Source organism: Betta splendens, chromosome 9, assembly GCF_900634795.4.
Source record: "Betta splendens chromosome 9, fBetSpl5.4, whole genome shotgun sequence".
Lineage (NCBI taxonomy): Eukaryota > Metazoa > Chordata > Actinopteri > Anabantiformes > Osphronemidae > Betta > Betta splendens.
In genome coordinates this window covers 30,504,579-30,575,579 of record NC_040889.2, presented here as the reverse complement: position 1 = coordinate 30,575,579, position 71,001 = coordinate 30,504,579, and the positions used below count along the sequence as shown (strand labels likewise).

Genomic DNA, 71,001 nt, shown 5'->3' with positions numbered 1-71,001 from the left:
ATGATTAATTCAGCAGCTGTAGACGGAGCCTCCACCCACAGCATCGTCCTGCTCCAGGGTGATGGAAGTAGGCAAACCTTTAGTGACTGAGCCTGCTCGTCTTCACAGGACAAAGCCTTGCTCTAGGGCACAACAGTACTGAAGGAGGGAAAAGCACCGGAATGAACTGAACAAGCAAGCCACATGTTCTGAGGGAATGTTGTTCAGAGTGTCTGTCAAACCCAGTTTAATATATAGGGATTATGTATTTATGAAGCACCTGCTTTTACATGCCATGATAAACACATAAGCTCTGACTGCCTGATGAGTAGCGTGACGCCCCCTAGTGGCTGTGACCAACTTTGCTGCTTATTTTTATCCGTCCACAGCTGCTGTGTGTTTCTGTCATGTCTGAAGATGAAAGAAGTTCCATTCACACCTGCGCAGCTTTCACATATAAACATTTAAATAGAAACTGAATCCACCATCTTGGCTTTAAGGCTGCTCTCGCTCTACGTGTGCAAGTGAAAAGCTGTGCTTGTGTGTGTGCACGTGTGTTGTGCTGGACTAATGTGTGTGTTTCCTCTGCTCTCTCTCTGTCTTGTTGTTGTGCCTGTAGCCGTACCCAACCGACCTCACTGGCCAGCTCAACCTATCAGATCCCTCCGTCAGCACCGTGGTCTGAGAGCGAGGGCGAACTTCACTGATGCGGCTGAGCCACACACACACACACACACACACACACACACACACACACACACACACACACACACACACACACACACACACACACACACACATTATGTAAACACACAGATGGACAGACTGCGCTTCCGCTGAGGCACGAGGCACGCTGAGGACGATAGGACCATTGTGCTAACACACACACACTGACTCACCATCTGTCCCCTTTACCCCTGCAGACACACACTGGTCTTCGCTTATAACCATCAGCCTTCTCTGATCAGAGGCTCTTAATTTAAAAGAAATGGGGCTTCAGGCTGTTTTTATTTTGGTAGATATCTGTGATGTCATACAGTTTGTTTTGCTTCCTGTCAGTCACACTGATTGATCACTCACAGTTTTAGAACTGGTTCCATCACCAGAAACTTTTTATCTAGTGCTGATTCCGATTCCAGTGACCATGAACCTATCGACCAGGAACCTGATGATCAAGGACCTTTTGACGTAAAAGCTGATACTCAGGAACCTGCTGATGTGGCCCAACCTTTAAGGACCCGTCACCTGGGTCTCTGGCAATTCAAAACCTGTCACTTGGCACCTTGACTATCAGGATCCTGTCCATGGACATGGACCACTGGGACCTGGAGCAGCTCGTCGATTGTTGCCAGTAACGAATCCATCTGGTCAATCTAATGATCAGAACCCCACTGACCCAGTATCTGATAATCAGGATGGCACAGCTATGGGCTGTGATCCGTTGTGGGGTTTCTTCACTGCTGTTCTCCACTGAGGCTTCTGGGTAGTGTAGTCCACAAAAGAGACATGTGAAGAGGTGAGGAACCTGATTATAAGCAAACAAATGCGATTCATTTTCACCTGCAACTGTTTATTAGATGTAGAAGTGGGTCAGATGCAGAAAACACAATTTCTCCAAAGGGATCAAGTACAAATGAATCAATTAACAGGTTTATGAACACAGAGTGAGTTCTGACGAAAGCATACAGTATAAAGCCCTGGTAGAAAACTTACAAATGCTTTTAAAATTTGAATATTTACAAAAACCTAGAACAGTAAAATAATAACCAATTATCATCAACGCTCTTTTAATTACAAAAGGTATTCATACACTTGAGATGATTCAAATTTACCATTTTTCTAGTAAAACTACAGGAGTTTTACTTTAGTCATGAAACCACTCTGCAGCACAATCATTCACCTGAGGCTCTGCCCCACAAGAGCAATGCATGCTGGGAACTGTAGTCTGTCTCTGTTTCGTGTCCATACAAGTTTTCTCACTCTAACCGTACAAAGCAAGTCGTGTGGGGAAGAACCAAGAACATTCTGTTTTTTAAATAAACAACGATGTCAGGGGTTTTTTCAGTGACGATTCAGGTTAAGCTAAGTATGATTCAGGTCTGAGCTGCCTCTCCTGTGATTCAAGAACCTACAGACCTGACGTCAGATGTGTCGTATTAAAGAAGGCCCGGTTTCTTTGTGCTTGTCTTTACGGAACTACACAGAATGCCTGTTGAAGCTCACATGGCTCTGCAGGCACCTGTCGCATGTTGCCAGCTGCCATTTTATTAGAAACATGAGGCTACAGACGGTCCAATCCAACAGTCCTGTGATAGGTTCCACAGAACCAGCACCAAATGCTGTTTGAAACATTTCCACCTTCATAATATAGGGTTGTGTCAGACTGCCTGATTGGACCGGCTTAGTTTCAGATGCATCTTCCTAATAAACCAGACCTAATAGCAGAACCCAGAGACAGCAAGGCTTTAGGCAGAGTAAAGATCCAGACTGAACACAGTGAGAGCAAGGAGTCAAACAGAACCCAGTGAGAGCAAAAGATCCAGACTGAACGCAGTGGGACTGAAGATCAAGACAGAACCCAGTGAGAGCAAAGCTCCAGACAGAACCCAGTAAGGGCAAAGATCCAGAGAGAACCCAGTGAGAGCAAGGATCCAAACAGAACCCAGTAAGAATGAAGATCCAGACAAAACTCAGTAAGAGCTAAGATCCAGACAGAACCCAGTAAGAACGAAGATCCACGTACAGTAGAACCCAGTAAGAACGGAGATCCAGAGAGAACCCAGTGAAAGCAAGGATCTAAACAGACCCCAGTAAAAGTGAAGATTCAGACAAAACCCAATGAGAGTGAGCATCCAGTCAAAGCCCAGTGGGAGTGAGGATCCAGATCAAACCCAGTGAGAGCAAAGCTCCAGACAGAACCCAGCGAGAGCAAGGATCCAAACAGAACCCAGTGAAAGCAAAGATCCAAATAGAACCCAGTGAGGGCAAAGATTCAGACAGAACCCAGTGAGAGCAAGGATTCAGACTGAACCCAGTGAGTCTAAAAATCCAGACCGAACCCAGTGAGAGCAGAGCTACAAACAGAACCCAGTAAAAGTGAAGATTCAGACATAACCCAATGAGAGCGAGGATCCAGACAGAGCCCAGTAAGAGTGAGAATCCAGATCGAAACCCAGTGAGAGCAAAGCCCCAAACAGAACCCAGTGAGAGCGAGGATCCAAACAGAACCCAGTGAAAGCAAAGATCCAGACAGAACCTAGTAAAACTAAGGGTCCAGACAAAACCCAGTGAGAGCGAGAAGTCACATGGAACCTGGAGCTTTGCCCTCACTGGGTTCAGTCTGGACCCCCCGTCTGGGTTCCAGACTGAACCCAGTGAGGGCAAAGATTCAGACAGAACCAAGTGAGAGCGAAGATCCAGACTGAACCCAGTGAGAGCAAGGATCCAAACAGAACCCAGTGAAAGCAAAGATCCAAATAGAACCAAGTGAGAGCAAAGTTCCAGACTGAACCCAGTGAGTCTAAGAATCCAGACCGAACCCAGTGAGAGCAAAGCTACAAACAGAACCCAGTAAAAGTGAAGATTCAGACATAACCCAATGAGAGCGAGGATCCAGACAGAGCCCAGTAAGAGTGAGAATCCAGATCGAAACCCAGTGAGAGCAAAGCCCCAAACAGAACCCAGTGAGAGCGAGGATCCAAACAGAACCCAGTGAAAGCAAAGATCCAGACAGAACCTAGTAAAACTGAGGGTCCAGACAAAACCCAGTGAGAGCGAGAAGTCACATGGAACCCAGTGAGAGCGAAGATCCAGACTGAACCCAGTGAGGGCAAAGATTCAGACAGAACCAAGTGAGAGCGAAGATCCAGACTGAACCCAGTGAGTCTAAGAATCCAGACCAAACCCAGTGAGAGCAAAGCTCCAGACAAAACCAAGTAAGAATGAAGATCTAGAGAGAACCCAGTGAGAGTGAGGATCCAGATCGAACCCAGTGAGAGCAAAGCTCCAGACAGAACCCAGTAAGAATGAAGATCCAGAGAGAACCCAGTAAGACAAAGGATCCAGACAGAACCCAGTGAGAGTGAGGATCCAGATCGAACCCAGTGCGAGCAAAGCTCCAGACAGAACCCGGTGAGAGGGAGGATCCAAACAGAACCCAGTGAGAGTGAACATCTAGACAGAACCCAGTGAACGCAAAGATCCAGACAGAACCAAGTAAGACGGGGGGTCCAGACTGAACCCAGTGAGGGCAAAGCTCCAGACAGAACCTAGTGAATTGATGATCCAGACAAAATCCAGTGAGAGAAAAAATCCAGACAGAACCCAGTGATAGCGAGAATACAGACGGAACATAGTGAGAGCAAACATCCAGATAGAATCCAGTGAGGGAAATGATCCAGACAGAACCAAGTGAGAGCGAAGATTCAGACTAAACTCAGTAAGAGCGAAGATCCAGAGAGAACCCAGTAAGACAGAGGATCCAGACAGAACCCAGTGAGAGTGAGGATCCAGATCAAACCCAGTGAGAGCAAAGCTCCAGACAGAACCCAGTGAACACAAAGATCCAGACAGAATCAGGTGAGACTGAGGATCCAGATTAAACTCAGTAAGACTGAGGATCCAAACAGAACTGAGTGAGAGTGAGGATACAGACAGAACCCCGTGAGAGCAAACATCCAGACAGAACCCAGTGAGAGCAAACATCCAGACAGAACCCAGTGATACTAATGATCCAGACAAAAGTCAATGAGAGTGAGGATCCAAGAAGAACTCAATTACAGTAAAGATCCAGACAGAACCCAGTGAAACTGAGGGTCCAGACAAAATCCAGTGGGAGTGAGAAGTCACACAGAGCCCAGTGAGAGTAAAGTTCCAGACAGAACCCAGTGAGAGCAAAGATCCAGACATAACCCAGTAACAGTGTGAGGTTCCCAACAGAACCCAGTGAGAGCAAAGATCCAGACAGAACCCAGTAAGGGCGAAGATCCAGAGAGAACCCAGTGAGAGCAAGGATCTAAACAGAACCCAGTAAGAGTGAAGATCCAGACAAAACTCAGTAAGAGCTAAGATCCAAACAGAACCCAGTAAGAACGAAGATCCACGTACAGTAGAACCCAGTAAGAACGGATATCCAGAGAGAACCCAGTGAAAGCAAGGATCTAAACAGACACCAGTAAAAGTGAAGATTCAGACAAAACCCAATGAGAGTGAGCATCCAGTCAGAGCCCAGTGAGAGTGAGGATCCAGATCAAACCCAGTGAGAGCAAAGCTCCAGACAGAACCCAGCGAGAGCAAGGATCCAAACAGAACCCAGTGAAAGCAAAGATCCAAATAGAACCAAGTGAGAGCAAAGTTTCAGACTGAACCCAGTGAGTCTAAGAATCCAGACCGAACCCAGTGAGAGCAAAGCTACAAACAGAACCCAGTAAAAGTGAAGATTCAGACAAAACCCAATGAGAGCAAGGATCCAGACAGAGCCCAGTGAGAGTGAGAATCCAGATCGAACCCAGTGAGAGCAAAGCCCCAAACAGAACCTAGTGAGACCAAGGATCCAAACAGAACCCAGTGAAAGCAAAGATCCAGATACAATCCAGTGAAACTGAGGGTCCAGACAAAATCCAGTGGGAGTGAGAAGTCCCACAGAACCCAGTGAGAGTAAAGATCCAGACAGAACCCAGTGAGAGCAAAGGTCCAGACAGAACCCAGTAAGAGCGAAGATCCAGGCATAACCCAGTAACGGCGTGAGGTTCTCAACCGAACCCAGTGAGAGCAAAGATCCAGACGGAACCTGGTGAGACTGAGGATCCAGATCGAATCCAGTGAGTGTGAAGATCCAGACGGAACCCAGTAAGAGTGAAGATCCAGACAGAACCCAGTGAGAGCAAAGATCCAGACAGAACCCAGTGATACTAAAGATCCGAACAGAACCCAGTGGGAGCGAAGCTCCAGGCACAACCCAGTGAGAGCAAATATCCAGAACGAACCCAGTGAGAGCAGCGATCCAGACAAAACCGAGTGAGACTGAGGCTCTAGACAGAACCCAGTAAGAGTGAAGATCTACAGTTGACAGAACGAGGGACACTAGCCGATGCTAGTCCAACTAGTCGAACCTTTCTTGTGAGTTTGTTTTTGTGCTTTGACACTGCTCTCACTCGTTGCAGTTGTTTTCGATGAGCTTGATTTTTAAGGTTTCCATTGCTTCATTGAGAAAAAGATTCATCTTGTTGTTCTAATGATGATGTTTGTACTGAATCTATAATATTCTGCAATGTGACCTGGGGTCAGTCGATCATGTCACATTGATCTTCAAACTGTGAACCTGCTTTTATTCTCATTTTCTGAGACAGTAGAAGAAGCCGTTTCCCTCCTCCTTCTCTGTGTCCTCTGACCTCTGACCTATGACATGTAGCTGCTCTTCTCAGAGCTCGTACTGTTCCTCACTCAGGCAGGAGCAGTTTCTGTTTCTCACTGATGTCATTTCTCAATAACAGCACCAACCACTTCAAGTCCTGAGATCAACAGATGTAAATAACGTGACTGTTTGGTGTAACCAATGTGTAATAAATGAGTATTTACCTGACTCTTAAATGCATCTTCACTTTTCACTTCACTTATAGGTAATCATTTTAGGGATCCAGTAAAACTCAGCAGAACCTGCTATTTATTCACCCGCTTCGGATGTAATCACCCATAACGCATGGGCTGATCAGAACTTATCAGCGCATTCGTACGGGCCAGTAGGTGCCCGCTCTCCCTACTCGCTAACAGCTAACAGCTAGCTAAGTTGCTAAGTTAAGCAGCTTCAGAGGTTATTGTGGTTAGGGTTAGGGCTGAATAACGGGTGGGGGGTTCAGGTTACAGTTAGCTAACACAATACCGCTAGCTACTTGCTAAGTTATGCTCGCTAATAAATCAAAATCAAAAACTTCGATCCTCCCATCTAAACAACAACCGCTCAACAGCGCCCCCACTGACTCTGCTGGATAAATCATCCGAGCCGTGATCAACCTTACGGATCAATGACAGCGACCTACTGCACCTATTCACCGCTGCCAGCAGGTAGATGGGCACCTACCGGCCCATACGTATGGACTGATAACCACTGATAATGACCATTGAATGGCGTGATAACGTCCGAAGCCGCTGATTTATTAGTCCATTCCAGTCAGACCCACTTCTGTTCATCTCACCTGGCTGGTTCATGCCGCTGCTTCCGCACCTGTACTGCTTTACATTAGGGCAAGTGTCTGTCAACCATCACAGCATCCATCTAGAAGGTCAGCTGTCATTAGAGCCATGACTGAACTCATTCTGGATCACTTCATCCCAGAACCATTCACACTGGTGAACTGGTCCTACTTAAATAAGTTCCTGTTGACAACCCAGAGGTTTGTAGACATTCTCTCCTTAGCTCATGCAGCGTGTTCACTTGACCTTTCAGACCAGCAGCACTGTCAGAGGAACCGGCTTTTCAGTCATGACAGAGGAAGCTCAGCAGATCTTAGTCCCATACACTGTGTGTGTGTGTGTGTGTTGACATGAACTCTCAGTCTGAAGGTCATTACAGCTTTGGCTCCGCCCACAGACTGAATCAGGACAGGACCAGTCCATAAAGCGGCTGCTGAACACATCAGTGACCAGCTTTTTGTTCACTGCCACAGAAGAAAAAGATTCAAGAGAGATGAACAGAGGGTTGAGTTATTTCAGCAGCCACAAACTAAACAAGGTAAAAGATTGTGAGCGTCAACCTGCCTCCTTCGATCTGGTTCTGGTTCCGATCAGTGGTACCTGTATATCGTCATCTATCATCTATCGTCATGGTAACGCTAAAGCTGCACACTTTGTTACCATAGTAACCATGATGTATTTTTAGTGCTGGTAAACACAGGCACAATCACAGTGCTTCTTCCTTCTCTCCTTCTCATCCTCCTCCCCTAAAGGATTGATCTCCACATGTTTCTCAAATTTTTCTTCTTGTAGAAGGTTTAACCAAGGAGGTACTGGAACCAGTAGAACCAGTTTCAGTCACTCAGACTAAATAGTAGGAGGATGAGTTCTCAAAGCAAACGCATGTGAAGGACTGTGCGTACAGCATGCTTCAGGTACGGTCAAAGGACCTTCAGGCTGATTGATTAACACATTACTCCTGATGCTGGTAGAGAACTGGTGAACACAACTTTCATCCCTAGAGGGCAGGGATTCAGTTAGTAAAAATAAATTAACATTCTATACTTATTACAAGAACTGATTATAGTTAACATATTTATGCAGTGAAAGTAGCAAAAACTTAAAAAAAATCCATGCAAAACAGCTTGATATTATTGTGCTAATTTGTTGCATATGTGGTTTGACAGCCCTGTATAACCCAAAAATTACCTTGGGACAAAGAGTATAATATATATATTTCATTGTTGTGTTTTTTACATGGTGTCCATTGTCCATTTACAGTAAATGGTTAAATATAAAAAAATGTATATTTCATACTCAAAACAAGAACTATTTCTAGTCAACCTATTTATTACAGCATAAACTCATTGTGGCCATTTTTCGCCGCGAACAAGCTGAAAGGGTTGTAAAAAGGAACAAGACCAGGGGCCGGTTTCAAGAAGAAGGTTTTGTGGAAACTCTGAGTTTTTAACCCCGAAATGAGGAAAACTCAGAGTTTTCGGTTTCAGAAAGCGGGGTTACTTAAACCCGTAAAGCGGGGTAAGTTTAAGCCCGTTTCAAGAAGCGAGGTAATCGAAACTCAGTCAGTTACTATGGCAACTTACTCTGTGAACCAAACCTGGTCGCGAGCAGGTTTTATTCAGGAAACCCAGAGTTTCCTTCGTCACTTCCTTAAAGTGAACAGTGTTTAAACACCTCGTTTAATCTTTCAGTACATTCATAGATTTTACCTGTTTCCTTCGCGCAGAGACCAAAATGTCCGTTTCTAGAGGATCCTGTAGATGAGGAAGATGTATTAATTCGTATTAATTCATTGAATTTACGCCGCAAGAGGATTTTAACGCCATGAGTTAATTTTCTGTCATATCGCCGTGCATATTTATTTGAGCGGTACCGTTTTTATCAAGACTCCATACATACATTAATAATCGTATTCACCCATACGTCAAACACATCACCCATCGTGGCCGTGCTTTTACATCCGAACAGATTCTTTGTGTTGCGTTACGTTTTTTTTTGCAAACAGTAGTTTTCATTATAACATTGGAGACGCTGAGCACATTAGTGAAGCCACTGTTTGTAGAAAAGTTTGACCTCAAGCGCTTTCCTTGACACAAACTCCTTAAAGCCATTAAAGAGGAGTTTCACAGTATTGCAGGTATGTGGTAATTAATTTGTTTCATTGAGGCTAATCTGAAAAATGATCAGTTTATAATATCTTGCTGTGATCTAAAATAAACTGATAAATGTGCAGGTGCACTGACTACTCTTTCTAATGGTCACTGTAACTGACATTACATTGTTTACATCACCAAGATCATATGTGATGCTGCACATAAACGTGAACTTATGAATATATCGTGAGTCAACCCTAAGTAACAGGCTGCACTGTGGTAAGTACATGTATGTCCTATACACTTATTTCAATGCATGCACTACACACTCACAGGAACACTTCTATGCAGCACTAAAGTAATGTGAACTTATAGGAGAGATTGAAGGCTTTCTGCTGGAGATAGGGGTCAATGCCAGCCCACACTAATGACCGAGCGGCTTTGTACGTTATCACGCCATTCAATGGTCATTATCAGTGGTTATCAGCCCATACGTATGAGCCGGTAGGTGCCCATCTACCTGCTGGCAGCGGTGAATAGGTGCAGTAGGTCGTCGTCATAGATCCATAAGGTTGATCACGGCTCGGATGATTTAACCTGCAGAGTCAGTAGGGGCGCTGTTGAGCGGTTGTTGTTCAGACGGGAGGATCGAAGTTTTTGATTTTGATTTATTAGCGAGCATAACTTAGCAAGTAGCTAGCGGTATTTTGTTAGCTAACTGTAACCTGAACCCCCCACCTGTTATCCAGACCTAACCCTAACCACAATAACCTCTAAAGCTGCTTAACATAGCAACTTAGCTAGCTGCTAGCTGTTAGCGAGTAGGGAGAGCGGGCACCTACTGGCCCATACAAATGCGCTGATAAGTTCTGATCAGCCCATGCGTTATGGGTGATTACATCCGAAGCGGGTGACTGACCCCTCACCCAGAACCTGAAGCAGGCTCCCAGCAGCGCTTTAATGTGGCCCCGCAGAACAAGAGCCTGGGTGGAAATGACCATAGGCCTATTTTGCAAATGCACTTGTATCCTGGGGAGTGACTGGTTGTGATGAACTCCCTCCAGGAATTCCTTCAGCCCCTGCTTTCCAGTGTTCAGGCTGAGGCCCTTCTCCTCTGCATGCGTCAGAGGTGGAGGTGCAGGTCCTCCACCAGTTGTTCTAGCCTCTGCCTACTTTCTGTTGGCTGAGTAGAAGTCAAATGTTTAACTGTGTGAAAACATTACGGCGAATTATGTTTGAATTATGTTTTTATATTTCATTTTTAGCCACGTTCTTTTATGCCTGCAGGATTGCGCCTACATAAAAACTGAAATTAAACGTAATATTATTACGTGTTTTGGGGAACTTTTAAAAACCTATTTAGATTAATGTAATAATTGCTCTCCATAAAACGTATTGGATTATTGAATTATCATTACTTTACAAATCCCACATCAACCACAAAAGGAATTTTAAAAATGCATAGACATAACATTGCACTTTTAATTCATACAAACATCGGTATTTATGCAATTACTGAAGTAACTCCTTAGATGAGTGAACAATTACTTTACAAGTCCTTACTTTACGAGTGAAATATAACAACAATACTAAAATTATTTAGTATTTAGTTACGCTGAACACTGTATGACTAAAATGTAAACTTACGCATTGATTCGAGCAGCTATTTTCTTCCAAGCTAATTCTTTCTCTTTCGCCGCTGCAGCCGTGTTGCTTTTTCTACCGAATATAGACTCGTAGTCGCTATATGCTTGATGTATCATATCCATTTAGGACGTCTTTTGTTGTCCTGTTGCCATGGTGACTCGTAATATCTTCACTCCATTGATCAGGGCTTTGTAACGTCGCGGTGCACGCGCTTAACTCTGAGTCAATTAACTCGGAGTTGCTTAAACCAACTCTTTTCAGCTGTTCTGAAACCGAAAACTCCAGGTTTGTAAACTCAGAGTAAATCAACTCAGAGTTTCGTGTAAACTTAGAGTTTGTTAAACCTCCTTCTTGAAACGGGCCTTTCAGCTGATGAGTTAAACAGCTGTCAGATGTTGGGGAGGGGAGGGGTGGCCTTCAATCAAACTGACACGTTACCTGATGCTGTCTGATTAAATGCAACAAGCCGGAAATAAGAACGTGGCGCCTTCAAAATAAAGTAAAGCTCGCAACTAGTGTTTGAGAGTTTTTATTTCGTCAGCTTCTAGCTGCATTTAAGCAATTGAGCTGCTTTTACTTTTATTTTGTGTCACCCGATGTGGGTTTTAACTCATCTTTTTTATGACACCACCGCTCCTTGTATCGCGTCTGTCACCTTGAATCTGAATGAACGGGAGATATTGCGCCACGTTGTTTTATTGTGAAGGCCTTGCCCGGATATCGTATGCTTTAGTTCGGCAACTCGACTCGTGCCCATGCAGCGAAGCAGCGAAGCAGCGCGAGCCGCTCAGCTGTTCGAATCTTTCCGTCTTAATAGTAAAGTTTTTGGAGGGAGTTTTATTGCCTTGTTCGCTTTTGCTGGGTTTGGACCGGGGATCGGGTCCTGGAGGAATGTGAGCATCGCTGACTGACTCTGTCTGTGACTTATACCGGACAGAGCCCAGGGTTAGAATGCCGGGGCTTGGGGTTCTGGTTGTGCTGAGCCTCAGTCTGAACCTCCACACGTGCCTGGGCTTTCCCAGCCAGCTGGTGAACCTGGATAAGGAGCTGGGCGGCGGCGGGAACTCGAGCCAAGGGGCGCACGGATGCGGGATGTGCGAGCCCGACCTGTGTCCGGAGACGCGCGGCTGTCGGGCCGGCCTGGTGCCGGACGCCTGCGGCTGCTGTATGGAGTGCGGAAACGTGGAGGGTCAAGCGTGCGACCCGGGGAACCGCAGCGTCTACTACGGGCTGTGCGGAACCGGGCTGCGGTGTCAGGCGGACCCGCGACCAGCTGGAGGAGGAGAGGATGAAGAAGAAGAGGAGGTGTGTGTGTGCGACGAGCAGGAGGCAGTGTGTGGGTCGGACGGAACCACTTACATGAACATGTGTCAGTTCAGAGAGGCTGCGTTCTCCAAAGCCCAGCTCCGAACCAGAGGGAGGGGGCCGTGCACGGCAGGTAGGCCTCACCCGAACTGTAGAACCATAGCAACAGACTACTGGTACAACTGAGCACTGTAAAACCTCAAAAGTATTTAGCCACTGTACGTCAGAATAAAATGACAGAGCAGCAGATGCTTTGGTCCAGGTTATGGTACCAGATGGTTCTGTTCACTGCAGACCTGTGGTTCGATTCAGGGTCGGATGGTTCTGAGCGGTTGCATCCCGCATCTCTGTCATATTTAGCGTGTGTGTGTGTGTGTGTGTGTGTGTGTGTGTGTGTGTGATCACATAGTGACCTCACCAGAGCCGGACCTGGACTTCTCCACATGTTAATGTCCTGTGTCTGCATCAGTCCCTGTCATTAAGGTTCCTCCTCAAAGCCAGATGAACGGAACTGGCAGCAGGCTGGTGTTCCTCTGTGAGGTCTTCGCGTTCCCCATGGCTCTGGTGGAGTGGAGGAAGGTGGGTCGTGACGTCATCCTGCCCGGAGATGACCCCCACATCTCAGTCCAGGTACGGTGGGTGGACCAGAACCGATTAGCAGCTGGTGGCCCATCATGCATGTCTGAGATCTCTGAGTCTGTCTTCAGTCCCGGGGCGGTCCGCTGAGGTTCGAGCTGTCCAGCTGGCTGCAGATCGAGGGAGCGGTGCTGGAGGACGCCGGGACTTATCGCTGCATAGCCAGGAACACTGTGGGTTTCGTCTCTGCCTCCGCTGTGCTGGGTGTACTGGGAGCAGGTAAGTTCTGGTCACAGAACCAGAACTTTAACCACCAGTTGTTATAAAATCAGCAAATTCATTCTCATATAGATGACGTGTGTGTGTGTGTGTGTGTGTGTGTGTGTGTGTGTGTGTGTGTGTGTGTGTGTGTGTGTGTGTGTGTGTGTGTGTGTGTGTGTGTGTGCCAGAGGACTTGTCATCCTTCCTTGCCAATAGGGATCCAGAGCGGAAGCTGTCAGACTACAACCAGAACTTCTACTGAACAATCACCCTGTGATGCCTTGGACCCGTGGACGCACACACAGGGTCTGGTGAACCTGTAGGTGTAAAAATAAACAGGCAATCAGCCACAGCCTCCTCTGTGTCCGCATCTGTTTAATGAACCAAAACTAACCAACACCAGAACACACAGACTAACATGAGGCTCTGCAGTCAAGCCAACCAGACCTACTGTAAGTCAAGGAAAAAAAAAATCAGAGTCCCACAGATATCGGATCAGGAATGATATTGGGTCTGTTCTGGAATGAGTCCAGTGTGTGACTTGTCTGTCAGGAGATCAGAGTCGGTGCTGCTCAGACAGCAGGATGTATTGAAAATCATACCACAGGAAGGAATGGATCCTTTCTGAACCAGCATGTGGTGAACACATGAAGCATCAGAACACAGAGCCTCTTCTGTGTGCTGCTGTGACTGGATTTGGGCTAGATCACGATTCAAAGCACTGAAGCAATTTGAGATTATTCAGCCACATTTCCACACCTTCACACACTGAACTTTAATCTTTTGACAACAATTAAGAGAGGATAGAAACCATACAAATGTTTATTTAAACAGGCTTTATAAGCATGAATATTGCAAGGCAAATAGATCTTGATTTGGCAGAAAAAGACATCAGCGCAAAGAGTGTCTGCTGAGGTACCTTTGAGGTGGGCCTCTGCTTTACTTGATGTCATTCTGTCATAACAATATGCGCATAAAGCAAGAGACGAGAGAGCTCTATGAGCTCATATGTAGTCCATCAGATTCTTCAGTAACGTGGCCATATGTGTATTCACTGTGCTGGCCTTTTCCTGGACGATCATACACGTCTTCCTGGAGACAGCCTTTTCACTACAAAAATTACATACATAATATTAATGTGCAAAAAATGGTCTGTGATTCAGATTCTATATAATCTATATAATAAATAAATAAAATGAAATACATCTATAATTGTGAAATGAAATGAAAGGGGTCTGAATAGGCGCAGGCCCGTTGTTCTCAGTGCTTTTTCGGTTTCAGAACAGCTGAGAAGAGTTGGTTTAAGCAACTCCGAATAGATTGACTCCAAGTTAAGCGCATGCACCGCGACTATAAAAAGCCCTGAAGATACTATGAGTCACCATGGTAACAGGACAACAAACGAGGTCCGGAAATGGATATGATACCTCAAGCATTTAGCGACTAAAAGCCTATATTCCGTAGAAAAAGCAACACAGCTGCAGCAACAAAAGAGAAAGAATTAGCTTGGAAGAAAATAGCTGCTCGAGTCAATGCGTAAGTTTACATTTTTTATCATACAGTGTTTGGTGTAAATAATTACTAAATAATGTTAGTATTGTTGTTATATTTCACTTGTAAAGTGTCCAAACTCAGAGTTTCAAAACCTCCTTTTTGAAACGGACCCCTGTAAAGTTAACAACTTGAACCTACTATGTGCACTCATGCACACTCTCTGAACTGTGAGACTGGCTATTAGCAAGTCGGCGTCATCTGGCAAAGTCCTCTCTCTGCTTCAGTGTCTGTCCCGCAACTCAACACTAATTATGTGTCAAAGAGATGGGAATTTTGGTTCTTTTAACTGAATTGGATCTTTAACTTTCAATCAGTAAAGTGAACCAATCGTTTTGATTCATTCGTTCATTTCGTTCATTCACAGCAGGTGGTGCTGTGGGCGTCACCTGCTGTGAATCACGGCTCTCAAACACTACTATACTAAAGACAACATGGTTTGCTTCAACGGACAAATTATAATCACAAAATGCCACAAGCAATTGAAACCATGTGAAAACCTAGCGAATACACACCACATTAACGTGACTTATGTCCTGCATCTTTTCTGCCATTGTTGTCTAACAGTACGACAGTCGCTTGTTAGCGGTCACATGGTAAAAGAACAAACGAACGAATGATCCTTAAAGATCCATATGAACGAATCAGGAATGAACTGGAGCGCTTGCTGCTCGCTACAGAGCCTGCGCGGCTCGGCTGTCATTCACAAAAGAACAACTCATTGAGTAAGGACGCTCAGTTGAGTAAGTCCTGAACGAATCATTTCTGTTTCCTGTCCTGCTGACTGAGTCTAAGCAGCTGCTGCCATGTGGCGAGAGAAGGTACTGCATGGAACTAAACGAGTCATTCACTGAGAGGACTCATTCCTCCCAAGTCATATAAAAGATTAGTTCATATTATAGTTCATATATATATAACACTCTATTCTCACCCTCTGCGGGTGGTCTCATCCGTTTATCCAAGCTCGGGTCCTCTACCAGAGGCCAGGAAGCTTGAGGGTTCTGCGCAGTATCCTTGCTGTTCCTAGGACTGCACTTTTCTGGACTGAGATGTCAGATATTTTTCCAGGGATCTGTTGTTGCCACTCCTCCAATTTGGGGGTCACTGCCCCCAGTGCTCCGATCACCACAGGCACCACTGTGGCCTTCACCTTCCAAGCCTTCTCCAGTTCTTCTCTGAGCCCTTGGTATTTCTCTAGTTTCTCATGTTCCTTTTTCCTGATGTTGCCATCGCTTGGTATTGCCACATCCACCACTACGGCTTTCCTCTGCTCTTTATCCACCACCACAATGTCTGGTTGGTTCGCCATTACCATTCTGTCAGTCTGGATCTGGAAGTCCAACAGGATCTTGGCTGGCTCGTTCTCTACCACCTTGGGAGGTTTTTTTCCACTTTGACCTCGGGGTTTCCAGTCCATACTCCGCGCAGATGTTCCTGTATACTATGCCAGCCACTTGGTTATGGCGTTCCATGTATGCTTTCCCTGCCAGCATCTTACACCCTGCAGTTATGTGCTGGACTGTCTCAGGGTGTCAGGGCGGTGTAGATGACGGACCCACATGCACAGCACAGCGTTTAGGATGTTAAGAGGACAGTTTAGGTGGTTGTCTAGGTGGTGTCCTGCAAACGATGTGGGCTTTGTGGCTAATTGGAGCACTTTTTGGGGAAAACCTGGGCTGATTAGAAGAGACGGCGTCCATCCCACGTTGAACGGAGCCTCTCTGCTCTTTAGTAACATGGCCATGTTGCTTAGTCCCCCCACTGCTTGACAACTCAGAGTGGAGCCCAGGACGCAGAGTCGCAGTCTTACTTATCGCATCTTAGTCTTAGTCTTAGTTATCACATAGAGACTGTGTCTGCTTCTCGACCACCTAAACTATACAAGTCACACACAAATCAAAGAGGAGTGAATTACCAGAATTTAATAAACATCAAAACAGTTCCTCTTACAGAACAAAGTAACAGTAAGTTAATAAAGTGTGGTTTATTAAATATCAGATCTCTCTCATCTAAATCCTTTTTAATTAATGACTTGATAAGTGACCATCACATAGATCTGTTCTGTCTCACTGAAACCTGGCTGCAGCAGGATAAATGTGTTAGTTTAAATGAGTCGACTCCAATGAGTCACATCAACTATCATGTTCCAAGATGTACAGGTAGAGGTGGAGGAGTAGCAGCAGTTTATAAATCAGATTTATTAATTACTCCTAAACCTAAACATAGTTATAACTCATTTGAGAGCCTCACTCTGAGCCTTTCTCACCCAGACTCTAAAACTCAGAAACCAGTTGTGTTTTGTATTGTTTACCGTCCTCCTGCTCCATATTCAGAGTTCTTAGCTGAATTCTCTGAATTCTTATCTGACTTAGTTCTTAGCACAGATAAAGTCATTGTAGTGGGAGACTTTAACATTCATGTAGATGTTGACAGCAACTGTCTCAGCACTGCTTTTAACTCCTTAATAGACACTATTGGTTTTACACAGCAGGTAAATGAACCCACTCATCGTTTTAACCACACCCTAGATCTTGTCCTGACATATGGGGTTGAAATTGATAATTTAATAGTTCTTCCCCAAAACCCTCTGTTATCTGACCATTTCTTATTAACTTTTGAATTTAGCACAACTGACCCTACAATAGCTGGAAAGAAATGTTACTATAGCAGATGTTTATCTGACAACGCTGTTGCCAGATTCAAGCAGATGATTCCATCATCTTTTGCCTCAATGTCTTGTAGATACACAGAGAACAGTCACCTTAATCCTTATGAACAGGTTGACTGTCTTGTAGATGATGCTGCAGCTTCTCTACGTACAATGTTAGACACAGTGGCTCCTCTGAAGAAGAAGACAGTAAATCAGAGGAGGTTAGCTCCGTGGTATAACTCAGACATCCGCAGCCTAAAGCAAAGCACTAGACAACTAGAAAGACAGTGGCGTTCCAACAAAATAAATGTAAACTGCATTGCATGGAAGGACAGTCTAATGAAATATAAAAAAGCACTTTGTGCTGCTAGAAAAACATATTATTCCTCCCTAATTGAGGAAAACAAAAACAACCCCAGGTTTCTTTTCAGCACTGTAGCCAGGCTGACAAAGAGTCATAGCTGTATTGAGTCTACTATCCCCTTAAATCTCAGCAGCAATGACTTTATGAACTACTTTACTAATAAAATTATCATCATTAGAAAAAACATTCAGCAGCGACTTCTTCCAAATGACAGAAAGCACTGTCTAGATCCATCAACTTTAAATATACCAAATCCTCTGTCTTACCTGGACAGCTTCCTCCCCATAACTCATATGGAGTTAACCTCAATAATTAACTCTTCCAAGTCGTCCACTTGTCTTTTAGATCCAATCCCAACCAGATTACTCAAAGAAGTTCTACCTTTAATCAGCTCATCCATATTAAATCAAATCAACCAATCTTTACAACTAGGCTATGTACCACAGGCTTTTAAGGTGGCTGTGGTCAAACCTCTATTGAAAAAAACAACCCTTGACCCTGGACAACTAGCCAACTATAGGCCCATTTCAAATTTACCCTTTATTTCCAAGATTCTGGAAAAAATCGTGGCTAAACAATTATCTGACCACCTTAGTGGGAATAACCTGTATGAAGATTTTCAGTCAGGATTTAGAAAACATCATAGCACAGAAACAGCTCTGGTTAGAGTCACTAATGATCTTCTATTAGCTTCGGACAATGGTCTAGTTTCTGTCCTTGTCCTGTTAGATCTTAGTGCTGCATTTGATACAATTGATCATAACATTCTATTACAGACACTAGAACATAGAATCGGGATTAATGGAACAGCATTGGGATGGTTTAAATCCTATTTGTTGAACAGATTCCAGTTTGTTCATGTTAATGATAAATTCTCCACACGCACAAGGATTAGCTATGGAGTTCCACAGGGTTCTGTGCTGGGTCCAATTCTGTTTAGCCTATACATGTCTCCTCTAGGTGAGATTATTAGAAAGCATTCTATTAATTTTCATTTTTACGCAGATGATACTCAGCTATATATGTCCTTGGAACCAAATAAAACAAATCAACTAGTCAAAATTCAGGGTTGTTTAAAAGACATCAAATCCTGGATGTCCCAAAACTTCCTTCAACTAAACTCAGATAAAACCGAGATTCTTATTGTTGGGCCTAAAAATCTGGGAGAGACACTATTGAGTCAGATAGCCACCCTGGATGGCATAACATTAGCTTCAGATTCTACTGTGAGGAACCTTGGTGTCATGTTTGACCAGGATCTCTCTTTTACATCATACATTAAACAAATCTCCAGAACCGCCTACTTCCACCTTAGAAATATAGTTAAAATCAGAAGCATCCTCTCTCAGAGCGATGCAGAGAAACTGATCCATGCATTTGTTACCTCTAGGCTGGACTACTGTAACTCCTTACTCATAGGATGTCCTAACAGCTCCTTAAAAAGCCTACAGCTCATTCAAAATGCTGCAGCCAGAGTTCTGACAGGACTTAGAAAGAGAGATCACATTTCTCCTACATTAGCTTCTCTGCACTGGCTGCCTGTAAAATGTAGGATAGAATTTAAAATTCTCCTACTCACATACAAAGTACTCAATGATAAAGCTCCTTCTTATCTTAAAGACCTTATAGTTCCTTATGCTCCCAGCAGAACACTTCGTTCTCAGAGCGCTGGGCTACTTGTGGTTCCTAGAGTGTTTAAATGTAGAACAGGGGGCAGAGCTTTTAGCTACCAAGCTCCTCTCCTCTGAAACCAGCTCCCTCTTCAGGTTCGAGAAGCTGACACACTCTCCACCTTTAAGATTAGGCTTAAAACCTTCCTTTTTGATAAAGCTTATAGTTAGAGATGGTTCAGGTCACTGGCAATTATTGTTTGTCACAGGAACAATCTCTTAGTTAAGCTGCAATAGACATAGACTGCTGGGGGACTTAATTTATACACTGAGCTCCTCTGTTTCCTTCTACCTCCTCTGTCCCATAACCTCCCATCATTGTCCCATGTTTAACTAACCTTGTCTCTCTCTGTCCAGTAGTTATGCTCCCCCCCCCCCCCCCCCCCCCCCAACACCCCCCCCCCCCCCACCCCCCACCCCCGCTCTTTCCTCTCTGTCCTCACCTACAGGTATCATTGGACTCAAAGTTTGGTGTCTGTGATGGGCAGCTGCGGATCAAACCATCCTGCCTGCATCCAGTCCCTGGTCCTACCATCCTGCCTGTGCTCTGTTGTTGCTTGTTGTTGCTTGTTGCTGTTGCTGTGCTTTTCTATCTCTCTATCCTCTCACCCCAACCGGTCGAGGCAGATGGCCGCCCACATCCAGTCTGGTTCTGCTGGAGGTTTCTTCCTCGTTAGAGAGGGAGTTTTTCCTCTCCACTGTTGCTGTCAAATTAAATGCTTGCTGTATGTGGGATTTGTTGGATTTAGTTGTGTGAGGTTTTAAACCAAGAGCTGGGTTACAGTACCAAATCGTCGGGCGTCAGATCGTGGTCAGGCAGGCAAGGTCGGTAACATGCGGCGGTAGATAACCAAGGCAGACAAGGCAGACAGGGACAAGGCAGGCTCAGAATCCGAGGTCTAAACGGGAGGCACGATACACGGCAATACACGACAAGGAACGCTGGAAAGTGGTGATCTCACGCAACAATCTGGCAGGTAACAGGTGTGAGAGGTGGACCTTAAATACAGAGCAGGCTAATGGCAGATGAGATGCAGGTGTGGGTAATGAAGACCGGTACAAAACAGGAAACAGCTGAGCAAACCGGGAACAGAACTGAGAAACAGGAAATACTACAAAATAAGACAGGAAATAACTAGAAACAAAACCCAGATCGTGACAGTACCCCTCCCCCCAGGGCGTCTACCACAGCGCCCACGGAGCCCCCCCCCCCCCCCAACCCAGGGCGGGCGGAGGGCGGCCTCAGGAGGAGGGACCGAATCCCACCCCCCCAAGGCAGACAAGCAGGGTGGGCGGAGGAAGGACAGGAGGAGGGTCAAATCAGAGTCCACCGAACCGAAACGGAAAGTCCATGACCGGGAAAACACAGAGTCCAGGGATTCCCTCACGAGGGTGGTGGCAGGAGAGTCCACCACGACGGCTGGTGGGGTCCGGGAGGGCAGAGCCGAGCCCAGCACCCCCCCCCCCCGACGGAGATGCTCTGGGGATCCCAGGGTTGCGGCGGACGACGACGGCAGAGGCCGCGCCATCGTCGCGGCAGGAGGGGACGTTCCCCAGGCGAGCGGCCATGACGGCGCCGCAGGAAGCAGCGCCACCCAAACGGCAAGAGGCACCGAGGCGAGACTCCCCGTGGAACCAGCGACAAAGACGGACGTGGAGCCGATGCAGGTGCGGCCGGAGCCGAGCCGCCAGGAACCGATGCAGGTGCGGCCGGAGTCGAGCCGCCAGGAACCGATGCAGGTGCGGCCGGAGCCGAGCCGCCAGGAACCGCAGCGGGAGCTGCGACAGGAACAACCTCCTCCTGGAGGTCAGCAGGGGCTGCGGCAGGAAAACCCCCCTCCTGGAGGTCCGCAGGAACCGCAGCGGAAACTGCGGCAGGAACAACCGCCTCCTGGAAGTCAGCAGGAACCGCAGCGGAAGCTGCAACAGGAACACCCCCCTTCTGGAGGTCAGCAGGAACCGCAGCGAGAGTTGCAACAGGCGCGACCTCCTCCTGGAGGCCCGCAGGAGCTGCAGCAGGCGCGACCTCCTCCTGGAGGTCGCCGGGGACCGCGGTGGCAACTCCAGCTGGCGCGACCTCCTCCTGGAGGTCGCTGGGAACCGCGGCGGCAACTCCAGCTGGCGCGACCTCCTCCTGGAGGTCGGCGGGAACCGTGGCGGCAACTCCAGCTGGCGCGACCTCCTCCTGGAGGTCGGCGGGAACCGCGGCGGCAACTCCAGCTGGCGCGACCTCCTCCTGGAGGTCGGCGGGGACCGCGGCGGCAACTCCAAGACGGACAGGAACGGGGGCTAGAACGACCTCTACTTGGCCGACAGGAACAGGGACTGGAACGGCCGCTACCGGGTCGACAGGAACAGGGACTGGAACGGCCGCTACCAGGCCGACAGGAACAGGAACGGCATCTACATGGCCGACAGGAACAGGAACGGCATCTACATGGCCGACAGGAACAGGAACGGCATCTACATGGCCGACAGGAACAGGAACGGCATCTACATGGCCGACAGGAACAGGAACGACCGCTACAGGGCCGACGGGAACGGGAACGGGAACGGCCGCTACATGGCCGAAAGGAACGGGAACTGGAACAGCCTCGACATGGCTGATAGAGACAGGAACGGCCTCGACATGGCTGTTGGGGATATGCGAGGAGCACAAATTATAATAATTGGATTTATAGCTCCTGATTGGAGATACCAATTATATTTATAATTTAGATTCACAAATCTTGGTTATTAGCTTAAATATATATAACTATATGACGAATGTCTATAGTTTGGTAAGTGAAGCACTTACTATTATTGATTTAATAATTATTAATTGAATTAATAATTACTTAGTTTACGGGGCACCACCCTGTTTCCAGGGACCAATAACCAATTTGGAATAGCCAATACAGTCTCATTTGTATTTCACTAGTGCTACAAAACCATGTACAAATAATCACAAACAACGACCAATTAAATTATGAACGCTTTATTAAACAGTTAATATTAACTCTAGTGTCAACACTATCTTGAATAACTCAGCAAATCACAACTTAATCTTATGGTGTGTTCGTCTAGCGTTCTGTATGTGTATGCGCGTTACCTGAGATAAGAGGGGTGTGTGTGTGTATGTGTGTGTGTGTGTGTGTGTGTGTGTGTGTGTGAGAGAGAGAGAGAGAGAGAGAGAGAGAGAGAGAGAGAAAGAGAGAAAGAGAGAAGAGGAGGAGGAGGAGGGCGCCCCCCTTTAAGGGCGTGGTGAGGTGGCACAGCTGTGCGCGTGTGCCGGTGAGCCCTTTGAATGGAGCGCGCGTGTCTGGCGCTCACAGGGAACGAAGCGTGTAAAGGAGTGTGAAGTGGCACTAGCGTGGATAAGGCTTGTGGTCACACAAACACGTGGGGCTATATCCTGCGATATAGTCACGTGATCGCGGAAGCGTGCAGTGGTTGAAACGTGCGCTTGGCGTGGTCGCAGAAGAGACAGAGCACCGCAACAGTAACACAATAAAGCACTTAAGCTAGCGAAATCACAGATTACAACACTTAAATATGCACCTCTTAGATTCACGTAGACCTGTAACAGCGTTACAGTCACGTGATCGCGGAAATACACAGCGGTCAGATCGTGTGTGCAGGAAAAGAGACAACACAACAATAAAACAATTACTGATACCCTAAGAGTTCTACTCTGCTCAGACTTAAGAATGCCTCTGCCTTACTGCTCAATCCTGGTGAGAAGCTCCGGCGTTGCGTGTGTGCGTGCTTGCGCTGTTGCGGTCCGGTCCGGTCCAGGTGTGCGTCGCGGTGATCGCGTCGTGATCAGCTGATGCGGCGGCGAGTGAGGCGGTTACGCTGGCGGTTTCCTGCCGTGTGGCTGGAAGTAGATGGGTGATCAGGCCCGTTCTCTGTGACGACGTCCCCGTTAGTTCAGCTGCGGTGGAGGCTTCAGGCGTGCCGGTGCAGAGGGAGCTCCAGGTGGGGCAGTGAGCGGGTCGAAGAGAACAAAGGGGAAACGGGACAGGGTCGGAAAGAACAAGGGAAGGAGAGATCGAAGAGAACAAGGGACGAGTCTTGGGTCACGGCGACTTTTATAACCGTGTTTTTGGTCACGCCCGTCCTATTGTTTGGTCCAATCAGGGTGGCTGACGTCCAAGTTCTTCCTGCTGACGTCCAAGTTTCTCCGCCGACTGTCGCTTGTATCCACGGGGGTTCGGTCTTCACAGCGGGGAGCCAGGTATGGTTCCCCATCCTGGCGCCTGGTTTTGGCGCTGAGATTTGAAATCTCTTTGTTCTCACTCACTACTATCAGGATGAGGGCTTTACATGCAGGCCGCAGAATTTCCTTTGTCTGAAGAGAATGCATGTGGGTCCTTGATACTGATTCTGTCAATAACCGTTTCTACACATGAGGTCCCCCAACATGGCCGACAGAGACAAGAACGGCCCCGACATGGCCGACAGGGACAGGAACGGCCTCAACACAGCCGACAGGGACAGGAACGGCCTCAACATGGCCGACAGGGACAGGAACGGCCTCGACTTGGCCGACAGGGACTAGAACGGCGTCCTCTCCGGAGCCGGCATGACTACTTGCAGCTGCCGAGCTCGACGGAGTAGACGTCGGGCCTGATTGGGTGTGACTAACACTCGTCAAACGGATGGCCTGAACGTGACTTGACTGGACTGGAACCTGGACTAGACTCGACTGGACTGGAACCTGGACTGGGCTCGACTGGACTGGAACCTGGACTGGGCTCGACTGGACTGGAACCTGGACTAGACTTGACTGGACTGGAACCTGGACTGGGCTCGACTGGACTGGGGCTAGAGCCCGAATGGAGCTCGACTGGACTGGGGCTAGAGCCCGAACGGAGCTTGACTGGACTGGGGCTGGACGCCGAGCAGAGCCCGGCCGAACTGAGACCTGAGCAGAACACGGCAGGGCTGAGACCTGAGCAACACACGGCCGGGCTGAGACCTGAGCAACACACGGCCGGGCTGGAGACTGAACAGAACACGGCTGGGCTGGAGACTGAACAGGACACGGCCGGGCTGGAGACTGAACAGGACACGGCTGGGCTGGAGACTGAACAGAACACGGCTGGGCTGGAGACTGAACAGAACACGGCTGGGCTGGAGACTGAACGTGGCTTGACTGACCTGACTGAGATGCAGGATCTGGTGTGGCTGCTGACCGCAGGCCTGGGAGTTGCAGGGCCTCGCGCAGGGCAGGTTCCCTCAGGACGAGAGCGGCTGCCTCCCCAAAAGATTGTTCCCTCGTGCCCTGGTCTGCTGCCGAATCGGCGGTGTTCATGAGGTGGGCGAAGAGGAACGTAACCGGAGGAGAACAGTTGAGGTGGATCTGCCATGCGACGCCATCTGGGATGCCTGCTATAGACGGAACACAGTCAGTAGAGGAACCACGGGAGTCCCCTGCCGGAGAAGGGAGCTGCTCGGTCACCACGACCGAGGTCTCTGGGCCCATGGCTCTGGAACCGCGCCCTCGCCGACGTCGTCCAGAGCACCTGCGGTTGACTGTCGTCCGAGGCGCTGAGAGCGGCGGGGGCTGGGTCTCTGTAACTGGGTCCGAGTGGCGAACCGAGGCGGCGGCGTTTGGAGCTTGGGTGGAAACCGCCGGCGCGGCGACGGGAACAGGAACCGCCGGCGTGGCGACGGGAACAGGAACCGCCGGAGCGGCGGCGGGAACAGGAACCGCCGGAGCGGCGGCGGAGACGCGGCCAGACGATACGCGCAGCGTGCGTGTCAAGTCCCTCCGCGTTAGACGGAGTCCATCGAAATATGCTTGCACTCCGGGGTACTCACGCCACCAGTACTCGTCCTCCAGTATCTCAATGGCCAGTTTTACCACGGAGAGCCGAACCTGGAGGCTGGGTGCTTCCGCATATTTCCTGGCCAAGCCCTGGAGATCGCCACGGATGTCCTCCGGCAAACTTGGGCAAACGAAATCCATTGCTCCGGTGAGCGACTTGTACTCGGAGCCGAGCAGAGAGAAAAAAAAGGAAAAACAGCGGCGACTGACCGGGGTGAAGGCTGGGCGCTGGCTGGGTCCAAGTATGGCCAGATTGTTCTTTCAGGTGACGGACCCACATGCACAGCACAGCACAGCGTTTAGGATGTTAAGAGGACAGTTTATTCCAGAACGCAGAATCCAATCCAGGCAGAGTCATACACAGTAGATCAAACGGGCTAAACAGGATCAGGCAGAGACGGCGTCAGGGACAGGCAAAGTCATACACAAGAGCTGGGTTACAGTACCAAATCGTCGGGCGTCAGATCGTGGTCAGGCAGGCAAGGTCGGTAACATGCGGCGGTAGATAACTAAGGCAGACAAGGCAGACAGGGACAAGGCAGGCTCAGAATCCGAGGTCTAAATGGGAGGCACGATACACGGCAATACACGACAAGGAACGCTGGAAAGTGGTGATCTCACGCAACAATCTGGCAGGTAACAGGTGTGAGAGGTGGACCTTAAATACAGAGCAGGCTAATGGCAGATGAGATGCAGGTGTGGGTAATGAAGACCGGTACAAAACAGGAAACAGCTGAGCGAACCGGGAACAGAACTGAGAAACAGGAAATACTACAAAATAAAACAGGAAATAACTAGAAACAAAACCCAGATCGTGACACAGGGGCCTCTTTGCACAGTCTACACCTTGGGTCTTGTCTGGTGCGGTAGATCTGGGCCTCTATGGCTCTGGTGCTCAGGGCCTGCTCCTGTGCAGCCAGGATGAGTGCCTCTGTGCTGTCCTTCAGCCCAGCCCTTTCAAGCCATTGGTAGGATTTGTTGAGATCAGCCACTTCAGTTATGTTCCGGTGGTACATCCCGTGCAAGGGCTTGTCCTCCCATGATGGTCCCTCTTCCAGCATCTCATCCTCTGTTCTCCACTGCCTGAGACATTCACTCAGCACGTCATCTGTCGGGGCCTTATCCTTGATGTACTTATGGATCTTGCATGTTTCATCCCGGATAGTGGCTCTCACGCTCACTAGTCCTCGGCCTCCTTCCTTGCGGCTAGCGTACAGTCTCAGAGTGCTGGATTTGGGGTGGAACCCTCCATGCATGGTGAGGAGCTTTCGTGTCTTAACATCTGTGGTCTGTATCTCTTCCTTTGGCCACCTTATTATTCCTGCAGGGTATCTGATCACTGGCAGGGCGTAGCTGTTTATTGCCCGGGATTTGTTCTTGCCATTGAGCTGGCTTCTTAGGACTTGCCTTACTCGTTGGAGGTATTTGGCTGTTGCCGCATTCCTTGTTGCCTGTTCAAGGTTGCCGTTTGCCTGTGGTATTCCAAGGTACTTGTAACTGTTCTCAATGTCTGCTATTGTTCCTTCTGGGAGTAAGACCCCTTCTGTGTGGATTACCTTGCCTCTCTTTGTCACCATCCTCCCACATTTCTCGAGCCCGAATGACATCCCGATGTCTGAGCTGTAGATCCTGGTGGTGTGGATCAGTGAGTCGATGTCTCGCTCACTCTTGGCGTACAGCTTGATGTCATCCATGTAGAGGAGGTGACTTATAGTGGCCCCGTTCCGGAGTCGATATCCATAGCCAGTCTTGTTTATTATTTGGCTGAGGGGGTTTAGACCTTTGCAGAACAGCAGTGGGGACAGTGCATCTCCTTGGTATATGCCACATTTGATGGATACTTGGGCGAGTGGCATTCCATTGGCTTCAAGGGTGGTTCTCCACAACCTCATCGAGTTTGCAATGAAGGCCCTTAGAGTTCTGTTGATGTTGTACAGCTCCAAGCATTCAGTGATCCATGTGTGTGGCATTGAGTCATAGGCTTTCTTGTAGTCGATCCAGGCTGTGCACAGGTTGGTGTGTCACACTCTGCAGTCTTGGGCGACTGTTCTGTCAACCAGGAGTTGGTGTTTGGCTCCTCTGGTGTCCTTACCAATGCCCTTCTGTGCTTCACTCATGTATTGACCCATGTGCCCACTTATCTTAGCTGCCATGATGCCTGACATGAGCTTCCATGTTGTGGAGAGACAGGTTATTGGCCGGTAGTTGGATGGGACAGTACCCTTTGAGGGATCCTTCATTATCAGGATCATTCGCCCTTCGGTTAGCCATTCAGGGTGAGTCCCATCCCTTAGCAGCTGGTTCATTTGTGCTGCCAGGCGCTCATGGATTGCAGTGAGCTTCTTTAGCCAGTAGGCGTGGATCATGTCAGGGCCAGGTGCTGTCCAGTTTTTCATACCTGAGACTTTTTGTTGGATGTCTGCCACTGTGATAGTCACTGGATTCTGTTCAGGGAGGTTGCCGTGGTCTTCCCTCAGATCCACCAGCCACTGTGAATCACTGTTGTGTGATGCCTCCCTCTCCCATATACCTTTCCAGTACTGTTCAGTTTCCAGCCTTGGTGGGTCTGCTCTGCTGTTTTTACCCTACCATTGAGAGTACACCTTCGCAGGTTGTGTTGCGAACAGCCGGTTTATTCGTCTGGCTTTGTTATCTTTGGTGTATCTCTTTAGGCGGCTGGCCAAGGCTTGTAGCCTTTGCTTGGCAGTTTCGAGTGCTTCAGGTCTGCGTCAGGTGTTGGGGAACCAGAGCACCTTGGCGAGAAGTGGGCTACTGGAACAAGAAAGAAATGGCTGAGATGCGAGAACAAGGCTCTGTTGGAATGCTACTACTCAAGTAACCCTAGTCAGAGGGGCTACATGCAAAGAATGTGCGGTGAATGGGAACGGAGAAACCCACATTCAAGGCTGACGGCGAAGCAACTAGTAGCTCAGTGTTCCAACATCCACAAACGGCAACTGCTATCACAACTTGAGATTGACGAGATACAACACAAATGCTACGGCAAGGGGGAGCCAGGACGCCAGGTCAGAGGGGAGGTTTCACCATCTCCCCAACCGGAAATTGGGTACGAAGCCCCAATAAGCACAGATACGCTGAGCGAGGCAGCAACTGACCTGAAAGATAAGATCATGGCGAGATTGAACAGGCAACCCCGAACCCCACTACAACGGCTAAGTGAAGTACCATCAGAAAGTCTCATGGAAGATGTGAATGCAGCATTGAGAGCGATCCCTACCACAACAATCACAGAAACCAATGAGCTGATATACGCTTCAGCATCAGTGATCCTAGAGGTGCTTGGCTATAAGAGCAACCATGGGAGCCATGAGAAACAATACCCACCATGGAAACGAAGGTTGGAGGCAAAAATCAAGGCAGCTCGGAGGGAAGTGAGCCAAATGACAGAGGCCCAGAGAGGTGCAATGAAAAGACCGATGCCCAAGAGGTACAGCCAGATGCCCATACCTGAAGCACTCGAAACTGCCAAGCAAAGGCTACAAGCCTTGGCCAGCCGCCTAAAGAGATACACCAGAGATAACGAAGCCAGACGAATAAACCGGCTGTTCGCAACACAACCTGCGAAAGTGTACTCTCAATGGCAGGGTAATAACAGCAGAGCAGACCCACCAAGGCTGGAAACTGAACAGTACTGGAAAGGGATATGGGAGAGGGAGGCATCACACAACAGAGATGCACAGTGGCTGGTGGATCTGAGGGAAGACCACAGCAACCTCCCTGAACAGAATCCAGTGACTATCACAGTGGCAGACATCCAACAAAGAGTCTCAGGTATGAAAAACTGGACAGCACCTGGCCCTGACATGATCCACGCCTACTGCTAAAGAAGCTCACTACAATCCATGAGCACCTGGCAGCACAAATGAACCAGCTGCTAAGGGATGGGACTCACCCTGAATGGCTAACCGAAGGGCGAACGATCCTGATAATGAAGGATCCCTCAAAGGGTGCAGTCCCATCCAACTACCGGCCAATAACCTGCCTCTCCACAACATGGAAGCTCATGTCAGGCATCATCGCAGCTAAGATAAGTGGGCACATGAGTCAATACATGAGCGAAGCACAGAAGGGCATTGGTAAGGATACCAGAGGAGCCAAACACCAACTCCTGGTAGACAGAACAGTCGCCCAAGACTGCAGAGTGCGACACACCAACCTGTGCACAGCCTGGATCGACTACAAGAAAGCCTATGACTCAATGCCACACACATGGATCACTGAATGCTTGGAGCTGTACAACATCAACAGAACTCTAAGGGCCTTCATTGCAAACTCGATGAGGTTGTGGAGAACCACCCTGGAAGCCAATGGGAAGCTACTTACCCAAGTATCCATCAAATGTGGCGTATACCAAGTAGATGCACTGTCCCCACTGCTGTTCTGCATAAGTCTGAACCCCCTCAGCCAAATAATAAACAAGACTGGCTATGGATACTGACTCCGGAACGGGGCCACCATAAGTCACCTCCTCTACATGGATGACATCAAGCTGTACGCCAAGAGTGAGCGAGACATCGACTCGCTGATCCACACCACCAGGATCTACAGCTCAGACATCGGGATGTCATTCGGGCTCGAGAAATGTGGGAGGATGGTGACAAAGAGAGGCAAGGTAATCCACACAGAAGGGGTCTCACTCCCAGAAGGAACAATAGCAGACATTGAGAACAGTTACAAGTACCTTGGAATACCACAGGCAAACGGCAACCTTGAACAGGCAACAAGGAATGCGGCAACAGCCAAATACCTCCAACGAGTAAGGCAAGTCCTAAGAAGCCAGCTCAATGGCAAGAACAAATCCCGGGCAATAAACAGCTACGCCCTGCCAGTGATCAGATACCCTGCAGGAATAATAAGGTGGCCAAAGGAAGAGATACAGACCACAGATGTTAAGACACGAAAGCTCCTCACCATGCATGGAGGGTTCCACCCCAAATCCAGCACTCTGAGACTGTACGCTAGCCGCAAGGAAGGAGGCCGAGGACTAGTGAGCGTGAGAGCCACTATCCGGGATGAAACATGCAAGATCCATAAGTACATCAAGGATAAGGCCCCGACAGATGACGTGCTGAGTGAATGTCTCAGGCAGTGGAGAACAGAAGATGAGATGCTGGAAGAGGGACCATCATGGGAGGACAAGCCCTTACAGGGGATGTACCACCGGAACATAACTGAAGTGGCTGATCTCAACAAATCCTACCAATGGCTTGAAAGGGCTGGGCTGAAGGACAACACAGAGGCACTCATCCTGGCCGCACAGGAGCAGGCCCTGAGCACCAGAGCCATAGAGGCCCAGATCTACCACACTAGACAAGACCCAAGGTGTAGACTGTGCAAAGAGGCCCCTGAGACGGTCCAGCACATAACTGCAGGGTGTAAGATGCTGGCAGGGAAAGCATACATGGAACGCCATAACCAAGTGGCTGGCATAGTATACAGGAACATCTGTGCAGAGTATGGACTGGAAACCCCAAGGTCAAAGTGGGAAACACCTCCCAAGGTGGTAGAGAACGAGCGAGCCAAGATCCTGTGGGACTTCCAGATACAGACAGACAGAATGGTAATGGCGAACCAACCAGACATTGTGGTGGTGGACAAATAGCAGAGGAAAGCCATAGTGGTGGATGTGGCAATACCAAGCGATGGCAACATCAGGAAAAAGGAACATGAGAAACTAGAGAAATACCAAGGTCTCAGAGAAGAACTGGAGAAGGCTTGGAAGGTGAAGGCCACAGTGGTGCCTGTGGTGATTGGAGCACTGGGGGCAGTGACCCCCAAACTGGAGGAGTGGCTACAACAGATCCCTGGAATAACATCCGACATCTCAGTCCAGAAAAGTGCAGTCCTAGGAACAGCAAGGATACTGCGCAGAACCCTCAAGCTTCCTGGCCTCTGGTAGAGGACCCGAGCTTGGAAAGTGGATGAGACCACCCGCGTGGGGTGAGAAGGGAGTTTTTTTTTTATATATATATGTATGTCGTTCCTGTGCCAGGTAAACATTTTAGGGAACATATTGCTACTTTTTGCTTTTTACTTTCACTTGTTCTCTAACAGCTAGGGCTGCACGGTTTAACTAGAAAAAGTAATTTCTCAAGAAATTACGTGGGAGAGCTGATCTGCTGCCGCAACGATACCAAACGCTGATTAAGCTGCTGACTTCACAAAGTTGACTACAACAAAATGATAAAACAACAAAACGTTGACGAAGATTAAAACAATGACAGTGATTAAAAAGATCACAATTAAAAAAATGACCAAGGTGAAACGATGAAAAGATTAAAAAGATGACAATCGTTCAAAAGTTGACCGAGGTAAAAAGATGTCAAAGATTAAAAAGTTGACCAAGGAGCAATGTTGACATTAATGAAAAAGCTGACTAGCTTTTTAATTTGAAAGGATTTGAGGAAGTATTTGTAGTTAATTGCCTAACTGTGTAATAGTTTAATAACTAGTCATAATTTACCAGTCAGAACCAAAAATCTTGCCATTTAGGGTAATAAATTACATGGGTGTTTTTATTTTGAAAGGATTTAAAGGTCGTGTGTGACTGATTACTCACAATGCTCATAATTTATCATTTAAAAGCAAAAATAGCCCTATTAAAGCAAAAGATTTAGATTAAGCCCTTTAAAATGAAAGCACCATATTAGGTATGTGTGGTTATTTACTGAACTACAAAATAGTCTCAATAACGAATGGTAATTATTTAGTCAGAACCAGAAACTTAAAGCAAATAAATTGCATTGGTGCTTTTATTTTGAAAGGATTTAGAGGAAATGTGTAGGGGTAATAACGTAACTGTCAGTTAGTCTTTAAATAGTCATAATTAACCATTCAAAAAACAGTGCAGTTAAATCTAACAAATTGCATTGGTGTTTTATTTTGAAAGGACTAAGGGGAAGCATGTGTGGGATTAACTAAACTGTCTTTAGTTATCTTTAATCTTTAAATAGTCATAATTACCCAACCAAAAGCAGAAATATTGCTATTAAAGCTTGGAAGGTGAAGGCCACAGTGGTGCCTGTGGTGATTGGAGCACTGGGGGCAGTGACCCCCAAACTGGAGGAGTGGCTACAACAGATCCCTGGAATAACATCCGACATCTCAGTCCAGAAAAGTGCAGTCCTAGGAACAGCAAGGATACTGCGCAGAACCCTCAAGCTTCCTGGCCTCTGGTAGAGGACCCGAGCTTGGAAAGTGGATGAGACCACCCGCGTGGGGTGAGAAGGGAGTTTTTTTTTTATATATATATGTATGTCGTTCCTGTGCCAGGTAAACATTTTAGGGAACATATTGCTACTTTTTGCTTTTTACTTTCACTTGTTCTCTAACAGCTAGGGCTGCACGGTTTAACTAGAAAAAGTAATTTCTCAAGAAATTACGTGGGAGAGCTGATCTGCTGCCGCAACGATACCAAACGCTGATTAAGCTGCTGACTTCACAAAGTTGACTACAACAAAATGATAAAACAACAAAACGTTGACGAAGATTAAAACAATGACAGTGATTAAAAAGATCACAATTAAAAAAATGACCAAGGTGAAACGATGAAAAGATTAAAAAGATGACAATCGTTCAAAAGTTGACCGAGGTAAAAAGATGTCAAAGATTAAAAAGTTGACCAAGGAGCAATGTTGACATTAATGAAAAAGCTGACTAGCTTTTTAATTTGAAAGGATTTGAGGAAGTATTTGTAGTTAATTGCCTAACTGTGTAATAGTTTAATAACTAGTCATAATTTACCAGTCAGAACCAAAAATCTTGCCATTTAGGGTAATAAATTACATGGGTGTTTTTATTTTGAAAGGATTTAAAGGTCGTGTGTGACTGATTACTCACAATGCTCATAATTTATCATTTAAAAGCAAAAATAGCCCTATTAAAGCAAAAGATTTAGATTAAGCCCTTTAAAATGAAAGCACCATATTAGGTATGTGTGGTTATTTACTGAACTACAAAATAGTCTCAATAACGAATGGTAATTATTTAGTCAGAACCAGAAACTTAAAGCAAATAAATTGCATTGGTGCTTTTATTTTGAAAGGATTTAGAGGAAATGTGTAGGGGTAATAACGTAACTGTCAGTTAGTCTTTAAATAGTCATAATTAACCATTCAAAAAACAGTGCAGTTAAATCTAACAAATTGCATTGGTGTTTTATTTTGAAAGGACTAAGGGGAAGCATGTGTGGGATTAACTAAACTGTCTTTAGTTATCTTTAATCTTTAAATAGTCATAATTACCCAACCAAAAGCAGAAATATTGCTATTAAAGCTAATTATTTAGCTTGGTGCTAAATAATTAATAAAGGAAGTGTGTGCTTAATTAGTGGGAGAGCTGAACAGCTCTCAGACCATTGATATCTTTGCTCTTTATCTTTTTTCTTTTTCTTCTTTTTAGTGGGAGAGCTGAACAGCTCTCACACTATTGATATCTCCGCTCTTTATTATTAGTGGGAGAGCCGGACAGCTCTCACACTATTGATATCTTCGCTCTTTATTTTCACAGTGAATGCTGCAAAGCATTCACTGTATTGTTTTTCTAAGCTTTATTATCACAGTGAATGCTGCAAAGCATTCACTGTATTGTTTTTCTAAGCTTTATTATTATTAGTGGGAGAGCTGAACAGCTCTCACACTATTGTTATCTTCGGTCTTTATCACAGTGAATGCTGCAAAGCAATCACTGTATTGTTTTTCTAAGCTTTATCACAGTGAATGCTGCAAAGCATTCACTGTATTGTTTTTCTAAGCTTTATCACAGTGAATGCTGCAAAGCATTCACTGTATTGTTTTTCTAAGCTTTATTATCACAGTGAATGCTGCAAAGCATTCACTGTATTGTTTTTCTAAGCTTTATTATTATTAGTGGGAGAGCTGAACAGCTCTCACACTATTGTTATCTTCGGTCTTTATCACAGTGAATGCTGCAAAGCAATCACTGTATTGTTTTTCTAAGCTTTATCACAGTGAATGCTGCAAAGCATTCACTGTATTGTTTTTCTAAGCTTTATCACAGTGAATGCTGCAAAGCATTCACTGTATTTTTTTTCTAAGCTTTATTATTATTATTATTATTATTATTATTTTTCTTCCCCCCGTTTTTCTGCATCTAACTAGTCCCGCATACTTTCAGCTACAGAAACGATTCCAATATCAAAATGTTCAGCTTTTTAAGGAGAAGTGTGCTATTACTTTTCTCATTCACATGTTTCATATTTTTCAAGTTATTAAGCTTTTTTTAACTTTTTTTTCCCATTGAAATGAATGGGAACAACTTTTCAAATTCTCTTTAGCTTTGTCTACTTTCAGCTTTAACTACTTCCGCATACTTTAGGCTACAGACACCATTTAAACTACAAAATAATCTTCAACTATTCAACTATTAATCTTCCAGAAATCGTTAAAATATCTTTAATAGTTTCTGATGTATAGCAGTTTAAATATTGGGTGGTTTTTGGTCAATTTTTATCTTTTCCATTAGTGTGTATTGGGTTATTTAGAGTGCGTGATGTCACAGCCAGAGTGCGAGGGGACGTTTTTTTAAGATAGAACTTCTGTCTTTAACTCGTCACTACAGCCACAATTTTCACTCTATCAATGTAATTATTTCAGTAAATCGTAGTCATACTTGTCTTCTTTCTAATGATGTGTCTGGCTTTACTCTCAGACCTATACTTTAGTCGCTATCAACCTCAAAGCGCAGAGAGATCCCGAAATTCTCCCATAGACTCTAATGATAATTTTCGGCAGACGTCTGGGGAGAAAAACAAGAGGAGAAGTATTTTGAAACTGCGACTGCGGCTACAAACATTTGTCCTCAAACATAAAATTCACACCATTTGCTCATTGAAGACTTGGGACTCGTAAAATGAAATAATTTTTGTGATATCTATTATGGTTTAGCTGGAACAAGCCTGTTTATACAGGGTGAAACTCTGCTTTTACAGAGCAGAGTGAGCCTGATTTTCCCGCCTTTCGTCTCCATGGCGACGGCGCAGCTGCAGATTTCACTGACAGGTCAAACTCCTGATTCTCAGTGTAGACAGCAGTTCCATGCTTATTACTGGTTACTCATCTACACTATTGGATTGTGTAGTAATTAAGCACACACTTCCTCTAAATCCTTTCAAAATAAAAGCACCAAGCCAAATATTTAGCTTTAATAGCAATATTTCTGCTTTTAGATGGGTAATTATGACTATTTAAAGATAGATTAACAGTTTAGTAATTACCCACACATGCTTCCTCTACATCCTTTCAAAATAAAAGCACCAATGCCAATTATTAGCTTTAACTGCACCATTTTTGTCTTTAAATGGTTGATTATGATTATTTAAAGACTAATTGACAGTTATGCTATTACCCCCACACGTTTCCTCTAAATCCTTTCAAAATAAAAGCACCAATTACAATTTATTACCTTTAATGGCAAGATTGATTAGAACATTTCTGGTTCTGAATACTTACCAATCGTTAATGAGACACTTTAGAGTTCAGCAAAAAACCACTCACACTTATTAGGGTGATTTTATTCTGAAAGGGCTTAACCTAAATTTTTTCCTTTAATAGGGCAATTCTTGCTATTGAATGACATATTATGACTGTCTAATGACTATTTTATAGATTAGTAATTACTCACACACAACCTCTAAATCCTTTTAAAATAAAAGCACCAATCCAGATTTTTAGCTTTAATCGTACTATTTGTGCTTTTGAATGGGTAATCATGACTGGTTAGTGTGACTGTTTTACAGTTTAGCTATAAGCACACCCAGCCCCTCTACATCCTTTCAAAATAAAAGCCCAAATCCTGATTTTTAGCTAAAGATAACAATAGTTCTGCTTTCAACAGGTGTATTATGACTAGTTATTTAGACTAATATACTGTTTAGCAAATACCTGCACAGGCCTTTTCCATATTCTTTCAAAATAAAAGCACCAATCCAAATTTTTACCTTTATTAGGACTATTTATACTTTTGAATGGGTAATCGTGAATGGTTATTGTGACTGTTTTACAGTTTAGCTATTAAGCATACACAGCTTCTCCACATCCTTTCAAAATAAAAGCCCAAATCCTGATTTTTAGCTAAAGATAGCAATATTTCTGCTTTCAACGGGTTTATCATGACTATTTATTTAGACTAAAATACTGCACACACAGTTTCTCCAAATTCTTTCAAAATAAAAGCCCCATTCCAGATCTTTAGCTAAAAAGGGCAATATTTCTGCGTTCAGCTGGTGTATTGTTACTAAATGATAAGACAATCTTAATGTTTAGTAATTGCCTGTTCAGGTGTCCTCAATATCCTTTCAAAATAAAAGTACCAATCCAAATTTTTAGCTTTAATAGCATAAACTCTGTTTTTGAATGGTTAATTGTGACAAGTAATGAGACTATTTTAAAGTTTAGCTATAAACACACATCTCTAAATCGTTTTAAAATAAAAGCATTAAACCAATTTTTTTTGCTTTAATAGAATAAATTCTGTTTTTGAATGGTCAATTCAAATTCAGCAATAAGTCTATACCAGTAATTACTGGTTTATTATTACTAGTTAATGAAACAATTTAACAATTACTCACACAAGCTTCCTGTAAGTCATTTCAAAATAAGAATACTAAACTTTTAGTGCAACTAACTAAGCTCTAAACTTTTTTAATTTCTGCTTTTGACTGCTTTTTTGTTATTTAGGACAACTTAATGAGCGCTTTTTCCAGTTTACCAAGTTAGGACACACACTTCCTCAAATTACTTTCAAAATAAAAGCACCAATCTAATTATTTAGCCTAAATATCGCTTTTGTGAATTTGACTAGTTAATTATAACCAGTTAATGAAACTATTTTACTGTTCAGCAATTATCTGCACACACTTCCTTCAAAGCTTCAACTTTTATCAATTCAAATCAAAATACTTGTTCTGAAGCAAATTTAAGCCGTATTAAATATTTTCAAAACGTTTAGCTATATTTCAACAAGTTAATTAATTGATTTTCAGCAGTTTGTTAATTTCAGCAAATCTTTTTCGTGTTTCCTCCATATGAAATTGAACTACTTCAGCTTCTTCTGCAAATATTCAGCACTGTTTAATCAATTCCTATTTCTCCTTAGATACATTCAACTATGATTTACATGATTGAGCTATTTCATCTGTTTTAAATGTTTCAGTTACTTTCAGCAACTCTTCAGGAATATTTTCAGCTTGGAAGCATTCACTGTGCATTTTCTTATGGAAATGCTTTTTCTAGTTAGTGGGAGAGCTGAACAGCTCTCACACTATTGTTATCTTCGGTCTTTATTATTATTTTTCTTCTACTTATACTTCTACTTTAGAGTTCAGTAAATAGCCACTCAAACTTATTAGGGTGCTTTTATTCTGAAAGGGCTAAATCTAAATCTTTTGCTTTAATAGAGCTATTCTTGCTATTGAATCATAAATTATGACTATCTAATGACTATTTTATAGTTTAGTAATCGCCCACACACAACCTCTAAATCCTTTCAAAATAAAAGCACCAATGTAATTTATTACCTTAAATGGCAAATTTTTGTTTCTGACTGGTAAATTTCTACTAGTTATTAAAATATTACACAGTTAGGTATTATTTACAAATACTTTCTTCAAATCAAAAAGATAGTCAGCTTATTTATGACTGTCAACAATGCACCTTGGTCAACTTTTTAATCTTTGACATCTTTTAACCGTGGTCAACTTTTGAATCATTGTCATATTTTAATCTTGTCTTAGTATGACCTTGGTCATCTTTTTAATCATCATCTTTTTAATCGCCATCTTTTGTCATCGTTTTAATCTTTGTCATCGTTTTCTCGTTTTCATCGTTTTGCCGTAGTCAACTTTTGGACGTAGTCAACTTTTTGACGTCAGCAGCCTCCGGAACCGGCCAGCCGAGGTGGCCGACGATGCAGGAGGCAGCGCCATCCCTGCCACAGGATTCGCCAAGGACCTGGCCCTCCGTCCAGCCGGTGAGGCAGCAGCTTAATCAGCGTTTGTCATCGTTGCGGCAGCAGATCAGCTCTCCCCTCGAGAAATTACTTTTTCTAGTTATTATTCTTCTTCTTCTACTTATTCCGCCCTTTTTTTGATTGCTATCTACTTTTTAACGCTTCATCGTAGAATCGTCGTTCAACTTTCTAAACGTGTTTCATCTTTAGGAGATGTGGGCTATTACTTTTTTTTGTTTTCAGCTTTTCAACTTTTAACGTTATTCAACTTTTTTCATCGTTTTTTTATAATGGTCGTCTATGGGAATCATCGTTCAACTTTTTGTCAACTTCCCTCTTTTCATCAGCGTCTATCATCGTCATACTTTGGCGTAGAAACGTCATTTCAACTTCAAAAGCGTCCATCATCGTTCAACTTTCTCCTTGTAAATCAGCGTTGTCGTATCTTCTATACTTTTTGACTCGTGAGCGTTTAAATATGGTGTGGTTTTAGTTAAATTTTCAGCTTTTCCATTAGTGTGTATTGCGTCTGCTAGAGTGCGTGATGTCACAGCTACAGTGAGAAGGTGCGCTTTTTTAAGACAGAACTTCTGTCTCTAACTCGTCACTACAGCCACAATTTGTCACGGACTCAAGGTAGCGGACCCACACGCACAGCGGAGACAAGGCTCAGTGAACGACAGGGTTTATTCAGGCTCGTGGTCAGGCAGGCGAGGGTCGGTACACAGAGCAGGCAGGTTCAGTACAGGCAGGGTTTAGACAATCAGTAGTCACAAGGCAGGCTAGGGTCAACTCACGGCAGGGCAGGATCGTAGGCAAGGCAAGAGTCAAGGTCCGGAGAAGCAGGGTCATACACAGGTTATCAAAGTTACGGATACTATACGCTGGATTGCTGGCAGTAACATAAAGAGACAATCTGGCAAGGTGCTGGGCTTAGAGGTGGTGCTTAAATACTAATGAGAACACAGGTGAGTAATGATTGATAGAATACAGCTGGGGATATCACGTGACTGCAAAGTAAAGCTAAAACAAAAGTGACAAGACAAAACCGGAAGTATAAGAAAATAAAACAGGAAGTGAGTCCAGGCTGTGACACAATTTATACTCTATCAACGTAATTACTTCACTAAATCGTAGTCATAATTATCTTCTTTCTAATGATGTGTCTGGATATACCCTCAGACCTATACCTTAGTCGCTATCAACCACAAAGCGCAGAGAGATCCCGAAATTCTCCCACAGACTTTAATGATAACTTTTGGCAGACGTCTGGGGAGAAAAACAGAGGAGACGTATTTTGAAATTGCCACTGTGGCTACAAGCTTTTGTCCTCAAACATAAAATTCACACCATTTGCTCATTGAAGCCTTGGGACTCGTAAAATGAAATAATTTTTGTGATAACTATCATGGTTTAGCTGGAACAAGCCTGTTTATACAGGGTGAAACTCTGCTTTTACAGAGCAGAGTGAGCCTGATTTTCCCGCCTTTTGTCTCCATGGCGACGGCGCAGCTGCAGATTTGACTGACAGGTAAAACTGCTGATGCTCAGTGTACAGATCAGTTCCATGCTTGTTACTGATTACTCAACTACACTATTGGATTGTGTAGTGATTAAGCACGCGCTTCCTCTAAATCCTTTCAAAATAAAAGCACCAAGCCAAATAATTAGCTTTAATAGCAATATTTCTGCTTTTAGATGGGTAATTATGACTACTTAAAGATAAATTAACAGTTTAGTAATTACCCACACATGCTTCCTATACGTCCTTTCAAAATAAAAGCACCAATGCAATTTATTAGCTTTAACTGCAGAGTTCCTGCCTTTAATGGGTAATTATGATTATTTAAAGACTAAATGACAGCTACACTATTACCCCCACACATTTCCTCTAAATCCTTTCAAAATAAAAGCACGAATTACAATTTATTACCTTTAATGGCAAGATTGATTAGACATTTTCTGGTTCTGAATACTTACCAATCGTTAATGAGACTACTTTAGAGTTCAGTAAATAGCCACTCAAACTTATTAGGGTTCTGAATACTTACCAATCGTTAATGAGACTACTTTAGAGTTCAGTAAATAGCCACTCAAACTTATTAGGGTTCTTTTATTCTGAAAGGGCTAAATCTAAATCTTTTGCTTAATGATATTAAGACAGGTACGTCTATTGAATGATAAATTATGATTATTATCTAATGACTATTTTATAGTTTAGTAATCACTCACACACGACCTCTAAATCCTTTCAAAATAAAAGCACCAATGTAATTTAACTATTACACAGTTAGGTATTTACTTACAAATACTTTCTTCAAATCAAAAAGCTAGTCAGCTTATTTATGATTGTCAACAATGCACTTTGGTCAACTTTTTAATCTTTGAGATCTTTTTACTTTGGTCAACTTTTCTATCATTGTCATATTTTTAATCTTGTCTTAGTATGACCTTGGTCATCTTTCTAATCATCATCTTTTAATCGCCATCTTTTGTCATTGTTTTAATCTTTGTCAACGTTTTCTCGTTTGCATCGTTTTGCCGTAGTCAATTTTTGGACGTAGTCAACGTTTTGTCAGTCAGCAGCTTAATCAGCGTTTGGCTTCGTTGCGGCAGCAGATCAGCTCTCCCACGTAATTTCTCGAGAAATTACTTTTTCTAGTTACTACACAATCCAATAGTGCAGTTTACTTATCAGTAATATGCATGGAACTGCTGTGTACACTGAGCACCAGGAGTTTGACCTGTCAGTCAAATCTGCAGCTGCGCCGTCGCCATGGAGACGAAAGGCAGGAAAATCAGGCTCACTCTGCTCTGTGAAAGCAGACTTTCAACGCTGATAAATAGTCTTATTCCAGCACAACCATAATAGTTATTACAAAAATATTTTCATTTTATGAATCCCAAGGCTTCCCTGAACAACTGGAGGTAATTTTATGTTTGAGGACGAAAGCTTGTAGCCACAGTCGCAATTTCAAAATGTGTCTCCTTCTGCGTTCCTCCCAAAGGTCTGCCAAAAATTATTATTAGAGTCAATGGTGAAAATTCAGGATCTCTCTGTGCTTTGAGGTCGATAGCAACTAAAGTATAGGTCTGGTGGCTTAGGCTGACACATCATTAGAAAGAAGACAAGTATGACTACGATTTAGTGAAAAAACTACGTTGATAGAAACAAAATTGTGCCTGTAGTGACAAGTGTGACACGCAATACACACTAATGGAAAAGCTGGAAATTTAACAATAAACACCCTATATTAAAACACTCAAAAATCGAAAACTATAGAAGATACGAGGACGCTGATTTACATGGATAAAGTTAAAAAATAATAGACGCTTTTAGAGTTTAAATTACATTTCTATGCCAAAGTATGACGATGACTGACGCCAATGAAAAGAGTCAAGTTGACAAAAAGTTTAACTATGTTTCCCATAAACAACCATTATAAAAAAGAAGAAAACGATGAAAAAAGTTGAATAACGATAAAAGTTTAAAAGCTGAAATCGTGAAAACTGACAGCCCCCATCTCCTAACGATGATACATGTTTAGGAAGTTGAATGATGATCCTATGATGAAGCATTGAGACGATGAAACCGACTGAAAAACAGGGCAAAATAAGAAAAATAGAGTGATGAAGATATCAATAGTGTGAGAGCTCTCCCACTAATTAATCGTTCTCATTCATCGTTCACAGCTTAGGCTCTGTGGCGAGCAGCAAGTAGGTCAGTTTGATTTCCCCACCAGATTAAAGTTGGGAAACGACTCGTTTTCTCATTTTTTTTCCTCAAAACGAGAAACCGCTGTGAAGTTAGTTTGACGTTGGACATTCAGCAGAAATTTGACCAAAGTACCTCCAGACAAGCGGTCCGTGTTTGAACAAGCGATCCGTGTTTCGTGTTCGTAACACAGACACAGAACGAGACCGCCTGGGACATGTTGAATTGGGACCACCGATAAGTTATTGACACAACCATTTGTATGAGGATCAAGTCATCTAGTATACTTTTCAATAATATTATAGTATTAATATTACAGTAATATTTCAATACCATCTAAACCATGTGACCTACTAGTTCAAAACCTGCTCCAAAATGTGTGTCTATATCTCCTTGTTAGGGCACAACCATATTTGTTGTTTCATTAACACCAAAATATTTTTGAAAAATATGCAATATGACTATATAATCCAGCCACAGGGTTTGCAAGCCTTTGATCCAGTCCCAAGCCTGGATCAATAGAGAGTGTCGCGTTAGGAAGGGCATCCGGCGTAAAACCTGCCAATAACAATCATGTGAATCGTCCATAAAAATTTCATACCGGATCGGTCGATGCCTGGGTTAACAACGACAACAGATGCTGTTAACCTACAGGGTGCCGGTGGAAATTGGACTACTGTTGGACCAGAAGGGTTTGTGAATAATGTTCTAGAGTTGAAAAGATTCTCAGGCAGGGTGATGAGTCTAAACCTAGAAATCAAAGGGGAGATGGTGGATGTAGTCAGTGGGTATACTCCACAAGAAGCTGTGAGTTGGAGGAGAAGGAGAAATTCCTCGAGTGAGTTTGATAAGGTCATAGAGAGTATCTGCAGAGGAGAGGGGGTAGTGGTCGGAGCAGACTTCAATGGGCATGTTGGTGAGGGGAACAGAGATGATGAGGAGGAGATAGGCAGGTTTGGTGTAAAGGAAAGAAACCTAGAAGGACAGATGGTGGTGGACTTTGCTAAGAGGATGGAAATGGCTGTTGTCAACACTTACTTCCGGAAGAGAGAAGAACACAAAGTGACGTAGAAGAGTGCAGGTAGGAGCATGCAGGCGGACTACATCCTATGTAGACAAGGTCATTTGAGAGTGGTTATTGACTGCAAAGTGGTGGTAGGAGAGTGTGTAGCCAGACAACACCGCATGGTGGTGTGCAAAATGACAGAAAAGAAGACCAAGTGGTGGAAGCTAAAGTATGAAGAAATCTGTGAATTAAGGTAGAAGTTGAGGGAGACTCTGGGTGGTCAGGAAGAGCTTCCAGATGACTGGTAAAGTACAGCAGAGTTTATCAGGGAAACAGGTAGGAAAGTGCTTGGTATGTCATCTGGATGGAGGAAAGAAGATAAAGACACTTGGTGGTGGAATGAGGAAGTACAGGACTGCATCCAGAGGAAGAGGTTGGGTAAAAGGAAGTGGGATGTAGAAAGGACTGAGGGAGCAAAACAGAAAGCTTACGATGAGCTGTGTAACAGGTTGGACACGAAGGAAGCGCAGAAGGACTTCTACAGGCTAAACAGACAGAGAGATGGGAAGGATGTGCAACAGATAAACAGTAATGGAAAGGTGCTAACAACCCAGGAGAGTGTGCAGAGAAGATGGAGGGAGGATTCTGAGGAGTTGATCAATGAGGAGAATGAAAGAATGAAGGGAAAGAAGGGAGTAAGATGTGGAGGTTGTGGAGCAGGAAATAACAGAAATTAGAAAGAATGAGGTGAGGAATGCTCTGAGAAGGATCAAAAATGGGAAGGTTGTTGGTCCTCAAGACGTACCTGTAGAGGTGCGAAAGCGTCCAGAAGAGACAGTGGCGGAATTTTCAACCAGTTTGTTTGATAATGAGAAGATGCCTGAAGAATGAAGAAGAAGCGTTCGGGTGTCAATCTTTAAGAACAAGGGTGACACGCAGAACAGCAGCAACCACAGAGGAATAATAAAGTTAATGAGCAGCACAATGAAGCTGTGGGAAGGCGTAGTGGAAGCCAGGCTTAGGAAGAAGGTGGAGATTTGTGAGCAGCAGTATGGTTTCATGCCTCGTACGCGCACCACTGATGCCATGAGGTAAAAAAGGTGCAGGAGTTCACGTACTTGGGGTCAGCAGTTCAGTGTGATGGGGAGTGTTGAAAAGAGGTGAAGAGGAGAGTGCAGGCGGGTTGGGACAGGTGGAGGAAAGTGTCAGGAGTGTTGTGTGACAGAAGAGTGTCAGAAAGACTCAAAAGAAAGGTTTTCAAGACAGTGATGAGACCAGCTCTGCTCTGTGGGTTGGAGAGGATAGCAGTGAGAAAGAGACAAGAGGCAGAGATGGAGGTAGCAGAGTTGAAAACGCTGAGGTTCTCCTTAAGAGTGACAAAATAGGACAGAATCAGGAACAAGCTCATCAGAGGGACAGCTCACGTTGCATGCATAAGCAACAGTCAGAGAGTCCAGACTGAGATGGTGAGATGTAGACACACATTTTAGAGCAGGTTTTGAACTAGTAGGTCACATGGTTTAGATGTTATTGAAATATTACTGTAATATTATTACTACAATATTATAGAAAAATATGCAACATAACTAATTCCTCATAAAAATGGTTGTGTCCTAACAAGGAGATATAGACACATATTTTGGAGCAGGTTTTGGACCAGTAGGTCATACGGTTTGGACGGTATTGAAATATTACGTTATGATTTATTCTAAAATATTATAGAAAAATATGCAACATGACTATTTCCTCATAAAAATGGTTGTGCCTTGTGAAGGAGATGTAGACACACATTTTGGAGCAGATTTTGGACCAGTAGGTCATATGGTGTGGATGGTATTGAAATATTACTGTATTATTATTACTACAATATTATAGAAAAATATGCAACATGACTATTTCCTCATAAAAATGGTTGTGCAATGTGAAAGAGATGTAGACACACATTTTGGAGCAATTTGGATCAATTTCTTGAAAATCCAAATAATTTATCGACGGTCCCTAAGTCAACGTCTTCATGTCCCGAGCGGTCTCTTTCTGTGTCCGCGTAGCGAACACGAAACGCGGATCGCTTGTTCAAACACGGACCGCTTGTCCGGAGGCACTTTCGGTCGAATGTCTGTTGAATGTCCAACGTCAAACCAACTGCACCGCGGTAAACGACCGAACGGGAAACGGTTTTAAATACATTTATTTGTCTGGTTTTGAAAACACCGCTTTTGATTCGTTTTTAACGCGGCGCTACACGTGCAGAACGACCCCCCGCCGGCAGGCGGCGGCAGCGGGGCCCCCAGGCTGCGTTTACACGTAGCGGAAGTGGCTGCAGCTGAATCAGGACATGTAGCTTACGATACGAACATTCGATCTGCCTTTAACGTCTGACATATTAACACATGGACAGAAATAATTCCGAGGTTTTATGACTACGGTAAGTGTAACTCTCTCTTAAACTAGTAGATTTTCTAATAATAGATCTCAGTGGTGCCTTCGTCCCAACTGTCGTATAACAATCATCATCTTTTGTCTGCACATGCTGGAAACAGCTGATTAACCAGGCGCAGCTGTGTGAAGTTTTATAATTGGGCTCAAAGCGGTCTCGGTCCCGGTGCTTGGCATCATGCGCCACAGTTTTGTGTGCGGATCAGTGGGGTCAAAGGTCAGCCGGCGCAGCCTTCACCATGGTTAAGCAGAAGCGCAGGACCGACAGGTAGACGCTGCTGTTCACGGCTGTTGTCCATTTATTAGCCTGTATTTACTGACTCCTCTCGTCCTGCAGGTGTTTCCTGCCTGCAGAGGGAAACGGCGTGGCTCCGGTTCAGTTCCCTGTCTGCGTCGCAAGGAGGAGGCAGCCTCCACCCCCACAGGTAAAACACACGGTCCCACTGCCGCCGCTGGAGTGACTGCCGCGCAAAGCTTTGTAATTTTCCCTGTCAGTCATCTAGAAAGAATCGGACCTGCTCTTTGACCAGAGGCGCAGATGTCCAGTTGTACAACAACAGCAGCAGCTCCACCACCACAGAAGAAGAACGACGACGACGACACCCAGAACAGCAGGGGAGACATTCAGGAGAGACAGAACCAAAGACAATACGGCTGCACAGGTCTGTCACCATTTTACATCCAGTCTAGTGTGTGTATTACTGATGCTTTTCAGAAACACTTTAAATACAAGAACAGGAACATATTCTACAAGAGCAGTGACAGATCTTTATTATCTGATCCATTTCTTTCTTTGATCAACTGATCACCAATAAACTCAGGAATGATGAAAGAAGACACAACAAACTAGAGTCAAAACTAGAATATCAGAGAGAAGTTAATTGTTATTTTTATGCAGATGTAAAGAAGGTGCAGCTCTTATCAGTGGAGAAGAATTCCAGGGGTCATGTGATCCAGCAGGAGGTGAGAGGTGTGGACAAAGGGCTGTTGCTTGTTATGACAATGACAGGTTGTGTTGGTCATCGGGTTCAGTTAACAGCACGTGTGTATTTTATCAGATGATGACCAGCAAGACACAACTGAGCAGAGTGAGGACAGCATAGCAGCTGAGGTGAGAAACGCATATTATAAACACCAACATGTTCCTGCAGGTCATTCAAACATCCCAAATGCTGCAAGATATTAATCATGCTTGATAAGAATTCATGATGATTTAATAAGATAATAGGTAATGTTGGACCACAGACAAAATGGACAAACGAGTTACTGTAGCTTGGTAGCTCAAGGCTCTGCCTCCATTCTACATGTAGAACCTCTAGAACTACCAATAGAGCAGCTCTGAGAGAGAAGCATGAGGAGCTATGAGGTGTGGAAGACAAGATCAGCTGATCATTAAGAGCGTTGAAGTGAGGAGATGCAGAGAAGCTGATGGAGGAGACATTTGGTCTCTGTTCCTGAGTCCAGTCAGACTCTGGCTGCAGCTTTTGGGATAAACCTTATAAATTCCTCTTCTCATCTGACTCTCTTCTCTTTCTGCATTGAATTGCAAATAAACAGAAGTGTGTGTGTGTGTGTGTGTGTGTGTGTGTGTGTGTGTGTGTGTGTGTGTGTGTGTGTGTGTGTGTGTGTGTGTGTGTGTGTGTGTGTGTGTGTGTGTGTGTGTGTGTGTGTGTGTGTGTGTGTGTGTGTGTGTGTGTGATTGCGCGTGTAGGTGCAGAGTGTGGGCTCCCTGAAGGTCACCATCCAGCAGCGTGGTGAGAGCCGAGAATTTGGACGGACAGACAGGACAGCAGACAGACAGGCAGGTCTCCACTGTCACGTGTGTGACCTCACCTGTCGGTCTCTGCAGGTGAGAAGCAGCAGAAGAATTTAAAGGTGACGTATGAAGCACATGACAGATCCATGTTTGAGTCAGGAGGTTGACTGGGCAGCAACTAAGTGTAAGGAGTATAAGGAACCTGGTCCTAAGGCATCAGCTGCTCATGGACCAACATGTCTGTGCTAAAAATCCTTCTTTAACTCTAGCCATGGCATCGGAGTGTGTAGAGAATCGTCTGCCTCCTGTGTTCATCAGACGAAAACCACTGATGAAACACGTGAGCACTTTGTTCCTGATCTGCTGTGTGCAGCTGTTTCAGGTACACATGTTGGGATCAGAGCACCTGAAGAAGCTGCAGGAGGTCACGCAGTCCATCTGCACTAATGCATACAGGCTGCAGGACCGGTAAGATCCTTCCTTACGGAACCTGCTCATCCTTAATACATTCACCACGTAAGGACTGTTTATTTGTGAAGAATGTTCCCGTGGTTCTGACCGGTGTCATCCTCCAGGGGGCACCATGCCACCACCCAGCGCTGGTGTGACTCCTGTCAGACTCACTTCAGTGGCTGCGTGATCACACATCGACGGACGGAACAACACAAGGTGAGCAGAGCAACTAGCAGTGAAAAGGCGCACAGCCGCCGTCTCATCGCTGTCTTGTCTCAAACAGATGTGCAAACAGCTGAGTCGTCCTTTCTGTCTCGTGTGTAAACGTCACTTCAGGACGCCCAGGAAGTTTGTGGAGCACATGAAGTCTGCAGAGCACAAACAGCAGGTGGGTTGTTGCAGATTACTGAGAGTCATTGAGGCTTTGACTCGCTGTGTGTCCTCAGGTGCGGCTGGACGAGGCTCAGGACGATGAGCTGATCACTGTGGACGCCGTCGGCTGCTTTGAGGGAGAGGAGGAGGAGGAGGAGGAAGCAGATGTCGCTGATGAGGAAGATGAGGAAAATAAAATGCTGAAGGTGTCGTTTCAGATATTCATTAGTCATTTAATCAAAGCAGCCTGACGTTGTTACCAATTAGGTCTCATTGCACCACATTTGTTCTGGAGGTTCTGGTGAATCCGGTCAATGAATCTGAAACTGTGTGTTGCAGGCCACAGCGTCAGAGGAGGCAGTTGGAGAAGAGTATGACCCCTACCAGACCTATGGTGTGTCCAGACTAAAAATGACCTGGTCTGGGCCTATTGAGTTGAACCACGTGAAGTGGTTCGCCAGTGTCCGGTTTTATTTAGCTGTTCAAACCTGAACGTTCACTTGACTTTAAACCCAGTGATGACAGTGTCATGGTTCTGTTTGGTTTCAACTGGTTCAGTTGTGTTAGGGTGAAGTCAGTGGGTCCACGGATCCAGGTCCAAGTCCTTCATGTCACATGGGGCCAGAACTGCTGGTCCTCCCGGACTCTGATGGGCTGCAAACGCCTCCATGTTTTATTGAGCCAAAGCTGAATTATGAGAAATAAATGTGACTAAAATGTGGCTCCTTCACACAGGAAGTGCTTTTGTGGTTCCCGTGTCCGGTTTCCTGTGTCGGCTCTGCAACAAGTTCTTCTACGGAGAGATGACAGCACGATACACACACTGCAGGACGCGTGCACACTACATGAACATGCAGGTACTGACCCGGCTGCGGTACAGTGTACTGTCGCGTCTATGTCCCTCACTCTGTTGTTGGTTTTTATAGCGTCACACAAACACTGACCCTGAAGGAAGGACCCGACCTGTACCTGAAGCACTGACCTGGAGCTAGAGTCGCACTCAGCAGAACATGTTGATACGGTTCTTAATCTGTTGGATTAGCACACGCTTGTACAGTTCTCATCTGCATCAAACAGACTGGGTTCTCACTGGGTTCTGTGGCAGCTCTTGCCACAGTGGATTGTGCAGTTGGTGCCGGTCATTGTAAAGGAGTCGCCTGAACCTGGAGGCTGGAGCTTGTTGCCGTAGTGGCTTCTAACAGGGTTTGTAATGTCCCAGTAGCATGATATTCAGTTTTTCCTCTTTATTATCATTATTTCCAGAGGCCAAAGCACCAAATGCTGCCTTGGTGCATTCATATGCCTCTATGAACGCAACAAATTGTTTTTCTCCACCATTGAATCTTAACTGAAGAAAACCATGGTGTGGAAAACCAGTGTGGAAACATGCTGCAGCAGGTTAGGTTCCTGCTAATAAGAGGACGTTTCACATTATGTAGCTGCACTTGCGGGTTGAAACAAATGCATTAAATGTAAATGGTACTGGTGACCATGATGGCAGTTCATTTATAGCTGATGTTTGTATTTGTTTATCAGCTGATTTTCTTAAAACTGCAGTGAATATTGTCACAAAACAAATCTCGTTTTTTTGTTGTTGTAATTTTTGGTCTAAAAGCTCAAAAGTTTTCTGATCTTGATCTTTTCCAAATGACTGAGCTGCGACTAAATTATACGTTCTGTTCTATAATGTAACGACTGAGGCTGTGCAGCAGGTGGCGCCGCTGTGCAGAGGACATGTGGATGTTTAATAAACGAGTTGATCGTTGCAGAGGAGCCTTATTATTTTCACATGAACTGTATTAATGTGTTGTTCGGCCTCTGACCGTTACACCTACGTATGAGTTATCCTCTGAAGCAGAGAGTAATAGTGAAAGAACGGAACAAACCGTTTCGGCTTCCATCAATTAAATGACCAGAACCGCAGGTTTTTCTATGAACGGTCGGTAGAACATTCATCAACCTAAAAACAGAGTCCTATGAAGCCACTTCAGCCAAACTAACGTCTGCTTGTGTCTACACAAACAAGCAGACACATGCCAGTGACCGGTGGGTTTGTCCATCCTGTAATAACCTGCAGCCAAGGGCAGTGCCTGAACGAACACACACACACACACACACGTTATGAGTTATTGATTCTCCTGAGCAAGAGGCAGCTGGACTGTGTGTGTGTGAGTGAGAGAGTGACAAAGTGCGATCTTAGATTTGATTCAACTTTATTGTCAATACACATGCACAAGTACAGGGCAACAAAATGCAGAGACAACACTAAGCTGCCGTTTTTCCATCTTCATTCTGCTGTTTGACCTAACGAAAGTCAACTCTCAACAACATTTTACTGTCTGTTTGCATCTTCTCTAATTTCACTGAACACATCATCTCCACCTAAATAAAGCGGGCTTTGGTCCCGACGTCCAGAACTATGCCTCCATTTCTGGCTCTATTCATGCGATCGATTTTAACAGGCGCTGAAATGAATTGACAAGAAGCTGCTGGCGAGTCACTCATCACACGCTGCAGAATGATGATTAGAAGAATGAAACAATAACAACGTCCATCATTTACGCTTTGAGAGGAGGGAAAAGGTGTATTGTTAGTGCAGGTACGTAGATGGAGAAAGGAAGGCAGGGATCATTCCAACAAGTTGGAACCTTGTGTGACAGCTGGATTCAAGCAAGAACCTGACAAATGTAGAGCAGAAACATCTGGCGAGTGCCGACTTGATGAAAGAGGAAGCGATGTCTCCTAAACGGCCTGATTAACATTGGTGAGTGTTGTTGTGTCGGCAGAGTCAAGGGGATTCGCTCGCTCCTGAGTGAAAGGACTCGTTTGCTTCCGGCAGCGCGGCCTGCGGCTGAATCCTGCAGTGATGCGATAAAGGCTGGGCTGCATTTATCCACCTGCTGCCGAGGCTCCAACACAAGGTCAAAGAGCAGAGAGCTCTTAGCGATGCTTTTAATTCCCTTTATCTGCATCTGAATGCGTCTGTCAGCTACATGAAAATGTGCCCATGTTTGTTTCTAAATGAAGAGCTCAATTAGGAGAACGTCGTTATTAGTGATGAACAATTAGGTACAAGGCTGCGTGGGCCGACCTTGTGATGCACGTTGGTCCTTTTCGTTCAGGTCGTCCTGGCCTTCAGTCGCTAATGGAGAGAGAATCCGTCTCTTTAATGGCAGCAGTTGATCTTCTTTCATTTCCTGTAAACAAGTCCTCCAAGCTGAAAAGCTGCCGTCTTTGTTTGTTCCTCATTCAGAGGCAGGAACATGACGGTGAAGCTACTCGGCAGGAAGCACCAGCTTGTTCCACTTGTGTCACTACAGGTTCCGCAGACACTATCTCGTCTTCGTTTACTAAAGAGCCACAAAACTGTTCCCTTCACGGTTGTAGCTCGGTTTTACATCAGGACAAGCCTCAGCTCAGCTGGATGCCAACAGAATCCAGGGCCAAGTTGGTGCCCTGTGCGAGATCATGATTTGCACCCTCTACTCGACCGCCTAGTTCGCCTGTGCCCAGTCTCCGGTTCTCCATCCTGGGACACTTGATGGATACTGACCACTGCAGACCGGAACAACCCACAGGTTCTGACCTCGTCGTCTGGGACCCTGTGAAACATGTTCCTGCTTTCTATATCAACTTTGAGCTGGTACCTGGTCCAGCATCTCAAACAGAACCAACATGAACAGAGGAGTTCCTAAAAACTCAATCCTGAAGTACAACAATCACTGTTTTAGGTTTGCAACCAGACACTTTAACCACATGCACTAACTGGCTCAGTGCAGAAGAACCCAAGCAGAACTGGACCTTCTACCACCTGCCACATTGCAGAACCACATTCATGTGAGCTACGAGTGATGAATTTGAGCCTTCAAGCATCTGGTTATTAACGGTCAAGTCCAGAAAAAGCAAAAGAACTTGATGAAGATGCAGAGCAGATAAAAACAGTGAGTCAGAAAGAAGGAGCCTGTTTATTAGCCCTCATGTTAATCATAATAATCGTCCACCTTTCTCGGCCACCGACAGTTGTGGCTCAGGTTCATACACAACTACCTGTCAATCAGGATCTAATAGAAAAATTTGCAGGTTACAGTTAGGATGTCCATCCATTAGAAAAACAATAAAAACCAAAAGGAGCCTTTTTAGGACGAGACTCGAGATTAGGAAAACTCAACCGGAGTGGACCACTAACATGCCCAGTGCTGGTTCCAAGACGATCCACAGCGGTCCTGGAACTGTGGCTTTCCACCAGGCGAGTCCACTCCAGCGGTGTAATGACTGGGGACACCCACAGACGACAGGTGGAGCGCAGTCTAGCAGTCTTGAGAACCTAACACACACTTAGCTTCTCTGTTACACAAGTGAATTAAACAATCTCATTTATAAAAGACACCAAAGTACATTTAACTGGAGAGCACCCGCCAGAGTGGAAATTCACAAAAACTGAATGTTCAGAACTGGTGAAACAAATTTAAATAGAATTATTAATATTATTATCATTAATTATTATTATTATTATTATTATTACTACTATACCACACATACATAAAGCACAACCAGCAAGTCAACACACAACTTAACAGTAGCCAGATGTCCCGACAAGACAAACCTCTCTGTGGTCCGACAATCACAACATTCAGCTAACAACAACACACGTTTCAGCCAAGGTTCAAATGACACCGAGCTAATAGATTCAAATCCTTGTGGAGTTCTCTTATATTTGTATTAAATAGCCACGCAAAAAACAATATCCAGCCTAAAATCCAACAATCAGTCACAAAGAATCACACACATACAGCCAGGACTGAAATGACAAGATCCTCCAATTACAATAGGTTTAACTTTAGCCAACTAACAGATACAACACAAACGGCTTGGGGGTGGGTCCTAAAACAAACACTGCTCAACACGGCAGAGCTCATCTCAAATGGATCTGCCTGCTCAAATCACGTTAGGTCACAAAACATATCCACCCTATTTCCCCAACATCAAAGGCAGCAGAAATAATCCAAAAGCAAACACAGTCATTGGACTTTGGAACAAAGTATTGATAGGCTCATCATAATCATGTTTCATCAGTTTTCTTAAGTGCTCGATCATAAAACCATGTTAAATGTTAATTGCTTTTCAACTTTACAGAATCATCATGTATCTGCTAAACCCAAAAGAATGAACATTTAGACAGGTTAAACTAAAGCTAATGGACGTTCAGCTAACACTAAGCTCAAAGATTTAGTCCTCAAGCGTTCCTTTTACCTGCTCCAACATTAAATTAACTTTCACAACTTGTCCTAATGTTCATTGATTCATTTGGATCATTGTTCAGACAAAATAATAGAACGAGGAACTACAAAACCTTGTCCAACACATTACAAGCAGAAAATAAGCATGAATGAAAACGTTAGTCACAACCCCGGCATCATGTTAACGAACCTGACAAGGGCAGAACAAGCAAGAGGCCGATTTAGTTACTGCAAAAAGCAGCGTAATGAAAGTTAGCACGTCTGGCTCTAATCACCACCTAACACACCTACAGCCAACAACACGCACGTAGCGATGCACCATTTTGATTATTATCCTTTTTAGCCAACTTTCACCAATTTTCAAATGAAATTAGAAATAATTTAACTGCCACATTTATCCTGCTAGAATGTAGCTAAGACACAACCACTAACTGACACCATTCAAACTCTAGCTAGGCTGATGCACACAAAGCTTTGGCCAACACACTGGTTTCGCCTGTTGATCACTTGACTGATCAGCTCAAATTGGCAAAATAGAAATGCAGCAAAGTTACAACAATTATAAAACAGCATTTTTCCGCTTTTTGTAGTGACGGTAGAGACGAGAACAGTGTCAGCTGGAGTTCGACCACAGAGAGATCTGGCTTTAGACAACGCAATAGTAATCATCATTTATTCATCTTTACATCATAAAAACTAAAGAATCACCATAGAGATACAGGAATAAGAACTACTATCAAACCAAAAAGAAAACTAAATGCATCATTGCACCTCCAAGATGGTGACTAATCAGGTAAAATTAGACAAGAACAAATAGACCCAGCGAGCAAAGACTTAGTACAAAAACTGTTTTGTCTCTGATGGTAAAACTTTACATTTCCATCCGACGCTACTAAAATATTTCTATGCCAAAAAAAAAAAGTATTAACTGAGTCAAAACAAAATCTGACGCATGCTTTAAAACATTATCATGAACAAAAAAAAAAAATAAAATAATAATAATAATAATAATAATAATAATAATGTGATTTTCTTACTCAAGACTGCTAAGCCTTATACCGTTTTTTTATTGGAAAATAAAACTAGACAAAATATAGATTATACTGATTTTTCGTTCAAAGCCACACTGATACATTTTCAAGTTTGATAAAAAACAAAACAAAACAAAAAAAAGGTAGGTCTACATTGTGAGAAGACCGGAGGCTAGTCCAAAAAAATCTGCCCGACAAAATATCAACTTTGTAAAGGTTAAAAAACAGAAAGAATAGAGTTCGTGATTTTTCAGTTAATCCTTAGTTTTTCTCTACAAAAAAGGAGGAAGCGGCAGAGCGTTGCTAGGAAACCCCATTTCGGATGCCGTTGACGATCATTCCCAGGGCTTTACCTGGCGAGGCCAGAGCCTCTAATGATCCTGAAGAGACAAGAAATGACATGAGACAGACGGTACAGGAAAAAGCTCAGCATGAGACACCCACAGGTTCCTGTGTGCAACCATTCTACTTCTATTCTCAGGTGCTGGATCGGTTTCAAATGAACAGCTGCTGTGTTTTCCCCATCAGAGACACGAACGAAGGTTCAACCTAATGCAAGGCTTGAGGTTTAACCCTTTATCTGCTTTTAGTTCATAACTTGACCTGATACCAAAGGTCAGAACTGATAGCATTATAGTGTAAAACACATGCCAAAGCTATGGAAACGCAGAAATAAAGTGTGTCACGCCTCACCACAAGGTGATTCATTCAGTTTAGTGCTTTTATCAAATGTCTTACTGGTTACATTTAAATATAAAGTTTTGGACATTTGTAAGTAACAATCATTCATATTTTCACATTTTACTAGTGGAAATGTTTAATCTCCTGTTTTTGCTTTGTACAGCTAAACCATCAACTATCAGGTCAAGTCACAGTATATCAACAGAATGCGACAGGAAAAGTTCAGTCAGAAGGATCTTTGGTAACTAGGTTTAACACTATCATACTGTAGATGTGCTCTTCAGCAGCAAACCCCGATGAGGTCATGATTTAGCTGCTGCATTTCTAAAGCATCAACCGGGTTTGTTATTAGTATAGGAGCGTCAGATGTAAACGCCAGAGTTTAAAGAATCTCCGGCAGTGCTCTCTGCTGGCCTGACTGCCTGCTACTTCACAGACCAACTCGATAACCAATTAACATCTGGCCCAGCAGTGGTTCTTGTAGGAGCTAGGATGGAATCCGGTTCTAGCTCCTGCTCGTGTGCTTTACCTGTATCTGGGCCGGGTTCCACAGGTAGGGCTGCTGTCTGTAGTATTCTGCTAACGCTGCAGTATATTCTGGCACCGAACTCTGTTGGGACGACTGACCTGAAACACAAAACAGTGGCCTGTGACCATCACAACTGGAGCCAAAGCACCAAACACGAGCTCATGTGACCTGCTACATTTCAATAGAGACAGAAATGAAAGGTGGCCGCACTCTGTTTCTTGTAGTAGTCCTCCCAGGCTTTACTGTAGTCAGTCATCAAGCTCTGGGGCTGGGTCTGCTGACCTGCAGACACACAACAATCCAACAGTTTAAAGTGGGATTAAAGTCCATGGTCCAAACCTGCACTGCATGGGCACCATCTAACGGTCAGTGTTCATCTATAACAGACCCGCACATTCAACAGCTGCCCTGACCTGTGTAAACCCTACTAGACCAGTGCCACTGACTGTAGCGACAATGACCTCTAATCTCACTAAATCCTCTCATGACACTTTAGGCTCCTCATAAGTATTTTATTACCTAATAACTCATTATTTAAGACATGCGTTGATATGTTACAAAGTGCTTTACTTTGACCTGTAGCTAGTAGGTTACTTAAGATAGACTTAATTCATCCCAAAATTGGGAAATTCTTTTGTCTACAGCAGCAAGGTGACATACTAATGTACGGCCTGTTCTTATCTCCCGTCATCTGTATCTACCCCCAATGCCTCCATCACTGACCAGAGGTGTGTGAAACTAGAGCTGTGAAAGGAACCTGGGGCCTCACGTACAAAGGGTACTTACACACAAAAACCCGGAGTAAGCATAACTCTATACCTAAGGTCAGATGTATCAAAAACCACGTCAAGTAGAAACGCGCGCAGATCTACAGTAGCTCACTGGCTGGCGTAAGTCCTTTTCTACAGCTATTGGTCCATTAGTGACGCCAAGAGGTGAACTGGAAAACTGTTAATCACCTGAAAACAATCAACAATTAATTTACAGCCACGCATCTGTTAGATGCGTGGATTAGATTAGAGAAAAATATGAGCAAAACGGTGCAAACATATATTCTACAGCTCTGTTAGAGCATCTATTAGAATCTGGTAGAGGTCCCCGTTCTTGGATCAAGAGCAGCAGAACTGCCAGTAAATAATTTAATGGCCTTAGTATTAATTCCTGTTGCACATAGTAGAACCTATGCACAACCAAAGTACATCTTGGCTTCAACATCAGTATTAGTCGGTGGTTTAATGTAGAGAATTCCTATTAGTAGCTTAACCTGCAGCATTAACACCTGCACACACGGTCCTACACGGCGTACTGCGCAGACCATATTTAAATGGTCATAAAATGAATTTAGATGGAGGCGTGTCACGGGAGGAGTCTGCTACTCATTCACCTGCGCTCAATTCTAAGCACGAAGGAAGGAAACATGCATAGATTTGTACTTAGCAGCGAATGATACATCTGTACTTGCTCCAGTTCCACTGATGCACCAGAAAATAACAGGGAGCTTTAACGGCCAAGGTTCCTTTTACGAGTTTTACATCTTAAGCTGAACTTTCCTTAGTATGTGGACGGGCCTGCTGTGGTTACTGATGTGCCACATACATCATGGAAACAGCCCCTGACACTCATCTTTGTAAATGACACCAAGGATCTCTGCTGGCTCGTCCTTCTCTACGTTTGCTCTACACCTGAAAGACCCAGCGTGGGCCTGTGTATGTGGTCGTTACCAGGGTCTTGTTGTCCAGGGTTCTGCCAGCTGGTCTGGTAGGTGTTTCCCCAGACGCCAGTCAGGAAGGTCTGTCCACTGCCACAGCTACACACAGACACAGACACGTCAAACTGGGAGCTTCTGGACATTTGACAGCCGAGGAGCCCAGACAGGCGACTACAACTGTAAGCTTCGACTAATTGCCACTGGACATAGCTGCCATGCGGTTTGTTCAGCAGTGCTCAACCTTGGTCCTCGAGAGCCATTGGCTTGCCCGTTTCCCAGCCATCCCAGTTTCAAGCTAGGAGTGTTGGAAAACCGACCAGATTGTGTTCTCCAGGACCAGGATTGGCTAATATGGCAAATCATAAGCCTGTTGTACAGTAAACCAATGGTTTAGACATGATAAAAATCTTTACATGATTGACATTTAACCAGAATTTAGCAGACTTGTTTCTCATACATACTTCTGATGCGTAGCTGGGGCCTGAGTGAAAGGAGTGAATCCAAAACCTCCATTACTCATAATACCTGAACCCTGCAGGAGGAGTGACAGTTAAACACAACCACAGACCAACAAACGCCAACTGATGCAAGCTGGTATGAACAAGTTTTTTCTGATCATGAGCAGCTCCTGGTCTAGGTGCGTGTGCCCTGTCATACCCCGATTTTGTCATCGATCAGCTGACGGGCCATCTCCATCTGCTGGACGGTGCCTCTGATGGTGAAGACCCGGGTGTTGGGGTCGGTGGAGGGGGGAGGGTTCCTCTGCAGCTCCACATGAGCTCCAGACTGCTGGTTAATACTCTTAATGGTTTCTCCACCTGCACATATCAAAGGACAGACAGGTTCGAGATTGAAGCGGGTGTTTTTGCAGGGTTCGTCCATTTAATATTTAGTAGCAGCATAAAGCAAAGGAAGCGTCAACTCAAGCACTTTCATTCGAGCATCAACTTCTAGTTGCTGCTGTGTACGCCTCTCCTAAACCCTGAGCCTCCATCCAGATGACTCATGGACCAATATTAAGGGCCCAGACTGGGTCAGAACATGGTGATGGAAGAAATCCACCACGTCTATTCATCATCATGGCTTTGCTTCGCGAATGAAGATCATTGAGGAGGCTCTCCATGCGTTCTGCAGGCGTGTTCATGACTGATGAGTCCTAATTGGGACACACATGCTCAGCTACAACTACTGCAGGAACAGAGTTGGTCTAGGGCTGAATGCTGCTGAGGTGGCACAATCTTTTCCATCTAGATGCAGTCTTTTGTCTCTATCTACACTGTGCAATGTTACACTGTTGTCATGTGATCTGCTGTACAGGTTGGGTGTAATAGAAAAGGTGCAGACATGAGATGACAAACCCAAATAATCTCAAGAACTAATTATTTGTCTATCGCATCATCTTTATTAAAGTACAGTTGACTGACTCCTGGTAATTGGTCATTCTGTCTGGGGAGACGTTTCCCAGCAGCTCTGGTTTGTTGCTGGCACAATGACAACCAGCAGACTGCCACACAAACACATCATGTGGTACTTGAGCTCGACCCTCTTGACCTGCAGCAGAGTCGGGCTGCTGAGTGCTTCAGGTTTTAAGAGGTTTTTGAAGCGACTGAATGGGGCTGATGGCTCCTTAGTCTTTTGTTTGTTGTGGACTCTGGTCCTAAACAATTGTCTGCCACAGTTCAAAGGATCTTAGGCTCAGTGCACATGCAGCCTGGTATTTGAATACACAGGAGAGAAGGTTTTCTTCTAAATTAAAAGAGCGGTGAAACGACCAAATAATGTTATATTTCTGACTGTGTGGCACTCCCTTCCACGATTCCAATTGCCTCCTCGATTGCTGGTGAGGAAAAGGCCAATGACATCCACAGACAAGAAAACCTGTCCCTTCATGGCACAAAATGCAGAAAACCAAGCATTCTTTATTTTATAAAAAGGTTAGCACAGGAATGCTGTTGACACAGAGCCACTGATCTCTGAATCACGCATTCATATGACAATAACCTGCAGAGCTCACAATGATCCTGGCTCCTACCTTTGCCAATGACCAGGCCACACTTGTCAGCAGGGATGGTATAGGTCACTTCCTGAAGAGGACCGGGTGAGCCCATGGTCCAATCGCTACGACCTCTGACCCGGCTGCCCCGCAGGGATGAACCAAACCCATCACGCTCCTACAACAAAAGACGGTTAAAACTGGTATTCCACATATCTGGTGTCCATCCAAACTGGTCCAGTCCCGAGGAAGCCACCTGTGCGGTCTGGATCAGCTCGTTGATGAGGTGGACAGCGTGCTGACAGCGGTCTTGCTGGCCCATCACCATGGCAACACGCTCTGGACTGATGCCATCATCTGAAGATGGACACAGGAACAGCAAGAGGTCAACATCAACACCCTGTAATCTGGATGACACTGGTCAGAATTACAGTAAAACCCCGGTTGTGGTTCTCCTGATTAAGTGGTTAAAGCAAATCTGGAAAAAATGCCTTCCACCTGAAATACACCAGCTTTAGACTGGATCAAATTCAACCATTTAAACCTGGTGAAACTGGAACAGACATATACTAAACACTGCAACATGGACGATTTAGGTGTACATCAGACCAATAACAGTGTGTAAACAAACCTGTTTCAATGGACTGTAAGGATCTTGCAGAACAATTACTGTACATATACTGGAGTTTTTATTGTAGTAAGCTAGCTTTCAATTTGAAATGGCAGGAAATGATGAAACTGTAACCATGCAAAGGAACCTGCAGAGGTTTTAATGCTAATTTGACCAGATTGAGAAAACAGACCTGCTTTGAACTGGATCCGAACGCCTGCATCGTTCTGGATTTTCTTGATCATTTCCCCATTTCTGCCGATCACAATACCAACAGCAAACCTGGGAACTGGGACCTGCAAAAGCATTAAGAGAGGAGTGTTCAGATCAGGATCTGGGACACACGCTAACTGCTGGCTAATGCTAACGGAGTGTGTTCATGTTTGGTGCCGTACATCCAGGCTGCTTCCTCCCAGTCGAACACCAAAATCGTTGCGTCCTGGCCTGAAGTCTCCGTCCTTCTCCCTGATCACCTCCAACACCAGCTCTCTCGCTGCCTGGAGGAACAGAGGAAGGTGGGTCAGATGCATTGCCTCGCTACACTGGCAAAAACAACTCAACAAAAATAGTTTAGTTTACGATCACACTTTTTATTTACATACGCAGTGCTGCACGAAATACTCGAGACCAGAGGATTAAAATCACTAATAAAAACGACAGTACCGATTTATGAGACGCTCTTATGGGATTGATGCCAGTGAACCCTCCTTCAGTTTGGAGGGCACACGACTTCTTAATACAGAGTCAATTACTTCAGGAAGTAGTTTCTTCAGCCGATTTTCATTATAAATGTCTGAGGCTTATTAATAAACAAAGTCTGACCTCTGGGCCTCACAACGGAACCAGGTCCAGTGACTGGTTCTTGTGGTACCTGGTGGTTTGATGCTGCATTTAAAGACTCGGGACAGGGGACAGGGGACAGGGTTCTCGTATACCTGCACTTTGTATGGGTCTCCAGAGATACGAAGGGGTTTGTCTGCTCCCGTTGGCATCGGACCATCTTGAATCATCATCATCTTTACTCCTGCTCGCTCCTAAGAACATACAGAGATACTATAACACGACCTAACTCTGCACATTCATGTGCAGTGTCATTTAATAAACATTTGTTTTTTGTGAATCAGCCTACCTGCAGTTGTTTGATGGTGTCTCCTCCTCGACCGATCACAAGCCCCACTTTACTGGCTGGGATCAGCATCTCTTGCACTGATGACCCACCCTCCCCGTCACTGTGGAAACCTGGCCCGTTTCTACAGCGATCCACAATCTGGACCAGCAGCCGCTTTGCATGTCTGTAAACACACACATGCATGAGAACACATACAGATACACGCAGCAATTGAAGGAGGACATTAGAAAACTCACTCGATGCTCTCTGGAGTCCCAGTCAGGGAACATGGCCGCTCCATCAGACCTCCACTATCTAGACACAGCAGAGGTACGTTAATAGTAGACCTCTCCACTGTCTCCTGGTGTTGCCAAGTGTGGTTTGTTGGGTTTCACTAGAAAACCTTTCAACATCACTGAACTCTGTCTTTAGGTGATTGAGCTGTGATTTACTGATAATGGTTAAAGTGAATTTATGTCAGCACACTTACCAGCAGCAATCTGGATCTTGCAGCTGGATTCCAACTGGATTCTGGTGATCTGTTCTCCTCCTCGACCAATAACTGCAGGAAGAGAGAGATACTTATTTTTCCTCACAAAAGTTCATCAACTCCATCTCCTCCTACCACCAAAGCGTCTGGGCCCATCTCCTCCTCTTCCACCGCCTACAAACGGTTCTGGGCCTCATCTCCTCCTCCTACCACCAACGGTTCTGGACCTTATCTCCTTCTACCACAGACGGTACTGGTCCTAATCTCCTCCTCTTTCACCCCCTACAAACGGTTCTGGGCCTCATCTCCTCCTCCTACCACCAACGGTTCTGGGCCTCATTCCCTCCTCCTACCATCAACAGTTCTGGACCTCATCTCCTCCTCTTCCCACCAACTGTTCTGGGCCATATCTCCTCCTCTTCCCACCAACGGTTCTGGGCCATATCTCCTCCTCTTCCCACCAACGGTTCTGGGCCGTATCTCCTCCTCTTCCCACCAACGGTTCTGGGCCTCATCTCCTCCTCTTACAAACGGTTCTGGGCCTCCTCCTGCTCCTTCTCTTCCCACCAAAAGTTCTGGGCCTCATCTCCTTCTACCACCAACGGTTCCGGTCCTAATCTTCTCCTCTTTCACCGCCTACAAACGGTTCTGGGCCTCATGTCCTCCGCCTCCTCCTCCTCCTCCTCCTCTTCCCACCAACGGTTCTGGGCCTCATCTCTTCTCATCAACGGTTCTGGGCCTCATCTCCTCTTCTCACCAACGGTTCTGGGCCTCATCTCCTCCTCCTCCTCCTCCTCCTCTTCCCACCAATGGTTCTGGGCCTCATCTCCTCCTCCTCCTCCTCCTCTTCTCACCAACGGTTCTGGGCCTCATCTCCTCCTCCTCCTCCTCTTCTCACCAACGGTTCTGGGCCTCATCTCCTCCTCCTACCATCAACGGTTCTGGGCCTCATCTCCTCTTCTCACCAACGGTTCTGGGCCTCATCTCCTCCTCTTACAAACGGTTCTGGACCTCATCTCCTCCGCCTCCTCCTCCTCTTCCCACCAACGGTTCTAGGCCTCATCTCCTCTTCTCACCAACGGTTCTGGGCCTCATCTCCTCCTACTACCATCAACGGTTCTGGGCCTCATCTCCTCTTCTCACAAACGGTTCTGGGCCTCATCTCCTCCTCCTCCTCTTCCCACCAATGGTTCTGGGCCTCATCTCCTCCTCCTCCTCCTCTTCTCACCAACGGTTCTGGGCCTCATCTCCTCCTCCTCCTCCTCCTCTTCTCACCAACGGTTCTGGGCCTCATCTCCTCCTCCTCCTCCTCCTCTTCCCACCAACGGTTCTGGGCCTCATCTCCTCTTCTCACCAACGGTTCTGGGCTTCATCTCCTCCTCCTACCATCAACGGTTCTGGGCCTCATCTCCTCTTCTCACCAACGGTTCTGGACCTCATCTCCTCCTCCTCTTCTCACCAACGGTTCTGGGCCTCATCTCCTCCTCCTCCTCCTCTTCTCACTAACGGTTCTGGGCCTCATCTCCTCCTCCTCCTCCTCCTCCTCTTCTCACCAACGGTTCTGGGCCTCATCTCCTCCTCCTCCTCTTCCCACCAACAGTTCTGGGCCTCATCTCCTCTTCTCACCAACGGTTCTGGGCTTCATCTCCTCCTCCTACCATCAACGGTTCTGGGCCTCATCTCCTCTTCTCACCAACGGTTCTGGACCTCATCTCCTCCTCCTCTTCTCACCAACGGTTCTGGGCCTCATCTCCTCCTCCTCCTCCTCTTCTCACTAACGGTTCTGGGCCTCATCTCCTCCTCCTCCTCCTCCTCTCACCAACGGTTCTGGGCCTCATCTCCTCCTCCTACCATTAACGGTTCTGGGCCTCATCTCCTCCTCTTCCTAAAGACGGTTCTGGGTTTTATTTCCTCCTCCCACCAACAGTTCTAGGCCTCATCTTCTCTTCCTCCTACCACCAATAGTTCTGGCCCTCATGTCCTCCTCCTACCACTAACAGTTTGTGGCCTTATCTCCTCCTCCGCTTAACGATTCTGGGCCTCATCAACATTACCTGCTCCTACTCTTCCTTCCACCAAAGGTTCTGGGCTTCATCATCTCCCTCACCTCCTAGCAACAATTCTGGGCCTCATCTCCTCCTACCACTAGTGGTTCTGGGCCTCATCCCCTTCTCTTACAAACGGTTCTGGGCCTCATCTCCTCCTCCTTCTCCTCCTACCACTAACGGTTCTGGGCCTCAGCTCCTCCTCCCAACAGTTCGGGCCTTCTCTCCTCCTCCCCCTCCTAACGATTCTGGGCCTCATCATCTGCACCTACTCCTTCTTGGACCAACAGTTCTGGTTCTCATCATCTCCTTCTACCAACGGTTCTGGGCCTCATCATCTCCTTCTCCTACCAACAGTTCTGAGCCTCATCATCTCCTCCTCTGTCTACCAACGATTCTGGGCTTCATCATCCTCGTCATCATCTTCGCCTCCTACTCCTCCTCCTCCTCCTCCTCCTCTTCCTCCCACCAACAGTTCTGGGCCTCATTATCTTCTGCTCCTAACGGTTCTGGGCCTCATCTCCTCCTCCTAACGATTCGGGGCCTTCTCTCCTCCTCCTCCTACTAATGATTCTGGACCTCATCTCCTCCTCTTACAAACTGTTATGGACCTTATCTCCTCCTCTTCCCACCAACGGTTCTGGGCCGTATCTCCTCCTCTTCCCACCAACGGTTCTGGGCCGTATCTCCTCCTCTTCCCACCAACGGTTCTGGGCCGTATCTCCTCCTCTTCCCACCAACGGTTCTGGGCCGTATCTCCTCCTCTTCCCACCACGGCTCTGGTCCGTATCTTCTCCTCCTCCTCCTTCTCTTCCCACCAACGGTTCTGGGCCTCATCTCCTCCTCTTACAAACGGTTCTGGGCCTCCTCCTACTCCTCCCACCAACAGTTCTGGGCCTCATCTCCTTCTACCACAGACGGTACTGGTCCTAATCTCCTCCTCTTTCACCCCCTACAAACGGTTCTGGGCCTCATCTCCTCCTCCTACCACCAACGGTTCTGGGCCTCATTCCCTCCTCCTACCACCAAAAGTTCTGGACCTCATCTCCTCCTCTTACAAACTGTTCTGGACCTTATCTCCTCCTCTTCCCACCAACGGTTCTGGGCCTCATCTCCTCCTCTTACAAACGGTTCTGGGCCTCCTCCTACTCCTCCTCCTCCCACCAACAGTTCTGGGCCTCATCTCCTTCTACCACCATCAACGGTTCTGGACCTCATCTCCTCCTCTTACAAACGGTTCTGGACCTTATCTCCTCCTCTTCCCACCAACGGTTCTGGGCCTCATCTCCTCTTCTCACCAACGGTTCTGGGCCTCATCTCCTCTTCTAACCAACGGTTCTGGGCCTCATCTCCTCCTCCTACCATCAACGGTTCTGGGCCTCATCTCCTCCTCCTCCTCCTCCTCTTCCCACCAACGATTCTGGCCCTCATCTCCTCTTCTCACCAACGGTTCTGGACCTCATCTCCTCCTCCTCCTCCTCCTCCTACCAACGGTTCTGGGCCTCATCTCCTCTTCTCACTAACGGTTCTGGGCCTCATCTCCTCCTCTCACCAACGGTTCTGGGCCTCATCTCCTCCTCCTACCATTAACGGTTCTGGGCCTCATCTCCTCCTCTTCCTACAAACGGTTCTGGGTTTTATTTCCTCCTCCCACCAACGGTTCTAGGCCTCATCTTCTCTTCCTCCTACCACTAACAGTTTGTGGCCTTATCTCCTCCTCCCCTTAACGATTCTGGGCCTCATCATCATTACCTGCTCCTACTCTTCCTCCCACCAAAAGTTCTGGGCTTCATCATCTCCCTCACCTCCTAGCAACATTTCTGGGCCTCATCTCCTCCTACCACTAGTGGTAGGAGCCGGGGCCTTCTCTTCTCCTCCTCCTCCTACTAATGATTCTGGGCCTCATCTCCTACTCCTATCAATGGTTCTGGGTCAGGTTATGTCTGTTGTCAGTCAGGGTCAGCTCTAATAAAATGATAACTGTAAACATGTAAAGAAGAAGCCCATAGGGGGCCAATACCTAAAAGGTCAGAGGTCATACTTACTGAAGCCCACCATCCTGTCAGGCACCTTGTAATCCTCTGTGATTACCCTGCCACACACACACACACACACACACACACACACACACACACACACACACACACACACACACACACACACACACACACACACACACACACACACACACACACACACACACATTAACATTCAGGTGGCACAAATGCTCCATCTACAGTCAGTCGATAAGTGATTATGCTGATGTGACTGTGGGAGGACAGATCCATAGCACTTATGTGCCGCTGCTTTGACATGCGTCTTACAAGTCTACAATGCTCAGAGTGTGTGTGTGTGTGTGTGTAGATCCATCTCTGTGAGGACCCGCTGATGAGTCACTAGTATTCCACTTACTGACCCGGTTCTGACATTTTGGACTCAGAAGCCCGATTGGTTAGTGATGGTTTTCACAAAGACAGAAGTACAAGTGTTTGTAGTTGTCGTACCTCTGGTGGCCCATGGCTGCCAGCTGGTTGCCTACTGGGACAGACACATGACATGAATGGACACAATCAGCAGCAGATCACATCAGCAGCTTCTATCAATCCTACACTGTTGGGCCTGTGTCTCACGGGCTGGAGTGCAGTATCAGTAGCAGACTGATCCACCCTCTGTGTTAAGGAAAGATTTTACAGATCTTTTTCTACCTGCTGCAATCAGACCGTTTAATGAGAACTGTTAATTATCTACCAGTGCAAAAACTCACACTACATCAGTGGTTATGTTGAAAAGACTCTTCTCTGTGCAATATCTGCACAATATCATGCAATACCCATCCATGACTCTACTCACTCTGTGCCTACTTAGGTTAGCCTGGTCACTATTCTATTGTATTTACTGTATTCACTGCATACTCTCCTGCATCATGCTCATAATGTACAATATTCACAATTCATCCCAGAGCTCTGTTTAAGGATATGTGTTTGTATGGTTTCTTTTCTCTTTTTCTTGTTCTCTTGCTGCTGTAAAAGGTGCAATTTCCCCACTGTGGGACTAATAAAGGCATTCTTATTCTTCTTTTGTTTGCTTTGGGGAAGAACCTTTGCACACTTGGGAGATATTCATTTCAGCATAAAGCAGACTTTAATTTGTAAAACTGTATAGCCTGAGTAGAAACCCTTCATTTGGCAGTTACATTCATTCAGTCAAACCTTTCCACTTAGTTACAAAGGTTCTGATTGTAGCTCACCTCCGTCATCTCCTGGTCGTTTCTGTCCAGGGTAATACAGCGAGGGCTCCACGCTTCCCGAGGAGCTGTTGAGGTGGGACATGGCTTCTCCTCCGATCTTACCAACCATCTAAAACAAAGCCGGAGAACAGCTGTAAGCCCCTGGACGCTGGTTCCTTTGACCTCGAACTATGTTCCTATGGCGTCTCCACCAACATCCTGCAGCTTCACGTTTGTTTGACAGAGCCACGTTTCTCAGAAGACTCATAAAAATGGTAAAATGTGTTTTCAGTCACACATTTCCTACATTTAGGACATTAAGACAGAAATGTAACGACTGATGGTGGACAGCAGCTGGATGTGGTCCACTCAGCTCCGTTCAGCTGGTGTTGTTGATGTTCCAGAGGACAGAGGAACCTTCCTAATAAGGTTCCAGTTTGTCTGCAGACACAGCGTTCCATTCTGCTGGTCAGAGACGACATACATAAATGTCCAGTCATTAAGTAGTGATGTCTGATCTACTCTTTGAAACAACAGATAATTTGATTTTCTGTAATTAACTCAAAGGATGTCTTGCACTGTGCTTCCCTGTAGCCGCTAAATAAAACAACACCATTTCACTTATTTTGAACAGTAAGAACTTGGAGAGAACGGTGAACCTGGTCAACTTTATCTCTCACATCTAGTTTTGCATTTTTTTGAGACATTTTCAGTCAAATCGTGACTTTTTTTATTCGGTCGTCCAGAGTCAACAGCACTAGGGGTAAGTCACAGTGATAAGCTCTTAGCTGCTAGCTGACCTCACCTTGGCAGAGGAAAACACACAGGTAACCTTGAAGAAAAGAGCAGCAGGAAAACTAGTAAAAGACTTGTTCACAAACAAATGTTTTAGCAACATAGCGGCAAGACAATAAAAATACAAAACCCGTTCCCAACAATTTCCAGAGTCCAGAAGCCGCTTCATTAAAGTTAAACCTGAACTTTTTACAATATGTTAATGTTCCTATTGGTCCTACCACTTCATACAGTCCATGACCCCAACTATAAAGAAAAGTCACATTTGAAGAATGTAATAAAAATGTATTAGTGCCCAAGTTAAGAAGTAATAAATTATCTGAAACCAGTAAAATGTGACTTATACTCAAACTACCCAGATATTTTATTAATACTTCAACGACACTTAAATGTTATCCAGTGAATAGGATTTTGTTTCACCCACTAAAGCAATTGGTAATAAAGACAGGTTACACAGTTGAACGTGGACATAATCACAGCAGCCAACAACTAGACCTTAACTTAGACATGGTTTTATATAGCAGCTACTAGTATTTCAACAGCCAACTACAAAACGGCCTGATTCTATGATTTGTGTGTGACAAACACACAAAAGTGCAAAAGCAGCACAAAATAAATAACCACAAAGCTGAAACAGAACCATAGAGGCACATTTCACTCTGGAGAAACAGAGGAGTGTCAATGCTGGACGTGGCTGGACAATCTCAGGCTGCACAGCCACAAACCTGCTGTTGGTTCCCACACAGGCAGAGACAGGCCAAGCCCAACACCGAGACCGCTGGTCTGACGCTAGGCTGCTGTATATCAGAAAGCAGTTCATTCTGAAGTACTGAGGAGGTCCACCGCCCTGTTTAACCTCTGACACAGCAGAATGAAAACATCCAGCAGAACAGAACAACGATCCAACATACTGCACCGCTGCCACGCCAACCCTCTCCTGCCTGAGGGCATGTGACAGGTCCAGCTGAACAAAAAGCTTTTACTTTACAAACAATACGAAACCAATAACAGCTGCTAAATAAGAGGAAAAGTGATGTTTTCCCTCAGCCCACCTGGTTCTACATGCCCACGAAACCCAGACAGAATCATTCTGCTGACTGTGTTGAACAACTGACCCAGTAGAGAGAGAGAGAGACTGAGACTGACTAAGGATGAAGAGCAGAAAGTTCTGTTTAGAGTTCGTATTGGATCAGCTGCAGCATGTGCAAACGCAATTAAATCAGAAAAAAGAACCTGAGTGAGTAGTGTCACCCCATGAGCCTGTACTCAATTGGACACTGGTACTTTGAGATATTTCAAATTAAACTTCACGACTCCTGATTTATATGATGATTTCTAACTTTCCATGAACAGACTTTATGCACTTGCTTGTAGTATTGGTGGCAGCATTAGGTTATTAGTGGTACTCTGTGCCTCTTGGGGAATAGATGAGCTGGACTGGACCAGCAGAACTTTAAAAACTTGGAAAGTGATGAGATGAAAGCTTCCAGAGCTGGAATCCTACTGCCTTATGCGTGTACTGTACCGGTGTAATGCCCTCTGTGGGTTTCTATAGGGAGCCGTACATGGCTGTGGGGTTGTTGCATAACCAACTTACAGTAAACAGCAGGCTGAGAAGGGACGGGGACGAGGGGACGAGGTCCAGCTCTCAAACTGCTGGAAAACATTCGGGGCACCAACGCGCTGCTTATCTTGCTCCCCGGCGTCTGGATCCAGTTTTTACGTCCGGAAAACTAACTAGTCACCGTTTCGACGCCGTGACAGCCCAACAGGTTGCTGCTGCCCCAGTGACACGTGTGGCCAAACTTCTGCCCCGCTCCCCCTCTTCGCCACCACTGCCCCTGCGCTCCCCACTGGGTGACAGCTCCCCCAAGTCCCTATAAACTACCCCCCGAACCATGTCAGTCCAGGCAAAGTAAGCGAAACTGGTCCCAAGACCAAACTCCGAGTTGCTTTCTGAGCTATGCTAGCACGCTAGTCACAGTGTGTTTGTGTGTGTGTTGACGGAACGCATAAGTTAGGAGAAGCAGATGCATAACACCGAATAAAAGTGCGTTGGCTCGATTTAACCGGCCCGGTTCGGCCTGGAATCAGTGTGTGCCGAGCTCTAGTTAAGTTGTTACCTGCCGGGCCCTCTGTAAAACATCGACTAGGCCTTCTGACTTCAGCCCCGGCTGGTTCATCGAGGCCTGTCCCTGCACCAGCTCCGCCATCATAGCTAGCCGTTAGCCTTTAGCCGTTAGCCGGATTAGCTGCTAGCTAAACTGAAGCAGCCGTCACAGAGAAACTAAAGCAGGAGGCCACACTCCAACGGCTTTTCATGGCAACACGGACACAAGTACGCCTCACGCCTCAAAATATTAAAATATGTATCAATGAATACATTTATTAAATCTATCTTCATATTTGCATATTAATGGTTTTATCTGAAGCCTGAGGTCTGACAATTTATTGTCAAATCGTCAACAACTGAACCTTTAGATAGAAAAAACGTTTGCGCTACATACCTTATATTCGCACAATACTGTTTATATAAAATGTTAACATATTAGTCTGTTAGGAGAAGAAAAGTAAATTATTAAAGTAAAAGTAAGACTGTCACTGTTCTTATCATTAACATCATTAACATTTGTGTATTATATTCCCATTTTATATGGTATTGAAATAACATCATGTAAAATACATGATGTGATTTAAATACATTTTAACATAAGATGACGTTTAACATCAGATCCAACCAAAAGGTTTTGCGGAGGTGTTTGTTTAAAACAGTGTGTCCTCTTCACTATAGAGGATCTCTGTCACTGCTCAGCTGTTTGGTTGCAGCTCGCGCCTCTCTTTCCGCTTCCGCGTTCAGTCACGTGTTTCAGCTCCACAGGTGGCGCGTAGAGTGAAATCTAATAATAATATTGATAATTGAATCTTTATGGATCTCACAGTGGGGAAATTTGTCTCTGCTTCTGGCCAATTCCCTGGAGGAGCAGTGGGCAGGGACATTTGGCTTCTCAGGCCGATGCTCTACCTGCTGAGCATCTAGGCCACACCTTTGAGTTTTTCAGTGAGTTTGTTCTGTTGCCCTAATGGAAAGGAAATGTCTTAGAAGAATATTTATCGTTAGGAACCGTCACTGTTATCTGATAACCTCTGACCTCTGCAGAGAGAGAGAGTGTTTTACACCCAGTGATCACTTTTAAGGAACACAGCAGGGAATCAGAAGTCTAAAGGTTCATGGCAGCTCGTTTTAGTGAAGTTCAGAGTTTAACTTAAAATAAAATGTGCCCAGAAATCTGATTCCTTCCCTTAGACTTGACTGTGTCAGGCTTTTTGCAGGTCTGAGGAAGATCTTGATCTGGTTCATCTTTGAGAGCTACCCGTGTGAGGATCTCAGTTTATCCATCTTAATTGTGAATGACTATAAAAAACTACTGACTATTAAAAATGGAACTTCACACGAGCAGTTGGAGAAATTGAATCTGAGTGAGAGCTCTGGTTTTAACACTTACACGTAGGATCTCTGATAAGCACATTACCCTGTGACCTTGATGCAACCTCTGACATCACATGCCTGTGCAGACGATCAAGTGATGGAACTGATAGAAACAGAATAAATAGAGACTGTTTGTTTCTTTATGTGGAGAATCTCTGAAGCAGGAAGCAGAACCTGAAGCTAAACCACGACACAACTCAAATTAGTCATGGTTCTGGTCCATATTGGTCCTCGGTA

At 45.3% G+C, this 71,001-nt stretch overlaps 4 protein-coding genes across 6 annotated transcripts in view; 3 read left to right on the top strand and 1 right to left on the bottom strand.

Moving 5' to 3' along the window:
• The window catches only part of grin1b (glutamate receptor, ionotropic, N-methyl D-aspartate 1b), a 31,158-nt gene extending 24,599 nt beyond the window's left edge, over positions 1-6,559 (top strand). The window contains 1 exon segment of the mRNA XM_041072102.2: positions 599-6,559. Within this exon segment, the coding sequence (XP_040928036.1) occupies positions 599-664 (66 nt within the window). The 3' untranslated portion in view covers positions 665-6,559.
• Positions 6,560-11,449: 4,890 nt separating this feature from the next.
• Positions 11,450-13,404, top strand: LOC114863249 (kazal-type serine protease inhibitor domain-containing protein 1-like). Its single transcript, XM_029164164.3, has 4 exons — positions 11,450-12,345; positions 12,682-12,842; positions 12,920-13,067; positions 13,238-13,404. The coding sequence occupies exons 1-4, from the start codon at positions 11,859-11,861 to the stop codon at positions 13,309-13,311; spliced, it is 870 nt and encodes a 289-aa protein (XP_029019997.1). The 5' UTR covers positions 11,450-11,858; the 3' UTR covers positions 13,312-13,404.
• Positions 13,405-44,846: 31,442 nt separating this feature from the next.
• Positions 44,847-49,592, top strand: ciz1b (cdkn1a interacting zinc finger protein 1b). Of its 3 annotated transcripts, XM_029161703.3 has the most exons (14): positions 44,849-45,232; positions 45,348-45,511; positions 45,581-45,668; positions 45,739-45,905; positions 46,142-46,206; positions 46,302-46,354; positions 46,955-47,092; positions 47,373-47,467; positions 47,575-47,668; positions 47,736-47,840; positions 47,899-48,030; positions 48,164-48,218; positions 48,560-48,681; positions 48,751-49,592. In XM_029161703.3, the coding sequence occupies exons 2-14, from the start codon at positions 45,483-45,485 to the stop codon at positions 48,814-48,816; spliced, it is 1,209 nt and encodes a 402-aa protein (XP_029017536.1). In that variant the 5' UTR covers positions 44,849-45,232; positions 45,348-45,482; the 3' UTR covers positions 48,817-49,592. The 3 variants fall into 3 exon arrangements, 2 of the variants coding, with proteins under 2 accessions (XP_029017536.1, XP_029017537.1); XR_003786900.3 differs by lacking the exon at positions 48,164-48,218 and having other exon boundaries at positions 44,847-45,232; XM_029161704.3 differs by lacking the exons at positions 44,849-45,232; positions 45,348-45,511 and having other exon boundaries at positions 45,577-45,668; positions 46,142-46,213.
• Positions 49,593-51,770: 2,178 nt separating this feature from the next.
• LOC114861942 (far upstream element-binding protein 3-like) lies at positions 51,771-69,561 on the bottom strand. Its single transcript, XM_029161702.3, has 18 exons — positions 69,401-69,561; positions 66,504-66,612; positions 65,761-65,794; positions 65,302-65,348; positions 61,212-61,283; positions 60,979-61,036; positions 60,743-60,905; positions 60,549-60,647; positions 60,009-60,110; positions 59,807-59,909; positions 59,260-59,360; positions 59,043-59,181; positions 57,668-57,828; positions 57,472-57,542; positions 57,024-57,109; positions 55,513-55,584; positions 55,303-55,400; positions 51,771-54,472 (listed from the first exon to the last, which is right to left on the bottom strand). Exons 1-18 carry the CDS (start codon positions 69,491-69,493, stop codon positions 54,464-54,466), a joined length of 1,617 nt encoding a protein of 538 aa, XP_029017535.1. The 5' UTR covers positions 69,494-69,561; the 3' UTR covers positions 51,771-54,463.
• Between the last annotated feature and the right edge of the window lie 1,440 nt (positions 69,562-71,001).

Excerpts from the sequence above, each read along its gene's own strand:
- ciz1b (XM_029161703.3), top strand. The coding sequence starts at position 45,483 with ATGGTTAAGCAGAAGCGCAGGACCGACAG. Across the intron at positions 47,468-47,574 it reads GCATACAGGCTGCAGGACCG|GGGGCACCATGCCACCACCC; the intron begins GTAAGATCCTTC and ends GTCATCCTCCAG. Across the intron at positions 48,682-48,750 it reads CACACTACATGAACATGCAG|CGTCACACAAACACTGACCC; the intron begins GTACTGACCCGG and ends TGGTTTTTATAG.
- LOC114863249 (XM_029164164.3), top strand. The coding sequence starts at position 11,859 with ATGCCGGGGCTTGGGGTTCTGGTTGTGCTGAGCCTCAGTCTGAACCTC. Across the intron at positions 12,346-12,681 it reads GAGGGGGCCGTGCACGGCAG|TCCCTGTCATTAAGGTTCCT; the intron begins GTAGGCCTCACC and ends TGTCTGCATCAG. Across the intron at positions 12,843-12,919 it reads ACCCCCACATCTCAGTCCAG|TCCCGGGGCGGTCCGCTGAG; the intron begins GTACGGTGGGTG and ends GTCTGTCTTCAG.
- LOC114861942 (XM_029161702.3), bottom strand. The coding sequence starts at position 69,493 with ATGATGGCGGAGCTGGTGCAGGGACAGGCCTCGATGAACCAGCCGGGG. Across the intron at positions 59,182-59,259 it reads AGCTGATCCAGACCGCACAG|GAGCGTGATGGGTTTGGTTC; the intron begins GTGGCTTCCTCG and ends CTTTTGTTGTAG. Across the intron at positions 55,401-55,512 it reads GGACTACTACAAGAAACAGA|GTCAGTCGTCCCAACAGAGT; the intron begins GTGCGGCCACCT and ends TTTGTGTTTCAG.